The following is a 72089-nucleotide window of genomic DNA, read 5'->3' on the forward strand; positions in this document are numbered from 1 at the left end:
ATCCGTGAAAATTTGGCCAAGGGTTTCATTCGCCCGTCCCGGTCACCTGCTGGAGCAGGGTTCTTTTTTGTCAAAAAGAAAGACGGAGGCTTGCGACCCTGCATCGATTATCGCGGTCTCAACAAGATTACTATAAAGAATCGCTATCCGTTGCCACTGATAGATGATTTGTTCGCTCAGGTTACTGACGCTAAGATTTTTTCTAAGCTAGATTTGCGGGGCGCGTACAATCTGATACGTATAAGAAGGGGCGATGAGTGGAAGACGGCCTTTAATACACCAGACGGGCATTATGAGTACCTGGTGATGCCCTTCGGGTTATGTAATGCTCCGGCCGTTTTTCAGGAACTCATTAACGAGGTATTCCGGGAGGTGTTGGGGAAATTTGTACTAGTTTATCTTGATGATATTCTTATCTTCTCCAACAACCTCACTGAACATAGAAACCATGTGAGGTTTGTGTTAAATCAGTTAAGGCAGAACTCGTTATACGCAAAGCTTGAGAAGTGCATCTTCGAAGTAACATCTGTTGCGTTCTTGGGGTACATAATTTCCACCACAGGCCTGTCTATGGATCCTGCCAAGGTCTCCGCTGTTCTGGAGTGGCCACAGCCGGTTGGGTTGAAATCCCTTCAGCGCTTTCTTGGCTTCGCCAACTACTATAGACGGTTTATAAAGGGGTACTCCACTGTCATTGCTCCCCTTACCTGCCTCACTAAGAAGGGGGCGGATACCACTCACTGGTCTCCTGAGGCTTTACATGCTTTTGCCACCCTGAAGGGCCTATTCTGTTCAGCACCCATCCTCAGACATGTGGATGCCTCTTTCCCATTCATTGTGGAGGTAGATGCCTCGGAGGTTGGGGTGGGGGCTGTGCTGTCACAGCGGTCAGGCTTGCAGGGTAGAATGCACCCGTGTGCGTATTTCTCTCGCAGGTTCTCCCCTGCAGAGAGGAATTACGATATTGGAAACAGGGAGCTCTTGGCCATCAAATTGGCTTTCGAGGAATGGCGACACTGGTTAGAGGGAGCTGAACATACCATCACGGTTTACACCGATCACAAAAACCTAGAGTACATCGAGGGGGCTAAGAGGTTGAGCCCTCGCCAGGCTCGATGGTCGTTGTTCTTCTCCAGGTTTACTTTCATTATTACGTACACCCCAGGGAGCAAGAATGTTAAGGCGGATGCTCTATCCAGATGTTTTGAGTCAGAGACAGCACAGCCCTCCATTCCAGAGACCATTATTCCCAGAAATTAATACTGGCAGCCACTGAAACTTGGGAGGATTGGAGGGAGACATTGGCTCCCTTTCAGCAAGACATTCCGGAAGGGAAGCCCGCAGGGGTCCTGTTTGTTCCTCTGCCTTTTCGCCTGCAGGTTCTTGAGATGTTTCATGCACATAAGAACGCAGGGCATCCTGGGGCATCCAGGACACAGGATTTGATAGCCAGATGCGCCTGGTGGCCTTCCTTGGCAGCGGATTGTAAGGAATACGTAAAAGAGTGTTTGATATGTGCCAAGAGTAAACCCTCCCGGCTGGCACCTGTCGGTACGTTGCAGCCTTTGCCCACCCCGAATGAGCCGTGGACCCACCTGTCCATGGATTTTGTGGGCAAGCTTCCCAGGTCTGAAGGTATGGCGGTCATTTGGGTGATAGTCGACCGTTTTAGTAAGATGGCCCACTTTGTGCCTTTGAAAGGACTCCCCTCGGCTCAGGAATTGGCCGAGTTGTTTATCACTCATGTCTTCCGTTTACATGGCATTCCCGAAGACATAGTTTCAGACAGGGGAGTCCAATTCGTCTCACGGTTTTGGAAAGCTTTTTGCCACCTCATGGGCATAAAGCTATCTTTTTCATCGGGCTATCACCCACAGACCAACGGCCAGACTGAGAGAATAAATCAGTCTTTAGAGCAATTTTTAAGGTGTTATGTGGCAGAGGCGCAGGACGATTGGGTCAGATTTCTGCCCTTCGCAGAATTTGCCCAGAATAATTTAAAAAACTCGTCCTCCGGATTCTCTCCCTTTCAGGTGGTGACGGGGAGATCACCCAAATTTTCCCCATTACCTATAGCCTCCACTCCTTTCCCAGCCCTGGAGGCCTGGCAAAAGTCATTGAAGGACCTTTGGGGGACGGTTAGAAGTAACCTGGAGAAGGCCTTTTTGAGTCAGAAGGGTCAAGCTGACAAAAGACGGTCGCTGGAGTGGAAGTTCCGACCAGGAGACTTGGTCTGGGTGTCCACACGTCACTTGACCCTAAGACAACCTTCGAATAAGCTTGGTCCCAGGTTTGTGGGTCCATTCCCGGTTGTCAGGAAAGTCAATGATGTTACTTACACCGTTGATCTTTCCTCTAACATGCGGGGGGTGAGGTCTTTCCACGTGTCCCTTCTTAAGCCAGCAGTCCAGGTGGGTCCCACTCCTCCTCCTCCTGTCTTGGTAGATGCCCAACACGAATATGAGGTGGAGAAGATTCTAGATTCACGCTCTGTACAAAACTCGGTACAATACCTCGTGCACTGGAAAGGGTATGGCATTGAGGAGAGGCAATGGGTACCGGGGACGCGCATGCATGCAGACGAATTAAAAAGGGAGTTTCATGCCTTACACCCCGAGAAACCTGGTGGGAGTTGTCCGGAGTCCACTCCTCGGGGGGGGGGGGGGGGGGGGTACTGTAAGGAAACCCGGAAAAGCCGCCATCTCTCGAGGTGAGGCGGCTGTTTCCGCGTCCAGCATGGCGTCACAACGCGGAAAAAACGCCGCGTGCCGCATAGGCAGTGCGGCGGAATCCGCATCAGAGGCGGCCCCCGCACTAGATACATTGCATGACAGTACTGGTGTGGCTGGGACTGATAGTCCACCAAGATTCAGACTTACACGCGCGCGAGCAGAGAGGCAGAGTTTAAATAGCAGTTAGAAGGGTGTCGGCTGACCAGCTGGGTCAGCTGACAAATTCCACTGCTCTCATTGGACCAGCAATTAGGGAGGTCCTGGAAAGGTCCTAGAGTATATATACTGCTGGTTGTTCACTTGCTCTTGGTCTGGCGTGCGATCACATACGTGGGAGCACCCAGATCCGTAGTCAGATCCTGAAGTGTGCCGGGACCAGCTGGAGCTGTAATCCTACACTTAGCTAGATATTTGATAGCTAAAGTACTAGTTTGATTGTGATTATATGTTATGACTTTTGCCTGCCTCGACTATCCTCCTGAACTCTGACCTTGTACCTCGATATTTCTGATACTCTGTTGCCGAACCTCGGCTCGTTCCTAGACTCTGTTTCTGCCTCCTGATTTTGTACCCCGATATATCTGATACCCCGTTGCCGAACCCTGCCTGTACTTTGACTCCGCCTTTGCCTACTGTATTTGTACTTTATCTGTCCGTGTGTGTACGACCTGGCTTGTCTGACCTCGAGAACCGACCTCACGATTGGAGGCGGTTCCCAGTCCTGTTAGTGACACTTCTTCCTGAGTGTCACTCTTGGACTTTCCTTCCTACTGTCAGTCTGACTCCTCCCGTCTTGGAGAGCTCAGGTCTGCGGAAGGAATCCGTGCAGTTCTCCTTGCTGCACTGAGGCCTAGGCCTCCTAGTGTTACTGTTACACCAAAACACTACACTCTACTCAGGCGAACAGAGGTTAGTTTGTATATCGGATTATCGGTGAGACTGCAGATCACATATAATCTGGTATATATCTGTATTTCCGGCGATACTGCAGATCACCGGTAATCAGATACTCTCTGCGCCCACCGATCGTTACAATAGCCTTCTCCTCCTGCGCCTGCTCCTGTTCCATCACGTGTGCTGCTGCTGCTGCTGGGTTAGCGTTGCCGGTCCCTGTTTATTGAACCACTTATCTTTATTACATTTATGACTGCATGGCGGTACAAAGCATGCTATCCGCACGCTTCTTGTCCTCATGCAAGGCCTGGGTTGTTGTGTCTCACAAAGCGTGGCCTTCTCCTCCTGCGCCTCCTCCTGTTCCATCACGTCTGCTGCTGCTGGGTTAGCGTTGCCGCGTGGTCCCTGTTTTTTGAACCACTTATCTTTATTACATTTATGACTGCATGGCGGTACAAAGCATGCTATCCGCACACTTCTTGTCCTCATGCAAGGCCTGGGTTGTTGTGTCTCACAAAGCGTGGCCTTCTCCTCCTGCGCCTCCTCCTGTTCCATCAAGTCTGCTGCTGCTGGGTTAGCGTTGCCGCGTGGTCCCTGTTTATTGAACCACTTATCTTTATTACATTTATGACTGCATGGCGGTACCTCATGCAAGGCCTGGGTTGTTGTGTCTCACAAAGCGTGGCCTTCTCCTCCTGTTCCATCACGTCTGCTGCTGCTGGGTTAGCGTTGCCGCGTGGTCCCTGTTTATTGAACCACTTATCTTTATTACATTTATGACTGCATGGCGGTACAAAGCATGCTATCCGCACGCTTCTTGTCCTCATGCAAGGCCTGGGTTGTTGTGTCTCACAAAGCGTGGCCTTCTCCTCCTGCGCCTCCTCCTGTTCCATCACGTCTGCTGCTGCTGGGTTAGCGTTGCCGCGTGGTCCCTGTTTATTGAACCACTTATCTTTATTACATTTATGACTGCATGGCGGTACCTCATGCAAGGCCTGGGTTGTTGTGTCTCACAAAGCGTGGCCTTCTCCTCCTGTTCCATCACGTCTGCTGCTGCTGGGTTAGCGTTGCCGCGTGGTCCCTGTTTATTGAACCACTTATCTTTATTACATTTATGACTGCATGGCGGTACCTCATGCAAGGCCTGGGTTGTTGTGTCTCACAAAGCGTGGCCTTCTCCTCCTGCGCCTCCTCCTGTTCCATCACGTCTGCTGCTGTTGGGTTAGGGTTGCCGCGTGGTCCCTGTTTATTGAACCACTTATCTTTATTACATTTATGACTGCATGGCGGTACCTCATGCAAGGCCTGGGTTGTTGTGTCTCACAAAGCGTGGCCTTCTCCTCCTGCGCCTGCTCCTGTTCCATCACGTGTGCTGCTGCTGCTGCTGGGTTAGCGTTGCCGGTCCCTGTTTATGGAACCTCTTATCTTTATTACATTTATGACTGCATGGCGGTACAAAGCATGCTATCTGCACGCTTCTTGTCCTCATGCAAGGCCTGGATTGTTGTGTCTCACAAAGTGTGGCCTTCTCCTCCTGCGCCTCCTCCTGTTCCATCACGTCTGCTGCTGCTGGGTTAGCGTTGCCGCGTGGTCCCTGTTTATTGAACCACTTATCTTTATTACATTTATGACTGCATGGCGGTACAAAGCATGCTATCCGCACGCTTCTTGTCCTCATGCAAGGCCTGGGTTGTTGTGTCTCACAAAGCGTGGCCTTCTCCTCCTGCGCCACCCTCCTCCTGTTCCATCACGTGTGCTGCTGCTGGGTTAGCGTTACCGGTCCCTTTTCCTGGAACCTCTTATATGTATTACATTTATGACTGCTTGCCGACAAAAAGCATGTTACCTGTGCAAAGAAAACAGACATTTCCCGCATTTAAAAGACAGTTTTCCCTTTGAAACTTTAAAATCGATTTTCTCAAAAACTATAACCTCTTTTTGCTAAAAAAATTTTTCCTCTTGTACCCACTCCCAAGGTGCACATACCCTGTAAATTTGGGGTATGTAGCATGTAAGGAGGCTTTACAAAGCACAAAAGTTCGGGTCCCCATTGACTTCCATTATGTTCGGAGTTCGGGTCGAACACCCGAACATCGCGGCCATGTTCGGCCTGTTCGGCCCGAACCCGAACATCTAGATGTTCGCCCAACACTAGTCTGAACAAAGAATACGATCTTAGGTTCTGTATATGACTTGTTTTTGGATTGTGTTCACTGTGATTAGTCTGATACATTTTTATTCTTATTCTTGTTTTTCCAGATGCTCTTTTTCCTGTTTTTATTTGGAGTATACAGCTGACCCGATGTGAGATCTGTAAGTGTGTATTACAATTTTTAATTGTTTGTATTTTTATAGTCTTTTTGAGCCAAGTCATGGAGAGCATATATTAACAATATATAACTTTTACACTACATGTTAGTTCCAGATTGCTTAGCATTCACCTATGATACATTGTTAGAATGTACACAGCACATTGCGTGGTGTTGTCATTCTGAGCAGCGTATGGCCTCATAGACTATTGGCCGGCGGCTTTTCTCTGCTCTGATTGGCCTGGTCTCTGGAGGCGCCGCTGCATGAGGTTGATGCGTAGCGTCCGGCGTTACTATGACACTGTCCACTCCCCCATGACGCCTTGCGGGGTCCGATGACTTTGTGACAGCGTGTACGCCGGCAGTGAGCCGAGACGTCACGCTGGGCAGTGTTGGGCCTTGATCCTGATTGGTCGGCGGCAGTTGTGTGCGCTGACACGTAGAGGCAACACCGAGGGAGGTTCCTGCCTGACGTCTGGCGCTTTTTTGGCTTGGGGTGAGACATGCTCCCTATGTGGCTCTCTTTCAGGTTCCCATCAGGTCCGCTGGTAGTCCCGCCCACACAGTGGGTGTATAAAGATGGTGTTGGTGTATGTTCACTTTGTCAGCAGTTTGAGGAAGGGCTTGTCAGCCCGAAACAGCGTCTGTCACTGCTATGCTTTGATCCATTAAAGAGCTCTTGTTCATTATTGGTGGTGCCGACCCATTCATCCTTTGACTGCACTGGTCCCAAGAGACACTGGGACGGGGTCGTGGTACTCCTCCTGTTGCTGGAGTGCTCCTCACCTCACTATACTTTGTATACTTTACACCAGGCATGGGGGAACATTTTACATTAGGGGGACAGCGCTGGGGGTTTCGTGGATTATCGCGAAATTGCACGCCATTCCCATTGCACACCCGATCGAGCAAGTCAACCCAATATCTTGCAGCAAGTGCGATTGAGAATGCGACCAATTTTTGTCCTGAAATTGGTCGCATTGTTGGTTGGGCATGCACTTGGCGATGCCAATTTTCATCCAATTCGATTATAATAGTCAATCGGCCACCAAGTCGCCAGCTGTATGGCCACCTATAGTCTAATGTCCTACCATATTATTATTATATATTTATATAGCACTGCCATTTCCGGCAGCACTTTACAGAGTACATAGTCATGTCACTGACTGTCCTCAGAGGAGCTCACACTCTAATCCCACCATAGTCATAGTCTAATGTCCTACCATATTATTATTATATATTTATATAGCACTGCCATCTTCTGCAGCACTTTACAGAGTACATAGTCATATCACTGACTGTCCTCAGAGGAGCTCACACTCTAATCCTACCATAGTCATAGTCTAATGTCCTAGCATATTATTATTATGTATTTATATAGCACTGACACCTTCTGCAGCACTTTACAGAGTACATAGTCATGCCACTGACTGTCCTCAGAGGAGCTCACAATCTAATCCTACCATAGTCATAGTCTAATGTCCTACCATATTATTATTATGTATTTATATAGCTTATATAACTGACACCATCTGCAGCACTTTACAGAGTACAGTCATGTCACTGACTGAATATGGTAGGGATTAGATTGTGAGCTCCTCTGAAGACAGTCAGTGACATGACAGTACTCTGTAAAGTGCTGCAGATGGTGTCAGTGCTATATAAATACATAATAATACTATGGTAGGACATTAGACTATGACTATGGTAGGGATTAGATTGTGAGCTCCTCTGAGGACATAGTCTAATGTCCTACCTAGTGTTGGGCGAACAGTGTTCACCACTGTTCGGGTTCTGCAGAACATCACCCTGTTCGGGTGATGTTCGAGTTCGTCCGAACACCTGATGGTGTTCGGCCAAACTGTTCGGCCATATGGCCGAACTAAGAGCGCATGGCCGAACGTTACCCGAACGTTCGGCTAGCGCTGTGATTGGCCGAACGGGTCACGTGGTTCGGACCCGAACGCGCTCTGATTGGCCGAACGGGTCACGTGGTTCGGGTAAATAAATACCCGATCCACGTCATTTCTCCGCCATTTTTCTGTGGGTTTAGCTTTGGGTAGGCAGGCAGGGTAGTTCTCTCTCCAGCCAGGCTAGCCAGGGTCCCCCGGTCATTGTGTCGCTGCTGGGAATAGTAGTACACTGCTCAGCCACACTATATAGCATTGTGTTTACTGCCACTCTGTGTGTCTGCTGGGAACAGTAGTACACCGCTCACCCTGTATAGCATTGTGCTCTGTGTCGCTGCTGGGAATAGTAGTACACTGCTCAGCCACACTATATAGCATTGTGTTTACTGCCACTCTGTGTGTCTGCTGGGAACAGTAGTACACCACTCACCCTGTATAGCATTGTGCTCTGTGTCGCTGCTGGGAATAGTAGTACACCGCTCAGCCACACTATATAGCATTGTGTTTACTGCCACTCTGTGTGTCTGCTGGGAACAGTAGTACACCGCTCACCCTGTATAGCATTGTGCTCTGTGTCGCTGCTGGGAATAGTAGTACACCGCTCAGCCACACTATATAGCATTGTGTTTACTGCCACTCTGTGTGTCTGCTGGGAACAGTAGTACACCGCTCACCCTGTATAGCATTGTGCTCTGTGTCGCTGCTGGGAATAGTAGTACACCGCTCAGCCACACTATATAGCATTGTATTTACTGCCACTCTGTGTGTCTGCTGGGAACAATAGTACACCAGTCACCCTGTATAGCATTGTGCTCTGTGTCGCTGCTGGGAATAGTAGTACATCGCTCAGCCACACTATATAGCATTGTGTTTACTGCCACTCTGTGTGTCTGCTGGGAACAGTAGTACACCGCTCACCCTGTATAGCATTGTGCTCTGTGTCGCTGCTGGGAATAGTAGTACACCGCTCAGCCACACTATATAGCATTGTGTTTACCGCCACTCTGTGTGTCTGCTGGGAACAGTAGTACACCGCTCACCCTGTATAGCATTGTGCTCTGTGTCGCTGCTGGGAATAGTAGTACACCGCTCAGCCACACTATATAGCATTGTGTTTACTGCCACTCTGTGTGTCTGCTGGGAACAGTAGTACACCGCTCACCCTGTATAGCATTGTGCTCTGTGTCGCTGCTGGGAATAGTAGTACACCGCTCAGCCACACTATATAGCATTGTGTTTACTGCCACTCTGTGTCTCTGCTGGGAACAGTAGTACACCGCTCACCCTGTATAGCATTGTGCTCTGTGTCGCTGCTGGGAATAGTAGTACACCGCTCACCCACACTATATAGCATTGTGTTTACTGCCACTCCGTGTCGCTGCTGGGAACAGTAGTACATCACTCACCCACCACTGTATAGCAATGTGCTCTGTGTCGCTGCTGGGAATAGTAGTACACCGCTCACCCACCACTGTATAGCATTGTGCTCTGTGTCGCTGCTGGGAATAATAGTACACCGCTCACCCGCCACTGTATAGCATTTCTGTACTGCCACTGTACTGCTGCCAGTCAGCGTGTACTTTTACGGATAAGTGAAATGAAGAAGAAATCCTGTGAAAGAGGGATGGGCAAGGGAAGAGGTGTTCCCCCTGACGGTTCACGTACAGGCCACAGTGGAGCACCGAAGAAAACCCACTCAATACCACCCATGTTGTCCAGGAAATCAACCCTCACAAATCCAAAAGAACAGGACCAGATAATTAATTGGATGACCTCTCAAGCGTCCAGCAGTGGGTTAAGCAGCACCAGCACATCACGCATGAGGTCCGAGTCCTCAGCCAGTTACAAGGAGCCAGTGGGCACAAAGCAGACACAACCGGCAGCGACACCACGCACACAACTGCCAAATAACCAGTCCGAAGAATTTCCTCAGGACACAATGGGGTATTCACAGGAGCTATTCCCAGCCCAACAAACTTCCACCTTTCAAAGGTCAAAGGAACTGCCAGAAATTTTGTGCCCCGATTCACAACCATTGACTGTGGGAAATGCCCCGCGCACTGAAATGCAAGGCGAGTCTGAGGAGGACTCGGAAACCCAAATCCCAGAGCAAGTTGGGCAGGAGGGGTTTCAATTGCAGGATGTCGGCCGAGAAGATCTTGAAGACGAAGTTGGAGTGTGCTGCGCAGAGGTTGTTGTGGGGAGCTCTACTTCACGGCGGCGGCCCACAATCACATATGACGAGTTTGAGGAGATGGAAGAGGAGGAGAAGGGTATGGACAATGTTGACAGAGACCCAGATTTTGTATGTGAAGAAGAACATCGCCGTCGTAGCAGCAGCAAAGATGAGTCTGTTGAAGAACCCACTGCTGCACAAGTTCGACTTGTGCCACAAGGTAGGCGGCGCAAAATTTCAGGCACCACGAGCGTGGAAGTTCAAGTGAGACAAAAAAGAGGCGCAAACAGAAATCGCCAGCAAGGCAGGTGCTCCAAAGTCTGGCCTTTCTTTGAAGACTGCAGTGAGGATGGTACCATGGTGATTTTCAAGGTGTGCAAGACCCGCCTGAGCAGGGGGAAACATATTAACAACCTCTCCACCACCAGCATGACCCGCCACATGGTATCCAAACATCCCACTCTGTGGCCGCCATGACAGGGTACCAGCAGCAACACTGCCTCCCTTGGGGTCACCAGACTCACCACCAGACCCTCCTCAGCAGCAGCAGTAGCCCAGCCATTGCGTGGTTCACAACAACATTCACAAACATCAGACGACGCTGACACTGTCACTTTCCGGAATAGTGCTCTTGAGGTCTCCCAGTCATCAAACACAACAACCAACAGCCGTTCAGTGTGCAGCCCTACGGTTCTGTTGTCTGTCTCGGAGATGCTTGAGCGCAAGAGGAAATTGCCAGCAAATGACCCCCGGGCCGTGGCAGTAACAGCCACCATAGACAAGCTTCTGGCCTGCAAAATGCTGCCATATCGAGTGGTGGAGACAAACAGCTTCAAGGGCATGATGTCAGTGGCCATCCCACGTTACGTGATTCCCAGCCGCTACCACTTTGCGCGCTCTGCAGTGCCTGAGTTGCATGAGCACGTGGTCAGCAAAATAACCCGAAGCTTGAAGAATGCCGTTGCCTGCAAGGTTCACCTCACCACTGACACCTGGACGAGTGCGTTCGGCCAGGGTCGATACATCTCCCTTACCGCGCACTGGGTGAACCTTGAGGATGCCTGGCAGCGATTCCTCACCTGCTACGGCGCGGGTGTTGCCCACGCCGCAAACAGCTGCACCGCCGTCCCTCCCACTGGATAACAACAGCAGCACCTACCTCTCTGACTCCTTCTCCTCCAACGCATCTCAAAGCTGTACCTCATCCGGAAACGCTAACCCAGCAGCAGTAGGATCGTGGAAGCAGTGCAGCACAGCTGTTGGCATGCGTCAGCAAGCGTTGCTGAAGCTGATCTGCCTTGGGGATAAGCAGCACACAGGGGAGGAAATTTGGAGGGGAATAAAGGAACAGACGGATTTGTGGCTGGCACCGCTGGACCTGAAACCGGGCATGGTTGTGAGTGATAATGGGAGTAATCTCATTCGCGCTTTAAGGTTGGCTAAGCTGACACACATCCCTTGCCTGGCGCACGTGATTAACCTAGTAGTTCAGTGGTTCCTGAGGATATACCCAGGCATGGCCGATCTTCTGTTGAAGGTGCGACGAGTGGCCAAACATTGTAGAAATTCCAGTACTGCTTCGGGGGCACTCGCCAAGATGCAGGAGCGCTTCAATCTCCCCCACCATCGCTTGCTGTGTGATGTCCCTACGCGCTGGAATTCTATGTTGCACATGCTAGCCCGCTTTTGCGAGCAGAAGAGTGCAGTGGTCCAGTACATGACGGCGCAGTACCAAGGCGCATCCGGACAGCTGCCAAGCTTCTGTGGATCCGATTGGGCCAACATGTTGGACCTCTGCCAAGTCCTCCAAAATTTTGAGCAATCCACGTTGCTTGTGAGCAGTGACAACTCTTCAGTCAGCATTACCATACCACTGCTGTGTTTACTGAAGAAGTCAATGTTGAAAATCAAGGAAACAGCTGTCATGATGCAACTGGGGGAATCTGAAGGAGAAAACGATCAGCGTGATGGTACCAACATCAGGCCATCTGCCTCAGGAAACGCTGGCCCCAGCAGCTATGACGAAGAAGAGGAGGAGGAACAGCTGGAGTTGGAGCAGGAATTTCATGCCACCACTGACGAGGGCCAGAGCGGTGCACGTTGAACTTCCACAATTCAGCGCGAATGGTCAGCAGAAGCAGACCAGGAAGAAGGTGATGACTATGATGCATCACAACAACTATCACAACGCTCACAAGAGGATGATGAGGATTCTGGCAGGACTCTGGCACACATGGCTCAATTCATGCTAGACTGCATTGAACGCGACCCACGCATTGTGCGCATTCTGGACAACACCAATTACTGGGTTTATACCCTTCTGGATCCACGGTACAAACACAATGTTCCAAAACTGCTTGAAGAAAGAGTCAGACAGGTCAAAATGGAAGAATACCAGCAGGCCCTTGTGGAGACTTTAGAGAGGAGATTGACATCCTCCCCCTCCTCTAGCCAGTTGTACGCCGACAGACTGACTTCCGCAAACCCAGGACGACCAGGAGGGCAGTAAACAACACAAGCCGCAGCTAGTGTCCAAAAGGGAATGGTATCGGCAGTGTCCTTGGAGTGGGAAAATTTTCTGACACCCATGCAGCAGCCCACAGAACAGCAAGCGTGCAGATCCACCTCCAACACCGATCGCCTGGAGAAGATGGTCAAGGACTACATGTCAGATGGCGTAGCTGTGTTGAACAATCCATCTGCACCCTTCAACTATTGGGTATCGAAGCTAGACACCTGGCATGAACTGGCAATGTACGCAATAGAGGTGCTGGCTTGCTCGGCAGCCAGCGTTATGTCGGAACGCTGTTTCAGTGCTGCCGGAGGCAGATCGGCGTCACAGATCGGCGTATCCGCCTCTCCACAGAAAATGCAGACCATCTGACTCAAATTAAAATTAATCAATCCTGGATTGGAAACGACTATGCAACACTCCTGGACCCCAACCAAGTAACATGAACAATGACCATCTGTGATGGGTTAGCGTTTCCGGTCCCTGTTTATGGAACCTCTTATCTTTATTACATTTATGACTGCATGGCGGCAAAAAGCATGCTATCCGCATGCTTCTTGTCCTCATGCAAGGCCTGAGTTGTTGTGTCTGAAAGCGTGGCCTTCTCCTCCTGCGCCTCCTCCTGTTCCATCACGTGTGCTGCTGCTGGGTTAGCGTTTCCGGTCCCTGTTTATGGAACCTCTTATCTTTATAACATTTATGACTGCATGGCGGCAAAAAGCATGCTATCCGCACGCTTTTTGTCCTCATGCAAGGCCTGGGTTGTTGTGTCTGAAAGCGTGGCCTTCTCCTCCTGCGCCTCCTCCTGTTCCATCACGTGTGCTGCTGCTGGGTTAGCGTTGCCGGTCCCTGTTTATGGAACCTCTTATCTTTATTACATTTATGACTGCATGGTGGCAAAAAGCATGCTATCCGCACGCTTCTTGTCCTCATGCAAGGCCTGGGTTGTTGTGTCTGAAAGCGTGGCCTTCTCCTCCTGCGCCTCCTCCTGTTCCATCACGTGTGCTGCTGCTGGGTTAGCGTTTGCGGTCCATGTTTATGGAACCTCTTATCTTTATTACATTTATGACTGCATGGCGGCAAAAAGCATGCTATCCGCACGCTTCTTGTCCTCATGCAAGGCCTGGGTTGTTGTTTCTGAAAGCATGGCCTTCTCCTCCTGCGCCTCCTCCTGTTCCATCACGTGTGCTGCTGCTGGGTTAGCGTTTCCGGTCCCTGTTTATGGAACCTCTTATCTTTATTACATTTATGACTGCATGGCGGCAAAAAGCATGCTATCCGCCCGCTTCTTGTCCTCATGCAAGGCCTGGGTTGTTGTGTCTGAAAGCGTGGCCTTCTCCTCCTGTGCCTCCTCCTGTTCCATCACGTGTCCTGCTGCTGGGTTAGCGTTTCCGGTCCCTGTTTATGGAACCTCTTATCTTTATTACATTTATGACTGCATGGCGGCAAAAAGCATGCTATCCGCACGCTTCTTGTCCTCATGCAAGGCCTGGGTTGTTGTTTCTGAAAGCGTGGCCTTCTCCTCCTGCGCCTCCTCCTGTTCCATCACGTGTGCTGCTGCTGGGTTAGCGTTTGCGGTCCCTGTTTATGGAACCTCTTATCTTTACTACATTTATGACTGCATGGCGGCAAAAAGCATGCTATCCGCATGCTTCTTGTCCTCATGCAAGGCCTGGGTTGTTGTGTCTGAAAGCATGGCCTTCTCCTCCTGCGCCTCCTCCTGTTCCATCACGTGTGCTGCCTCTGGGTTAGCGTTTCCGGTCCCTGTTTATGGAACCTCTTATCTTTATTACATGTATGACTGCATGGCGGCAAAAAGCATGCTATCCGCACGCTTCTTGTCCTCATGCAAGGCCTGGGTTGTTGTGTCTGAAAGCGTGGCCTTCTCCTCCTGCGCCTCCTCCTGTTCCATCACGTGGGCTGTTGCTGGGTTAGCGTTTCCGGTCCCTGTTTATGGAACCTCTTATCTTTATTACATTTATGACTGCATGGCGGCAAAATGCATGCTACCTGTGCAAAGAAAACAGACATTTCCCGCATTTTAAAGACAGTTTTCCCTTTGAAACTTTAAAATTGATTTTCTCAAAAACTATAATTTCTTTTTGCTAATTTTTTTTTCCTCTTGTACCCACTCCCAAGGTGCACATACCCTGTAAATTTGGGGTATGTAGCATGTAAGGAGGCTTTACAAAGCACGAAAGTTCGGGTCCCCATTGACTTCCATTATGTTCGGAGTTCGGCGCGAACACCCGAACATCGCGGCCATGTTCGGCGAACGTTCGCGAACCAGAACATCCAGGTGTTCGCCCAACACTAGAACTCCCACCATAGTATTATTATGTATTTATATAGCACTGACACCTTCTGCAGCACTTTACAGAGTACATAGTCCTATCACTGACTGTTCTCAGAGGAGCTCACACTCTAATCCCTACCATAGTCCTCGTTTTGTTTTCACTATAGACGTGATTTGAGGCAAACCAACTAACTTACTAGTGGAAAGGTGGCCACACACCATACAATTTTTAAAAAATATCTGTTTAAGAATAGCAATCAATTTATCTGACTGATTGTAACAATCCAAAAATGTGACCAATGTAACACACACCTATGTTCAATTTTTCCCCAATCATGAATAACATAATTGAAAACTCAGAAATTGGAACTGTACATCAAGTAATTGACAATCCATCACACACCATACAACTCTTCAAAAAGTTGGTCTGAAATTTCCAACATGTCCAATCTCAAAAAATTGAAAACAATTGGAACTTCAATCGGATTTAATGATCAAAAACAAAGAAAAGTTCTAAATTTTTTGGGACAACTGATCGAAATTATCAAATTGTTAAAAAATTGGATCTTTTAATTGTATGGTGTGTGGCCACCTGAAGAACGACCAAGGCTTTTGATCACTGCTAATAGCAACTTTTTTTACCCCAAGCCTGGGTTGCTGAGGGCAGGGGGGTTCTCTACATAATTGCATGTAATTCTGCTTTACACTATATATGTTGGCTCACAAAGAAGATATGGCTTTGGGCTGGGACTGCTGTAAAAGGGCCTCTAGGTTGTGTTTTCTCCCCAGGCCAAAAGGTCCCAGTCCTCCCCTGCTTACAAGACATGGTCCAATTAGCCCCAAAAGAGAAAAAATTCCTTCCCGACTCGAGATGGCAATTAGATAAAATCCATGGATCAACATCACTGGGCATTACCTAGTAATTGCAGCCATGGATGTCTTTCAACGCAAGGAAAGCATCTAAGCCCCCTTTAAATGCAGGTGTAGAATTTGTCATAATTACTTCCTGTGGCAATGTATTCCACATCTTAATCACTCTTACTGTAAAGAACCCTTTCCTAAATAAATGGCTAAAACGTTTTTCCTTCACGAGCAGATCATGTCCTCCAGTCCTTTGAGAAGGCCTAGGGACAAAAAGCGAATCGGACAAGCTTTTATATTGCCCACTGATGTATTTATACATGTTAATCAGATCCCCTCTACGGCGTCTTTTCTCTAGACTAAATAAACCTAGTTTATCTAACCTTTCTTGGTAAGTGAGACCTTCCATCCCACATATCAATTTTGTTGCTCGTCTCTGCACCTGCTCTAAAACGGCAATATCTTTCCTGTAATGGCCTAGATTCATAAAATCAGTGCGATAAAAAAAAATCTGGGAGGGAAAATACAGCACTCGGTATTTTCCAGGTCTGTGTGCCAATTCATAAAGATTTTCCCAGCTGCCTTTGAAGTTTGGTAAATTACTGCAGCCTATTGAGCGGTAGAGCAGAAGTGTGGTGATATTTCTCTTTTGCCCTGCACAGATGACTCACACAGACGGCTCCCTGCAAAGATGACTCACACAGACTTCGGATCTCTGCACAGATGACTCACACAGACTTTCCCTGCACAGATGACTCACACAGACTTCGGCTCTCTGCACAGATGACTCACACAGATTTTCCCTGCACAGATGACTCACACAGACTTCGGCTCTCTGCACAGATGACTCACACAGACTTTCCCTGCACAGATGACTCACATAGACTTTCGGCTCCCTGCTCAGACTTTCGGCTCCCTGCAGTTTGCATTGTTAACACCTCACCAGAGGTGTCAGTAACTTGTTAAGACCTTACCAGAGGTGTCGGTAACTATCGTTAGGCTAACCGCTTGTTGAAGGCTTTATGATGAATTGACATTTGCTGACAATTTACTGGCATGTGTTGGAGGTAACTACAGCCAAGTCGGTAATTTTCCTCACTGCTCAGTAATTTCAGTTTTTCATGCGGTAACAGCCTTTATGAGTTGACACATTGCTAAGTGCTCGGGAAAGTCTGCTGTTTTCAGCGTTACTGCATGCGGTAATGCTTTATGAATTGAGGCCAATGTGGTGCCTAGAACTGAATTCCATATTCCAGATATGGCCTTACTAGAGAGTTAAACAGGGGCTATATTATCCTAGCATCTCAAGTTTTTATTTCCCTTTTAATGCATCCCAAAATTTTATTAGCTTTAGCTGCAGCGGCTTGGCATTAAATACGATTATTTAACTTGTTGTCAATAAGTACTCCTAAGTCCTTCTCCAAGTTTGATGTCCTCAACTGTATCCCATTTATTTTGCATGGTGCTAGACCATTGGTATGACCAAAATGCATGACTTTACATTTTTCAACATTGAATTTCATCTGCCATTTATGTGCCTATATAGCCATCCTATCCAGATCCTATTGCAATATGTCACTATCTTCCTGAGAGTTGATGATTCTGCACAATTTTGTATCATCTGCAATAATAGCAACATTGATTTCTACTGCATCTACTAGGTCATTAATAAGTAAATTGAAGAGCACTGGACCCAGTGCAGACCCCTGTGGGACCCCATTGCTAACAGTCATCCATTTTGAGTATGTCCCATTGACCACAACTCTTTGTTTTCTGTCCATTAGCCAGTTCCCTATCCATGCACACAGACTCTTCCTGTGAGAAAACGCGGAAAAGCCGCCGCAAGTACTCAGAGTAAGGTGGCTGATTCCGCGTTCAACATGGCAGGTTGCGTGCAGAGACCTGCATTCACTGGTTTGACGGAGCGCGGAGAAACCGCCGCATGCCCAGAGAACAGGGCGGCGGATTCCGCGTCCGACGCGGCGCATAGGCCTACTTCTGTCAGTACTGCTGAACACGGAGAAAACGCCGCACGCTCGGACAGCGGTGCGGCGGATTCCGCATCCAAAACAGTAGAGGCATTACAACACATGTCTGGTGTGGCTGGGACTGATAGTCCACACAGGTTCAGAAGGACGCGTGCGCGCGCGGAGAGGCAGAGCATTTATGATAGCCAGAAGGGTGTCAGCTGACCAGGCCGGTCAGCTGACAATTCTTTCAGTTTTCATTGGTCCAGCACTTAGCGGAGGCGCAGGTGAGCGCTGGTGTATATATACTAGGTGCTGGTCATTCTTCTGGTGTCTGGCATTGCGATCACTACGTGGTAGCACTCAGACCTTGTCAGTATCTGTGTTACATTAGACCAGTTTCCTAGGTGTTGATGATCAAGGAACTCACACCTTAGTCTAGGAATTCTGTTATTATCTGTGTTATTATCTAGACCAGTTCCCAAGGTGTTGATGACCAAGGAACTCACACCTTAGTCTAGGAATTCTGTTATTATCTGTGTTATTATCTAGACCAGTTTCCAAGGTGTTGATGACCAAGGAACTCACACCTTAGTCTAGGAATTGTTGATTATTTGTTACGACCTTCTGCTTTCCTGACCATTCTTCTGGTCTCTGATTTTGTACCTTTTGTCATTCTGATACTCTGTTGACAACCCGGCTAGTCTTAGGATTCTGCATCTGTCTCCTGTATCTGTACTGTATCTCTCCGTGTGTTAACGACCTGGCCTGCCCGACCTCGAGAACTATCTCTCCTGTTGAGAGATAGTTCACAGATCTGTCAATGACACTCCCTCTTTGGTGTCACTCACGTTCTGTCCTTCCCACTCTCGGCCTGACTCCTCCCTTCGGAGAGCTCAGACCAATGGAAGGAACTTGCTGCGGAGCAGTACTCCTCATTGCTCTAGCACCTGATATTCAGGTGCGTCCTCAAAGTATTACTGTTGCACCAAAACACTCCCATCTCTCAGGTGTCCAGAGGTTAGAGATATATCTGATTATCGGTGATACTGCAGATCATCAATAATCGGGTATATATCTGCATTCTCGGTGATACTGCAGATCACCGGTAATCAGATCCTCTCTGTGTTACACACTTCCCCAGTCCTTTCATCCTCAACTTTTGCACCAGACTTTTGTGGGGAACAGTGTCGAAGGCCTTTGCAAAGTCCAAGTATATCACATCTACAGCATTCCTTTAAATCCCTGCTTAACCCTTCCCCCCACCCCCACCTTCCGTTTCCTCCCTCTCTGCCACAGATTTAGCCACTCACTTCACCAACAAAATAGTCTCCATCCGTCAGAAAATATTCAATCTTCAATCTTCACCTCCCACCCACTCACAACCAACTCCTCCTCCACCCTATCCTCCCCTCGCCTCCTTCACTCCTACTACCATTGAGGAAGTCAACCACCTACTGCAGACTTCCCATACCACTACCTCCCCCCTTGACCCCATGCCTTCTGATCTACTTCAGCCTCACTTCACGGATTTGGCCCCAGTCCTCACTACCCTGTTTAACCTCTCCCTATCCACAGGCACCTTCCCCTCAGACTTCAAGCAGGCCACAGTACTGCCTCTGTTCAAGAAACCCTCCCTCGACCCCTCGCTACCCTCCAAATACCGCCCTATCTCCCTCCTCCTTTTTGCCTCAAAACTCCTTGAGTTTCTGGTTCACAAATGCCTGACCCAGTACCTCAATGCCAACTCACTACTAGACCCACTGCAATCTGGATTTAGGCCTGCCCACTCAACCGAAACGGCTCTTACCAAAGTGGTCAATGACCTTGCCTTAGCTAAAGCTGAAGGTAAATACTCCATTCTCCTCCTCCTTGACCTTTCAGCAGCTTTTGATACAGTAGATCATCCCCTTCTCCTCCAGTCCCTCCAATCCATGGGCATTCACGATCTCGCCCTGACCTGGCTTTCATCCTACCTCTCCAACTGCTCCTTCACAACCTCCTTCAATGAGTCCTCGTCCACCCCCAACCTCCTCTCAGTGGAAGTCCCCCAAGGCTCGGTCCTTGGCCCCCTACTGTTCTCCCTATACACATCCTCTATTGGCAAGGTTATCTCCTCCATGGGTTTTAACTATCATCTGTATGCAGATGACACCCAAATCTACCTCCACACCCCTGACATATCCACCACTACCATGAACAAGGTCTCCTCCTGCCTATCTGCCATCTCCTCCTGGATGTCCGCTAGGTTCCTGAAACTAAATCTAGACAAAACAGAATTTATGATCTTCCCACCCCGGTCATCCCTGGACCTCCCAGATGTGCAGGTCACTGTTAACCACACTACCATTCGCCCTACCTCTCAAGCCCGCTGTCTGGGTGTCACCCTGGACTCCGCACTCTCCTTCACTCCCCACATCCAAATCCTCACAAAGTCCTGCAACTTCAACCTTCATAACATCTGTAAATTTTGCCCTTTCCTGACCTCTGCCACCACCAAACTCCTCATCCATGCCCTCATAATTTCCCGCCTCGACTACTGCAATGCCCTTCTGTCTGGTCTCCCTATGACCTGAATAGCCCCACTGCAGTCCATCATGAATGCGGCAGCCAGAATTATCCACTCCTCCCATCGCTCCACCAGGGTGGCTCCCCTCCGTGAATCCCTCCACTGGCTTCCTATCCAGTCTAGAATCAGATTTAAGATATTGTGTCTGACCTACAAATCCGTCCACAAAACCTGTCCAACCTACATTTCTGATCTTTCTCAGAGATACACACCAAGCTGCTCACTCCGCTCCTCCAATGAACTTCGCCTGACCATCCCCCGCATCACCCAGTCCCATGTACGCCTCCAGGACTTCTCAAGAGCCGCTCCAACACTATGGAATTTCCTACCTCCACCCATTAGGGCAGCCCCCTCCTTCAACACCTTCAAGAAGGCCCTCAAAACTCACCTTTTCACTCTGGCCTACCACCCCTCACAAGTGCCCTAAACTCACAGCTGAACTCTGGTCCCCTACCTCTCGTGTCCCTACCTCTCCCTCTAGAGCAGTGGTGCTTGGATAGCCCTTTTTATTATTCGAGTTTGGTCGAATTCGAATAGTAAATTATTCGAGTTCGGTCGAATATTCGAGTCGAATATTTTTTACTATTCGATTCGACCTCGGACTTCGAGCTCACTATTCAAGTCGGTATTCAAGCTCATTATTCGAGCTGACTATTCGAATTGGCCTTAAATAGCTTCCAACACTTGTTTTGAGGGTGAATGATGCAAGAAACATCTTTTTTTCCAAGTAACAACAGCAAGTGATTATGTGGGGATGTTCCTTTAAAAAAAAAAAAAAAGTGGAAAGAGAAGTTGTGTCCAAAATTCTGTTCAGTACAGTGTATATACTTCTTCTTCTTCTTTTGTATCTTTTATATCTTCTTCTTCTTCTTCTTTTTCTTCTTCTTTTTCCTCTTCTTCTTCTTCTTCTATATCTTCTTCTTCTTCTATATCTTCTTCTTCTTCTTCTTCTTCTTCTATATCTTCTTCTTCTATATCTTCTTCTTCTTCTTCTTCTTCTTCTATATCATCATCTTCTTCTTCTTCTTCTTCTTCTTCTTCTTCTTCTTCTTCTTCTTCTTCTTCTTCTTCTCCTTCTCCTTCTTCTTTTTCTAACTTTTCTATTTCGTCTTCTTCTTTTTCTATATCTTCTTCTCCTTCTTCTTCTTCTTCTCCTTCTCCTTCTTCTTTTTCTATATCTTCTTCTTCTTCTATATCGTCTTCTTCTTCTTCACTTATTTCTCTTTTATTTTTATTTTTTAAAAGAAATGCAGCTATTTTTGAGCGTAATAAATAGCTGGTGGCGCACGCATGTTGAAAGCGCCATTGTATGTGCTCCCTGGCAGTGGAAACACACAGACAGCAGGAGGTAAATTCAGCAGCAGCAGCAGCAGGAGGAGGATGATTGTGTGGCAGCAGGCAGTCAATGAGGCAGGCAGCGAGACATAATAGGCTGTGGTACCTAGCGGTGGTACCAGGCCGTAAATACACAGCATGAGGTTCCAGACAGCGGTCGTGAAGCCCACATCATGTCCAACACACAACTGGGACAACACAGTTTTCAACCCGGACACCTCTAAAAATAATATCACAAAGTATTAATAAAAAGTATATATATTTTTATCTTTCTTTTAAAGAAATGCAGCTATTTTTGAGCGTAACAAATAGCTGGTGGCGCATGGTGGAAGCGCCATTGTATGTGCTCCCTGGCAGTGGAAACACACAGACAGCAGGAGGTAAATTCAGCAGCAGGAGGAGGAGGATGAGTGTGTGGCAGCAGGAAGTCAATGAGGCAGGCAGCGTGACATAATAGCCCTGGTACCTAGCGGTGATACCAGGGTGTAAATAAACACAACAGGAGGTCCCAGACAGTGGTCGTGCAGCCCACATCGTGTCCAATACACAACTGGGACAACACAGTTTTCAACCCGGGCACCTCAGAAAAATTAAACCTTTTTTTTTTTAATGGTTTTTTTTGTTTTGTTTTTACAGCAATTACACAGATATAGCTATTGTTGGACGTAATAGCTGGTGGCAGAGTGGCAGCAGAAGGTAAAATCTGTGTACCCTGGCAGTGGGAAACACAGACAGACAGACAGCAGCAGCAGCAGGAGGAATGGAGGATTAGTGTGAGTGTGGCAGCAGGTAGGTAGGCAGCGTGACATAATAGCCCTGGTACCTAGCGTTGATACCAGGGCTGTAAATAAACACAGCAGGAGGTCCCAGACAGCGGTCGTGCAGCCCACCTCGTGTCCAATACACAACTGGGACAACACAGTTTTCAACCCGGGCACCTCAGAAAAATTAAAAATTGTTTTCTTTTTTTAATGGTTTACTTTTTTTTTTTTTTACAATTACACAGATATAGCTATTGTTGGACGTAATAGCTGGTGGCAGAGTGGCAGCAGAAGGTAAAATCTGTGTACCCTGGCAGTGAGAAACACAGACAGACAGCAGCAGCAGCAGGAGGAATGGAGGAGTATTGTGAGTGTGGCAGCAGGTAGGTAGGCAGCGTGACATAATAGTCCTGGTACCAAGCGTTGATACCAGGGCTGTAAATAAACACAGCAGGAGGTCCCAGACAGCGGTCGTGAAGCCCACATCGTGTCCAATACACAACTGAGACATCACAGTTTTCAACCCGGGCACCTCAGAAAAATTAAAAAAGTGTTTTGTTTTTTTAATGGTTTACTTTTTTTTTTTACAATTACACAGATATAGCTATTGTTGGACGTAATAGCTGGTGGCAGATTGGCAGCAGAAGGTAAAATCTGTGTACCCTGGCAGTGGGAAACACAGACAGACAGCAGCAGCAGCAGGAGGAATGGAGGAGTAGTGTGAGTGTGGCAGCAGGTAGGTAGGCAGCGTGACATAATAGCCCTGGTACCTAGCGTTGATACCAGGGCTGTAAAAAAACACAGCAGGAGGTCCCAGACAGCGGTCGTGAAGCCCACATCGTGTCCAATACACAACTGGGACATCACAGTTTTCAACCCGGGCACCTCAGAAAAATTAAACCTTTTTTTTTTTTTAAAAAGGTAAATACAGGCAGCAGGGGCAGCTATTGTTTGACGTAATAGCTGGTGGCAGAGCGGCAGCAGAAGGTAAATCTGTGTACCCTGGCAGTGGGAAACACAGACAGACAGACAGCAGAAGGGCAATACACAGCTGCCCACTGTAGATGTAAAATGTGTGGCTGCAGGCGACGTAATAGTCAAAGTGAACCAGGCTGGCTTAGTGAGCAGGAGCCAGGAGGTGGTAAAGGGTGGTAAGGCACATTAATGATGGTTCTTCCGGCAGCCAGTTCATGTCCCCCTCTCGCCGACAACAGGGGCCAGGAACTTGCTTTCCACCCACGCCTGGTTCATCTTGAGAAACGTCAGTCTGTCCACAGACTTGTGAGACAGACGTGAGCGTTTCTCGGTGACCACGCCACCAGCTGCACTGAAGCAGCGCTCGGACAGCACGCTGGAAGGGGGGCAGGACAGCACTTCCAGGGCGTACTGCGCCAGCTCGCTCCAGATCTCCAGGCGCTTGACCCAATACTCCATGGGATCAACAGGGGCATCGCTGTCAAGCCCGCTGTACGACCCCATGTAGTCAGCCACCATGCGGGTCAGGCGCTGGCTGTGCCCGGAGGAGGATGCTGCTGCATGCACCTCCTCTCTAGTCACTGCTGCCGGAGCCTATACAGTCCTGTAGAGCTCGTTGCTGAGAGACAGCAGGTCTGTGGGGCGCTTGCTGCTGGATGCAGGCACCTGCTGCTGCCTCTGTGCTGGCTGTGGCTGGACAGTGGGGGTGGAAGGCTGGGGGAAGGCTTCCTCCAAGCGCTCAACAAGGGCCTGCTGCAAGCTCCTTATTTGTTGCACTGGCTCTCCTCCTGCAGGCGGCAGGAACTGGCTCAACTTCCCCTTGAGGCGCGGGTCCAACATCATGCTGATCCAGATGTCCTCCCTCTGCTTCATCTGGATCACCCTGGGGTCCTTGCGCAGGCACGTCAGCATGTGCGCTGCCATTGGGAAGAGGCGGGCCACGTCTGCTGGCACATCGACGGCAGTGCTGTCCTCATCCTCCTCCTCTGCCTCCTCAGCCTCATCCTCTCTCCACCCCCGCACCAACTCAGCTGCGCTGTGCTGATCCCCCTCATCAGCAGCAAGGTCAGGGACCTCCACCAAGTCCTCCTCCTCCTCCCCCTCAGAGGTGGACTGTGCAGCTGCATGCCACTCCTGCTGGGCCAAGGCTGCCGCTCCCTGTTCCAGCAAAGCATCGAGGGCCCTGTTCAGCAGACAAACCAGGGGCACCCACTCGCAGACCATAGCATGGTCCCTGCTCACCATGTTAGTGGCCTGCAGAAAGGGAGCCAGCACTAAGCACACCTGCTGCATGTGCCTCCAGTCGTCATCGGGGATGATGGACGGGATGTTGCTGGTCTTGTCCCTTTTCTGAGCGGCGGAAACAGTGGCCAGGGCAAGGTACTGGTTGACAGCGTGCTTCTGTTCAACCAGACGCGCCAACATCGCCAGGGTGGAGTTCCAGCGAGTTGGAACGTCAAGGATCAGCCGATGGCGTGGCAGCTCCAGCTCCTTTTGCACGTCTTCCAGGCTCGCACAGGCTGCAGCCGAGCGGCGGAAGTGACGCACAACATTCCTTGCCGTTTCCAGTAGTTCGTCCATCCCCTGGTAGGTGCGCAAGAACTTCTGCACCACCAGGTTCAGCACGTGGGCAAGACAGGGGATGTGGGTCAGGTTTCCCCTGTCAATTGCGGCAACCAGATTGGCCCCATTGTCGGCCACCACCTCTCCGACTCTGAGGCCTCTGGGGGTCAGCCAAATCCTCTCCTGTTCCTGGAGTTTGGCCAACACATGGGTTGCCGTCAGTTTGGTCTTCCCAAGGCTGACCAACTGCAGCAGCGCTTGGCAGTGGCGAGCCTTCACTCTGCTGCTGAGGCGGGGGGTTTGGCCAGGTGTGCCGGAGGATGGCAGAGGATCAGAGGAACCTGCTGCAGTTCCCCTGACCCTGCGGGGTGGCACCACCCACTGTGTTGCTGCTGCTGCTGTGCCCGCTGCTGCTCTCCCATCCTCACCCCCTTCCACCAAGCTGACCCAGTGGACAGTGAAGGACAGGTAGCGGACTGTCCCGAAGCGGCTGCTCCAGGAGTCCATGGTGACATGGACCCTTTCACCAACCGCGTGCTCCAGCCCTCGCTCCACATTGGCCATCACAAAGCGGTGCAGTGCAGGAATGGCCTTGCGGGCAAAGTAGTGTCTGCTGGGGAGCTGCCAGTCTGGGGCTGCACAAGCAAGCAGTGCACGCATGTCGCTCCCCTCCGGCACGAGCGTGTACGGCAGGAGTTGGGAGCACATGGCCCGTGCCAGCAAGCCGTTCAGCTGCCGCACGCGACGGCTGCTGGGAGGCAGAGCCCTAACCACCCCCTGGAAGGACTCGCTCAAAAGGCTCTGGCGTGGCCTTTTGCTAGCACGGGAATCAGCGGACACAGCAGAGGAGGCCACTGAGGACTGGCTGCCAGAACAGGCCTCAGTGTCGGCGGCAGGAGTTGCAGAGGGGGGAGGAGCAGTGTGTTTCCACACTCCTGCTGGTGCTGCTGGAGGAGCAGGAGGGCGGGTGGCTGCTGTTGCTGCTGCTGCTGCTGAAGGCTGTGCAGTGATGGGTGTGGTGCCACTGCCAGCACCAGATGCCTTCAGCCTCTGGAACTCCTCATGCTGGTGGAAATGTTTAGCAGCAAGGTGGTTGATGAGCGAGCTGATGCTGAACTTTAAGAGGTTTGCACCTCTGCTCAACTTCCGCTGACAGTGGTTGCAAGTGGCGTACTTGCTGTCAACTGTGGGCATTGTGAAAAATCGCCAGATTGGTGACAAGAACAACCCCCTATGGCCTGGAGCCGCTGCTGCCTGTCTCCCTGTGGTGGTTGGGGGGGGGGGGGGGGGGGACTTGGGTGCGGCTGGTGGTGGTACTGGCAGATGCTGCTGCTACTGAGCCTGAGACACCAGCAGGCTGTGGGACCTACCTACTGCTGCCAATGCTTGCAATGATGCGCATCCTTGCAAGGCCCACAAGCGCATCCTCCTCCTCCTCAGAGCTGCTGATGATGACATCCCCAGGTGCAGGTGGTGGCGGCACCCAGTCTTTGTCTGTCACCATGTCATCATCATCATCCTCCCCCTCCTGAAACATGTCCTGCTGGGATGATGACCCCCCAAACTCCTCTCCTGATGCATGGATGGGCTGCTTGACTGTCGCCACAGTCTTGCTGTCCAATCCCTCATCCCCCAAAGTGCCCATCAGCATCTCCTCCTCCAAATCGCCAACAACAGCAGACAATACCCTGATGGTGCCTGGGGTAAAAATACTGCTGAGTGACAGGTCGCCAACTTGTGACGGTGAACTGGCCTCCTCCCCAGGCCCTGCTGGGCGGCTGCTGCGAACAGGGGTGGTGGTGGTGGTGAGGGTGGAGGCCTCGGATGCAGAGCTGATGGGGGGTGCTCATCCTCCGTCATCAGTTGCACCACAGTGGCTGCATCCTTTTCCTCAATGGGACGTTTCTGACCCGGCTGGAGGAAAATAGGAGCAGGTACTACACGCTGCTGCTGCTGCTGTGTCTCTGCAGTGTGAGTTGCTCCTGCTGGGCGGCGCCCAAGGCATCCACGGCCAGTGGCTATAGGAGGAATGTTAGCCACTGACGCAGCTGCTGCTGCTGCGGAACTGTGCATGGTGGCGCGGCCGCGGCTTGCCACAATGCTGCTCCCTCTCCTCTTGATTCCCTTGCTGCCCTTCCCCTTGCCCAAACCGCGCTGGCTGCCACTTCCAGACATCTTAGATGTTTTGGGCGTAAACAAAAAAGTTTTTTTAAAAGGGCGGGTGAAAAAGTGGGGTACTTTAATGGAGTGGGTTGGTGGGTGAGGTGACACTAATCACTAAGTGATTAGATCGCTAAGTGATTACTAGTACAGTACTAATACAAAATACAATTATTCAGTAATCAGTATAAGTGTGAACAGTGAGTGTGTCCCCTAGTACCTAGGTTCTCAACATGTGGTACGCGTACCCCAGGGGGTACTTCTGATGGTTCCAGGGGGTACTCGGGCTTGATATACTTAACCAAGAATAACAAAGTTAGAGTTTTAGAAAATTATAAATCCTAGTTAAACAACACCAAATTGGTGCTTTAGCTCATTAAAAGCAATAGTAAATGCTTGGAAATTGTTTAGAACCAATTATCATGTGCTACAATTAAATATATATTTGTCAAGGGGTACTTGTGATGATGTTTACTATGCTAGGGGGTACTTGGTGAGGACAGGGTTTTAAAAGGGGTACATGCCAATAAAATGCTGAGAAACACTGCCCTAGTACACTAACTAGAAAATACAATAATCAGTAGTAATCAGATTAAGTAGAAGGAAATAGAGTGTGTGTACTGAGTGCACGCACACACACACGCAGGAGCTAGCCTATGAACAGTGACTGAGTGCCCCTAGTACAGTAAGTACTAGTAACAGTAAGTAGTACAACTAGAAATTACAATAAGTAATCAGAAGGAAATAGAGTGTGTGTGTACTACTGTACAGACAGTGCCCGCACACACACACGCAGGAGCTAGCCTATGAACAGTGACTGAGTGTCCCTCCCTAGTAGTAAGTAGTAAGTAAGTGTACAACTAGAAATTACAATAATCAGTAGTAATCAAAAGGAAATAGAGTGTGTGTACTGTACAGACAGTGCACGCACACACACACGCAGGGGCTAGCCTATGAACAGTAACTGAGTGTCCCTAGTACAGTAAGTACTAGTAACAGTAAGTAGTACAACTAGAAATTACAATAAGTAATCAGAAGGAAATAGAGTGTGTGTACTACTGTACAGACAGTGCACACACCGCACACACACACGCAGGAGCTAGCCTATGAACAGTGACTGAGTGTCCCTCCCTAGTAGTAAGTAGTAAGTAAGTGTACAACTAGAAATTACAATAATCAGTAGTAATCAAAAGAAAATAGAGTGTGTGTACTGTACAGACAGTGCACGCAAACACACACGCAGGAGCTAGCCTATGAACAGCGACTGAGTGTCCCTAGTAGTAGGTAGTAAGTAAGTACAACTAGGAAATTACAATAATCAGTAGTAATCAGAAGGAAATAGAGTATGTGTACTGTACAGACAGTGCACGCACACACACACGCAGGAGCTAGCCTATGAACAGTGACTGAGTGTCCCTAGTAGTAAGTAGTTAGTAAGTACAACTAGAAATTACAACTAGAAATTACAATAATCAGCACGGGGCAGCACGGTGGCGTAGTGGTTAGCTCTCTCGCCTTGCAGCGCCTTGCAGCGCTGGGTCCCTGGTTCGAATCCCAGCCAGGGCACTATCTGCAAAGAGTTTGTATGTTCTCTCTGTGTCTGTGTGGGTTTCCTCCGGGCACTCCGGTTTCCTCCCACATTCCAAAAACATACGGATAAGTTAATTGGCTCCCCCTAAAAAAATTGGCCCTAGACTACAGTACTTACACTACATAATATAGATATATGACTATGGTAGGGATTAGATTGTGAGCCCCTCTGAGGGACAGTTAGTGACAAGACAATATACTCTGTACAGCGCTGCGTAATATGTCGGCGCTATATAAATACTAAATAATAATAATAATAATAATCAATAGTAATCAGAAGGAAATAGAGTGTGTGTACTGTACAGACAGTACACACACACACACGCAGGAGCTAGCCTATGAACAGTGACTGAGTGTCTTTAGTAGTAAGTAGTTTGTAAGTACAACTAGAAATTACAATAATCAATAGTAATCAGAAGGAAATAGAGTGTGTGTACTACACGCAGGAGCTATGAACAAACAGTGACAGTGAGTGTCCTAGTACAGTTACTACAAAATACAATCACTCAGTAGTAAAGGACAGCAGAAACACTGGTATAATAAACTAACAGAGGACAGGAGGACAGCTGCCCACACAGGCAAGGCCCTGAGGCCTAAAGCAGTGTAAGCTTGCCTGCAGCAGCTGTCTGTCTCTATGTAACACACAAGCTACTAACTAAAATACAATGTTTATCTAACTAACAACAATATAGGTGTGTATAGGAGGTGTATGTGAGCAAAAATGCTAGGTGATTGACCACAATAGAGCTCTTGCTAAGCCAAAGCACAAAGGAGCAGATCTCTCTCTGTACAAAGTCAGGCAAGGACGGAAAAACGGAACATGGCGGCCGCTATTTATAGGGTAGGGGCTGGCCAGGGTCCCCCTCTGTGATTGGCTGCCGTCAGAGGGCCTGGGAGCCCTCTGATTGGCTCTAAGGACATTAATCTGGGCTATGACGCCATTCGAGCTCGGTATTCGAGCTCGAATAGCGCTGTTTGCTCGAATAGCTCGAATAGTGAATGGGCTATTCGAGTTCACTCGAATAGCCCATTCGAATAGCTGCAGCTATTCGAGCCCGGTATTCGAGCTCGAATAGCTGAAAAAGAGCTCGAATATTCGAGCTACTCGAATATTCGAGCTCTGCTGAGCACCCCTGCTCTAGAGTGCAAGCCTTTGGGCAGGGTCCTCCTCCTTTTGTGTCCTACCTGATCATGCACCTTCATTACTGTAAACCCATGCTATGCATTTGAGTGAACCTAACTTGCTTAATCTCCATGCTCCCATCCAGTGACTGACTAAGCATTACCTTGTACTCATATTGTGCTGTGTGATCTAGTTTTCTTGTATTCCTCTTTTGTCATATTGCTGTATGTCACCCCTAAATATTGTTTGTAACCTAAATTAATGTCCAGCGCTGAGTAAAACAGGTATGTTGGCGCTTTATAAATACAATAAATAATAATAATTCCCAATATCCACATTAGCGTTCAATCTGTATATATAAAATCGGATGTATGTGTGTGTGTTGTGCGTGCGTGCGTGTGTGTGTGTGTGCCACGATCACTCGAAAACGGCTTAACTGATTTGAACGAAACTTGGTATACAGATCCCTTACTACCTGGGATGATAGGTTCTGGGGGTCTCGCGGCCCCCTTGCACACCTGGGCGGAGCTACAAACAGCAAATCAAATTTCACCCATTCAAGTCAATGGGAAAAATGTAAAAGGCTGCCATTCTCACAGTAATCAAGCCAGAGTCCCCACACTTGGCTCAGTTGGTCACTTGGTGACCAAGGTTACAAATCCAGGAAAAGCGGTCGGAGCATAAAACAGCCAATCAAAATTCAGCCATTCATTTTAAATGGGAAAATGTAAACTGCAGTCATTCTTACATTGTTAATCGCAGGGTTTTCAAACTTGCCACACTTGGTCACTGGGTGAATAAGATTAAGATTTAGGAAAGTGGGTGGAGCCTACAACAGCCAATCAAAATTCACCTATTGCGTTTAAAGGGGAATATTTAAACTGCTGCCATTCTTACACTATTTATAGCAGAGGCTTCAGACTTGCTTCAGTCAGTCATTGGGTGACTGGGGTCCAAATTCACTAAAGGGGCGGGGCCACAAACAGCCAATCAGATTTCTTTGCTGGATAAACTGCTTCCATTCACACATTTTGATGCCAGGAACCTGAAAGCTCACAAAATTGGTCATTGAGTGACTGTGTGACAAGGTTACACAAAGTGGGCGGAGCCAAAAACAAATTACTGAGAAAATATAAACTGCAGCCATTCTTACACTGTTAATAGCAGGGTTGTCAAACTTTGCCCAGTTGGTCATTGGGTGAATGAGAATAAGATTTTGGAAAGTGGGTGGAGCCTACAACAGCCAATCAAAATTCAACTTTTGATTTTCAAAGGGAATATTTAAACTGCTACCCTTCTTATACTGTTAATAGCAGATGCCTCAACCCTGGTACAGTTGGTCACTGGGTGACTGGGTTCAAATTCAGAAAGCCACAAACAGCCAATCAAATATACAAATTATTGATACCAAGGACCCCAAAGCTGATAAACTTGGTAATTGAGTGACTATATGTCAAGGTTACAAAAAGTGGGCGGTGCCAAAAACTTAATTTTTTACATGCAGGGTTCCCAAACTTGACACAATTGGCCACTGGGTGCCTGGGATTATTATTCAGAAATGTGGGTGGGGCCTACAACAGTCAATCAAAATTCACCTATTGATTTTCATGGGGAATATTTACATTGCTACCATTCTTACACTGTTAGTGGCAGAGGCCTCAAACCTGATACAGTCAGTAATTGGGTGACTGGGGACCAAATTCACTAAAGTGGGTGGAGCCACAAACAGCCAATCATATTTGTTAGATTGATTTCAGCCATTCTGTTATTGGCAGGGTTCTCAAACTTGACACAGTTGGCCACTGGGTGACTAGGATTAATATTCAGGAAAGTGGGTGGAGCGTACAGCAGCCAATAAAAATTCATCTTTTGATTTTCAAGGGGAATATTTACATTGCTGCCATTCTTGCACTGTTAATGGCACAGATTATTATGCAGATAAGTGGGTGGAGCCTAAAAAAAGCCAATCAGAATTCATCAGTTGATTTTCAAGGGGAATATTAAAATTGCTGCCATTCTTGCACTGTTAATGGCACAAGCCTCAAACATGATACAGTTGGTCATTGGGTCACTGGGGTTCAAATTCAGAAAAGGGGATAGAGCAGGCATGGGCAAACTTGGCCCTCCAGCTGTTGAGGAACTACAAGTCCCACAATGCAATGCAGGAGTCTGACAGCCACAGTCATGACTCATAAAGGCAAATACATTGTGGGATTTGTAGTTCCTTACCAGCTGGAGGGCCAAGTTTTCCCATGCCTGGGATAGAGCCACAAACAGCCAATCAGATGTGTTTCATTTCACTGGGAAAATACAAATTATTGATGCCAAGGACCCAAAGCTCACAAACATGGTCATTGAGTGACTGTGTGTCCAGGTTACAAAAAGTGGGCGGAGCCCAAAACAAATTTCACTGGGAAAATGTAAACTGCAGCCCTTCTTCACTGTTAATGGCAGGGATCTCAAACTTTGCCAAGATGGTCACTGGGTGACTGATATTAATATTCAGGGGAGTGGGTGGAGCCTATCATAGCCAATCAAAATTCACCTGTTGATTTTCAAGGGGAATATTTAAATTGCTGTCATTTTTACGCTGGTAATAGCAGATGCCTCAAACCTGCTATAGTTGGTCATTGGGTGACTGGGATTCAAATGTTGGAGAGGGGCGCAGCCACAAACAGCCAATCTGATTTGTTTAATTTTTATGGGAATATACAAATTATTGATGCCAAAGACCCCAAAGCTCACAAACTGGGTTATTGAGTGTTCGTGCATTAGGGTTAAAAAAAATGGGCGGAGCCAAAACCAGTCAAATGCATACACGGGCAGGCAGTTGCAGGTCATTCGTGGGCAGAGACACATACAAATTTCACTGGGAAGATGTATACTGCAGCCATTCTTACACTGTTAATGGCAGGGTTCTCAAACTTTGCACAGATGGTCACTGGGTGACTGGGTTTAATATTCAGAAAAGTGGGTGGAGCCTACAAATCTGAATCAAACTTCACCTATTGCTTCTTAGGGGAATATTTAATTGCTGCCATTCTTGCACTGTTAATGGCACAGGCCTCAAACCTGCTACAGTTGGTCATTGGGTGACTGGGGTTCAAATTCAGAAAAGGGGGTACAGCCACAAACAGCCAATCAGATTTTTTTTTCATTTCAATGCAAATGATTGATTCCAAAGACCGCAAAGCTCACAAACTTGGTCATTGAGTAATTGTGTGTTAGTGTTAGAAAAATTGGGCGGAGCCAACACTAGCCAAATCCATTCCCGGGCAACGCCGGGCAATCAGCTAGTGATGGATAAAGTTCAAAATGCTCACCACCTCAAACTAGCAATTGGGGGAGATACTGTACAGTATAAAGACTCTGTGCAAAACCTTGTGGTGATCCTGGATGAAAATCTAAAACTCAAACAGCAGATATCAGCTGTCGTCAAGTCTTCCTTCTTCCATCTAAGAAATATAGCGAAAATGAAACACCTTATCCCAGCTGAAGACCTACTGTAACGATTGGTGTCAGCACACAGAGAGAATCTGATTATTGGTGATCTGCAGTATCACCAACAATACAGATATATACCTGATTATTGATGATCTGCAGAATCACCAATATTACAAGTATGACTAACCTCTGGACACCAAGTAATGTGTAAGTGTTTTGATGCGACAGTAGGCTATCTCCCGTGGGGCGGGAGACGCCGAAACTATGAGCATGGACCACCTGAGGAGCAGGTGGCCCTTGACTGTGTAGAATCTATCTCCTATTAGAGGGGATAGAGATAACCTGGGAGCCAATGATTCCCTGTGTACTGGGAATCAGACTATACTGCAGCCAAAGGACTCCTAAGGGATAGAGCCCTTGGCTGTACTGCAGAGAGGACTCTCTGAGGAGCAGGGGGTCCCTGCAGCTAACTGACACTTGGTGGAGTAGTGCCACAGATAGTACATTGAGACTGGACACTCAAGGGATGAGTGACAGTCAGAAGGGTCAGCCAGGCCAGGTCGGCAACACACGAGCAGATAAGGTACAGAGACAATAGGCTGATTCGGTAACCAGGTACAAGCAGGGTTTGGCAACAGGTAGACAGATATGCAGAAGTACCGAATCAGAAGGCAAGAGAGAGGTCGACAGAGCAAAAGGTCATAACAGATATAGAAAAAGATACTAATCTAGGGTGTGAGGTCCGTGGTCTCAACACCCAGGAACTGGTCTAAAGTATAACACAGCACTGACACAGTATTCCTAAGCTTGGGTGTGAGGTCCTTGGTCACAACACCCCGAAACTGGTCTAAAGTATAACACAGCAATGACACAGTATTCCTAAGCTTGGGTGTGAGGTCCTTGGTCACAACACCCCGGAACTGGTCTAAAGTATAACACAAGCGTAATCTGGCTAAGTGTGAATTCCCAGGTCCACCTGGTTCTAACATACTGTGGGATCTGACTATGGTCTGAGTGCTCACACGTATGTATTCGCAACGGCAGACAACCTGAGAGTGACCAGCGAGATCTATATATAGTGCAGCACTCCTCAGCGCCACCCAGCACTACTCAGCCAATGACAGTCTGCACTGGGATCAGCTGACCAGCCTGATCAGCTGATCCCTCTCCTCCTGGCATAAAGGTCCTGCCTCCCCGCGTGCGCACGCGTAGCTCTCCATCTGTGTGCACTAGAAGGCTCAGACAAACCAGACGCACGCTGCTGTGCGGAAACTGCCGGTCTGAACGCGGAGACAGCCACCCCGCTGCCAGACCGCACGGTGGCATCGACGCAATCTTTTACAGTACCCCCCCCCCTCCCCCGAGGAGTTGACTCCGGACACTTCCCACCAGGCTTCCCCGGATGTGAGTCATGAAACTCTTTCTTTAATTCTTCCGCATGCATGCGACAATATGGCACCCAAGTTCTTTCCTCCACACCATATCCCTTCCAGTGAACCAGAAACTGCCCGGAATTCTGCACTAACCGGGAGTCCAGAATCTTTTCAATCTCATATTCAGGTTGGTCATCAACCAACACAGGGGGGGGGGGGAGAGGAATCCACGTGCACTGCCGGCTTTAACAGAGACACATGGAATGATCTCCCACCTCGCATGCTGGCTGGAAGATCAATCGCATATGTGACGTTATTAATTTTTCTGGTCACTGGGAAAGGTCCTATGGATCTAGGACCCAGTTTGGGGGACAGTTGCTTCAAGGCCAAATGCCCCAGGAAGGCAACAGAGGTCACTTCGAAAAGACATTTCTCAAGTTCAGCGTAAAGCAGATTCTGTCTTAACTTCCCCAGGACAAACTTGACATGCTTTCGGTGTTTCGAGAGATTAGACGAAAAGATCAAAATATTGTCCAGATATACTAGGACAAACTTCCCCAACACCTCCCTGAACACCTCATTAATCAACTCCTGGAAGACGGCCGGGGCGTTACACAACCCGAAGGGCATCACCAGGTACTCGTAGTGCCCGTCGAGTGTGTTGAAGTCTGTCTTCAATTCGTCACCATCCCTGATACGAACTAGGTTGTATGCACCTCTTAAATCTAATTTCGAGAAAATCTTGGCGTTAGTAACCTGAGTGAACAAATCATCAATCAAGGGCAAAGGATAATGATTTTTCACTGTAATCTTGTTTAAACCTCGGTAATCAATGCAAGGACGAAGGCTTCCATCTTTTTTCTTTACAAAAAAGAATCCTGCCCCTGCTGGTGAGCGAGAGGGGCGGATGAAACCCTTAGCCAAATTTTCTTTGATATACTCCTGCATTGCCAGTTTCTCAGGCCCAGATAGATTATAGAGGTGACCTCTGGGAGGCATACAACCAGATCTTAAATCGATGGGACAGTCGAAGGTACGGTGGGGGGGAAGTCTATCAGCTGATTTGGGACAAAACACGTCTGCAAATTCTGCGTATTGGCTTGGCACACCTTCAACCTGAATCTTGGTGTTACCCATGGTTACTTTCGCTAAACAGTGATGATGACAATGGGTAGACCAGCTCGTTATCTGACCTGAAACCCAGTCTATCTGAGGTGAGTGAAGTTGTAACCATGACATGCCAAGAATAACTGTGGAGGTTGCCATACGCAAGACCAGAAACTGTAGACTCTCTTTATGCAGTACCCCAACACTGAACCCCAACTCCGGGGTCCGAGACAGGGGATGTCTACTTTGCAGAGGAGAGTCGGCTACTGCAGTGACCAAAACCTGCTGGTCCAATGGAAGTATGGGAATCCCCAATTTTTTTGCGAACTCGTAATCCATAAAGTTGGCCACTGAGCCAGAGTCTAAGAAAGCTTCATTGGAAACAGTCTGACCTTCCCATGTGACAGAACAGGGAAGGAGCAAGCGACTATTGTTTAGAGGTAAAGACTGCGCGCCTAGGGTATTACCTCTGACTACACCTAGGCGGCAGCGTTTCCCGACTTCTTTGGGACCATTCTGCAGCTTATGACCCTCCTCTGCACAGTATAAACAGAGCTGTTCTGTTTTCCTGCGATTCTTTTCCATCCGTGTCAATTTTGACTGTCCAATTTGCATTGGCTCTGGCGGAGGAGACACGGGTGGAGGAGAGGCGTAGGAGACATATCTCACAGTGTTCTTACCCCGGGTCTGTTTCTGATAGCGTAAACGCAGATCAACCCGTACTGCTAAAGCGATTGCCTCATCGATAGATTTTGGTTCAGGGTGTCCCAACATCAAATCTGAGACTGCGTCTGACAACCCTGATAAAAAACAGTCTAATAATGCAAATGTCCCCCGCCTTGCTGACACAGACCACTTCCTGAACTCAGCTGCGTAGACTTCTACTGGATCCTTGCCTTGACGTAAGGTTTTAAGCTTCTGCTCAGCAGTGGAGGCAATGTCCGGATCATCATAAATTATGGCCATGGCCTTAAAAAATTCCTCGACTGACGTCAAAGCCTCATGCCCTGCCTGAAGGCTATATGCCCAAGTTTGAGAATCCCCTGACAGCAGGGTCTTATAAATAAATGTAATTCTCTTTGCCTCAGTTCCTGATAAATTGGGTCTCAACCCAAAATACGACATTACTCGATTTTTAAAATTCTGAAAATCAGATCGATGACCAGAAAACCTTTCGGGTACAGACATACATAAGTCTGTAACTGGAGGGGATTGCACTGAATTCACAGCCGTCTGAAGGACCTGTATGGACCCAGACAAGGCAGTGATCTGGGTCTGATGACCGTCCAGCACTCTGATGAAATTCTCCACCGAGGTGGTGAGTGCATCAAGACGGCTGTGGAGTGTGTCCATTTTGTTTTTCAGGTCTGCCGTTCTGTAACAATTGGTGTCAGCACACAAAGAGAATCTGATTATGGGTGATCTGCAGTATCACCGACAATACAGATATATACCCGATTATTGATGATCTGCAGAATCACCAATAATACAAGTATGACTAACCTCTGGACACCTGATAAAGTGTAAGGGTTTTGGTGCAACAGTAGGCTATCTCCCGTGGGGCGGGAGACGCCGAAACTATGAGCATGGACCACCTGAGGAGCAGGTGGCCCTTGACTGTGTAGAATCTATCTCCTATTAGAGGGGATAAAGATAACCTGGCAGCCAATGATTCCCTGTGTACTGGGAATCAGACTATACTGCAGCCAAAGGACTCCTAAGGGATAGAGCCCTTGGTTGTACTGCAGAGAGGACTCTCTGAGGAGCAGGGGGTCCCTGCAGCTAACTGACACTTGGTGGAGTAGTGCCACAGATAGTACATTGAGACTGGACACTCAAGGGATGAGTGAAAGTCAGAAGGGTCAGCCAGGCCAGGTCGGCAACACACGAGCAGATAAGGTACAGAGACAGAAGGCTGATTCGGTAACCAGGTACAAGCAGGGTTTGGCAACAGGTAGACAGATATGCAGAAGTACCGAATCAGAAGGCAAGAGAGAGGTCGACAGAGCAAAAGGTCATAACAGATATAGAAAAAGATACTAATCTAGGGTGTGAGGTCCGTGGTCTCAACACCCAGGAACTGGTCTAAAGTATAACACAGCACTGACACAGTATTCCTAAGCTTGGGTGTGAGGTCCTTGGTCACAACACCCCGGAACTGGTCTAAAGTATAACACAGCAATGACACAGTATTCCTAAGCTTGGGTGTGAGGTCCTTGGTCACAACACCCCGGAACTGGTCTACAGTATACCACAAACGTAATCTGGCTAAGTGTGAATTCCCAGGTCCACCTGGTTCTAACACACTGTGGGATCTGACTATGGTCTGAGTGCTCACACGTATGTATTCGCAACAGCAGACAACCTGAGACTGACCAGCGAGATCTATATATAGTGCAGCGCTCCTCAGCACCACCCAGTGCTACTCAGCCAATGACAGTCTGTGATGGGATCAGCTGACCAGCCTGATCAGCTGATCCCTCTCCTCCTGGCATAAAGGTCCTGCCTCCCCACGCGCGCGCACACGTAGCTCTCCATCTGTGTGCACTAGAAGGCTCAGACAAACCAGATGCACGCTGCTGTGTGGAAACCGCCGGTCTAAACGCGGAGACAGCCGCCCCGCTGCCAGACCACGCGGAGGCATCTCCCCAATCCTTTACACCTACCTGTCCTGGTTCATGCATTTGTATCCTCCCACCTAGACTACTGCAACGCCCTATTCATCGGATCTACAGATAAGGCTCTGCGCCCCTTACAGCTAGTACAGAATGCTGCAGCCAGACTCCTAGCCAATGCCCCCTGCAGCTCACACATCACCCCAGTACTGCAAACTCTTCACTGGTTGCCAGTAAAATGGAGAATAAATTTTAAGATCTGCCTGCTGACATTCAAGGCTTTACACCACATGGGACCCAAATACGTAGCGGATCTATTGGAACTTTATGCCCCTCCATGCACCCTCCGCTCTGTCAACAAGATGAAGCTGGTTATTCCCAGGATACACTTAACATTTGGTGCTCGGGCCTTTTCCTATGCAGCCCCTACTCTATGGAACTCACTTCCACAATCAGTACGAGAGGCTCCTTCTCTGGACAGCTTTAAAAAAAGGCTAAAAACTCACCTCTTTTCCCTAGCCTTTGAGACTGCATAATGCAGGGTCACAGCGCTTTGAGTCTCCAGGGAGAAAAGCGCTATATAAATGTTATTGTTATTGTTATCATTGGTGAGGTTGGGAAAATTCGGGGTCTTGAGGAGGGGAGGTTAAGTCGGGAGGAATGGCGTCTGTTTTGGCAGAATATCAGACCTCCTTGATTTGGCCAAGCTTCCTTTGGGTGAGCTTTCTATCTCTTTTTCACTTAGTTAGATGACTTAAATTTAAGGAATGGCTTGCATGCATAGGAAGTGAGTTATTGCTTAGTCTTTCTTACTGCAGTATGTAAATAGTGTAAATATTGTATAGTGTAAATATTGTAATATAGTATGAGTATTTGAAGCCAAGAAGGTGTATTTAAGTTGAATTTGGTTTCTATAGTCTTTCTTTTCAGGAATGGATTTTAATATGGACTGAATATTAAGTTTTCTGAGGCTAAGAGGCCTAATGTTTATGTTATTGATATTTATTTGGTTATTTTTATAATTTTGTATAAAATCAGCTGCTGAATTCTTAAATAAAAGAATTGCTGCCTGCCGCCATGTATGTCCTTCTGCTGCTGCATTAAACCTCCTGCTGTCTGTGTTCCCACCACCACCAGGGTCCACTACGTTATGCGGGCTGCTGCCACTAACTATTTTACACACCCTCAAAATAGCTACTAGTATTGTTCTTGTGTAAAAAAAATGTTTGAGGTGTCTGGGATGCAAACTGTGCTGTCCGAGTTGTGGGGAGAACCCAACTGCGGCTGTACAACCACTTCCTGGAGCCTCACGGTTGTTTCTTTTTGTTTGTGCTGTGGTATCGCTGCCAGGTGCCATGGCCTTTTACAGTGCCTGCTGCCACATGATACTCTCTTCCTCCTCCTCCTGCTGCACCTACTTTAACCTCCTGCTGTCTGTGCTCCCACTGCCAGTGTCCACAGAGTTATGCGCCACTAGCTATAATATAGATAATAGAAAAAAACTTCCAATGTAGGAGTGAGTAATAGGGAGAAAAGGAAGCTTACGTGAAGGATGGTGGCGTGCAGGAGAGGATCCAGGAGCCCAGGGGGAGAGAGACACGGCGGACAGCCTTAGTGCACCATGCGCAGGGCCGCCATAAGAAATTTTGGGGCCCCTCACACATCATCAAGCCTGGCTCCCCCCTCCCTGGGCCGACCCACTGGTTGCTATACCCGCCCCCATGTCCATGCGCAAAGTGCGCTGCGGCAAAAAATGTGCATGGCTCTGACACTGAAGAAAGCGGCATGCACAACGTGATGCGGCAAAAAGTGGGCTTGACTATGGCATGGTGTGGGTGGAGCCGAATACTAGCAAAATACAGGTAGTCCCCAGTTAACAAATTAGATCTTATTATTATCCTTTATACATTCTCTTTTGTCCCCCTCTTTTCTTCCTGGTGTCCCCAGTATAGGTATCCTGGCATAGGTGCCCCCAGTATAGGTAGCCAGGTATAGGTTCCCCAGGATAGTATAGTAGCAGGCTCCTTATCTGCTCCCCACGTTCAAGTGCTGATGTCACTCTTCTCTCAGTGCTGGAACACGGTTTGCTGGTTAGTGAGCCACAGGCCCGCAGTCAGCAAATGCGGCCCTTCCAGCGATTTGGGGGGGCAGGGACCCCAGAAGCCCTGGGCCCCTCACTGCAGTGTCATTTGCCCCCCCCCTGATGGCTGCCCTGACCACGCGGGCTTGACCCGCTTCAGAGGAGGCTCCTCTGAAGCGGGTAGTGCACCATGCGGGCTCGGCCTGCTTCAGAGGAGCCTCCTCTGAAGCGGGTTGAGCCCGCGTGGTGCACTAAGGCTGTCCGCCGTGTCTCTCTCCCCCTGGGCTCCTGGATCCTCTCCTGCACGCCAGCATCCTTCACGTAAGCCTCCTTTTCTCCCTATTAGGATTCCTCTTACTCACTCCTACATTGGAATTTTTTTTCTATTATCAGCAATATATTTTTCTGCTAGGATTCAATCGTGCTATATATTTTTTCTATGCACTGCTGCACATTGCCTCACTCTTGTGATTAATTTTTGCCTGGTAGCTTGCACATCTACCCTATTCTACCAGGCCATACCCCTAAGGGGCTTTTTTACCTACACTTATGCTCTAATTTTTTTGATACACACTATCTTTTATTGTCTGTAACTTTTGTAATTATTCTAAGGTGGTATGTAATATTGCAATTTGCAGGACTGTTTTTCCAGTTGCCAGTTGCTATTGATTTTGAACAATAAAGATTTATACTATTGATTATATTACATTAGTCTGGTGCTGTTTATAGGTGTACCCTTTTTCATTTGTATTAATATTGCTAGCTCTACCCCTAGCACATTCTAAGTTAGGAATTCTAATTGTATTTACTATGCATGGTGCTGGTCCAAAATGTTTATGATTAACGTCCAGTTGTATATTGGACACAATGTTGGCTTCACGCCCGCTGTCTGGAACCTCCTGCTGTTTTATCGGTGTTATATTTACAGCCATGGTACCAATGGTAGGTGCCATGTCCTGATGCATTGCCTGCTGCCACACGTCACTCACTCCTCCTCCTGCTGCTGCTGCTGCTGCTTTAAACTCCTGTGCTCCCCCCACCAGGTTCCACAGAATAAGGTGCTGCTGGCTGCTGTCATGCACCACTAGCTATAACACCACAAATTTAGCTATACTGTTGAAGAAAAATTTGTAAAAAATTTGCAAAGGAAAAAAAATGAAGTTGGGTACAAGAGGAAGAATAAGAACAAAAACATGAAGAAGAAGATGGTGAAGAAGAAGAAGACGAAGAACCAGGTGAAGAAGAAGAAGAAGAAAAAGAAGAACCAGGTGAAGAAGAAGAAGAAGAACCAGGTGAAGAAGAATAACCGGGTGAAGAAGAAGAACCAGGCGAAGAAGGATAACTAGAAGAAGAACCAGAAGAAGAAGAAGAACCAGGTGAAGAAGAAGAACCAGATGAAAAAGAAGAAGAACCAGGTGAAGAAGAGGAAGAAGAACAAGAACAACCAGGTGAAGAAGAAGAAGAACCAGGTGAAGAAAAAGAAGAAGAACCAGGTGAAGAAGAACCATGAGAAGAAGAAGATGAAAAACCAAGTGAAGAAGAACCAGATGAAGGAGAAGAAGAACCAGGTGAAGAAGAAGATCCAGGTGGTGAAGAAGAAGATGGTGAGGATGATGTGAGAAAGAAGATGGTGAAAAAGAAAAAGAAGACGGTGATGAAAAAATGGAGAGAAGAAAAAAAGAAGGTGAAGACGGTGAAGAAGAATAAACAAATACAGAAACAATGTTTGCCATCCAATTTTTTTTAACACGTCCACTATACACATACATTTAAAGGGAAGGTTCAAGCAAAATAAAAAAATGAGTTTCAATTACCTGGGTCTTCTACCAGCCCCATGCAGCCATCCTGTGCCCTCGTAGTCACTCACTGCTGCTCCAGTCCCCCGCTGGTAGCTTGCCGACCTCGGAGGTCGGCGGGACGCATTGCGTGCATTTTTACGCATTTCCGCTGGTGCAGGGACATCAACACATACATTTTTACGCGTTACTGGTTCAATGCGTAAATTTTTACGCATTGAACCAGTAACGCGTAAAAATGTATGTGTTAATGTTCCTGCACTAGCGGGAATGCGTAAAAATGTACGCAATGTGTCCCGCCGACCTCCGAGGTCGGCAAGCTGCCAGTGGGGGACTGGAGCAGCAGTGAGTGACAATGAGGGCACAGGATGGCTGCATGGGGCTGGTAGAAGCCCCAGGTAAGGGAAACTCATTTTTTTTATTTTGCTTGGACATTCCCTTTAATTGAGGTCTTTCTTTAAAACAAACATGATGTTTTAAGGCCATTCATGATTACGATTTGAAGGCAAATTCGAACCGGATTTGAACTGGACCCAGATTTGAATGCACTCGAATCGAATTTGGGTGCATTCGAGCATAGCTGATAGTATCTCTTAGTAACCCCTCCAATAGTTTGCATACAACTGATGTTGAGTTTACAGGTCTATAATTTCCTGGATCTGATTTTTTGCCCTTCTTAAATAATGGGAAAACATGGGCTATACGCCAATCCACTGGGACTCTGCCAGTTGAAAGAGAGTCACAAAAGATAAGATAAAGGGGTTTATCTATAACTGAACTTAATTCCCTTAGGACCCGAGGATGCATGCCATCTGGGCCAGGTGCTTTGTCTATTTTTAATTTATTTAGTCTTGCCTTCACTTATTCCCGTGTTAAGTATTTAATATTACAATTGGAAGATTGAGACTCTTTTGCATCTGTAATTTGCAACAGTGATGATTCCCTTGTGAAGTCAGAAGCAAAGAAAGCATTTAATTACTCTGCCTTACCTTGGTCATCCACCATTGAGTTCCCACCCAAATCCTTTAGGAGTTCAATACAATCAACCTTTCTTATTTTAGAGTTGATGTACTTGTAAACAGTGCTGCTCATCCAGATTCCGGATATCCGGGTAACCTTTTTTCAGCTATCCGACCGGATTCGGATTCCGATACCTGGGCCCAAATCCGGATAGCTATCTGTGGATATTTGGGTGCATAACGCGGATATCCGCAGATATTGCGGATATCCGGATCCGAAATACTGTAACTAAGGAGATGACATCCTAGAGCTAAGCAGAGGGCTCCCAGCAGAAGTCCTAGCAACCAATCACAGAAGGGAACCCTGGCCAGCCCCCCTGACCTCATTGAGCCAATCATAGGGCTCCCAGCCTAAACCCTGGCACCCAATCACAGAAAGGAACACTGGCCAGCCCCCCTGTATAATAAGGAGGGCTGCCATGATGAGACATATCGTCCTAGCTTGCTGAATGCTCACTGAGAGACATGCTTCAGTGCTGCTGGCCTAGCAAGGGCTGTACACAGTTATAAAACTAAGATGTTCAGTGATTAACCCCTTCACTATCGCTACACTATTGTTAAATCGCTAATTAGCTTGATGTCATTGTGTGACAGTCATTGTGTGACAGTCAGAGTGCGTGCTCCAGTGCTTCAGTGCTGGCCTAGCAAGGGCTGTACGCAGTTATAAACCTAAAGCTGTTCAGTGATTAACCCCTTCACTATCACTACACTATTGTTAAATCGTTAATTAGCTTGATATCTTTGTGTCAGAAAATGCATTTTAAACTACCATCAAGTTAAAAATTGCTCAAAATAATTTTGATAGCACTCAAAAACGTTAAGGTACTTTTTTCAGTTGTAACATGCTGAAAAGTTATTTAAAAGAGAAGATGAAAATTATCTCATAGGAGATAACTCAGGAGAAAAAGTTAATTGCACATGGACCATTGTCTCCTAAGGTTTCTACCAGGAGATATTTTTTCATTTTCTGTTTAAAATAACTTTTTAGCACATTGCAATTGAAAAAGTACCAAAAAGTAGGTGAAAAGTACTGTCAAAATGATTTCGAGTATGTTGTTGCTTTCTGATTACTTAACCACTTCAGGACCAGAGCAGTTTTCACCACCCTTTTGCTTCTTAATGAACAAATATCTAAGCCCCTGGAGCTAAAAGTGGAGCACTTGATTTATAAGGACCAATATGCAATTACTTTTTTCTCCTAGGAGATACAGTTTTATGTATTTAGAATAACTTTTCAGCATTTTGCAATTGAAGAAGTACAAACAGTAAGTGGAAACTTACTATCAGAACTATTTTAAGTATTTTCTTGCTTGTTGATTTAAAAGGCATTTTATTGACAAGTTTGCAAATAAGGAGAAAACTCAGGAGAAAAATACTCATTTGCATATGGTCCAAGGTGTAAAAATATCACCTAGGACTTAGAAGAAAAAGTTAATGGCTTGGGCCCAATATTGGCATTTATCCAAATTACTTTTCTCCTGAGTTTTCTCCCAAGGAGATCACTTTTCATCTTCGCTAAAAAATAACTTTTCAGCACTCAGCAATTGTGAATTACTAAAAAGTAAGTATAAAAGTAACATCAAACGTATTTTGAGTGATTTCTAGCATGGCAGGAACTGTAAAATGTATTTGGTACAGTTTAGAGTTGGGCCGAACCTCCGATTTTCGGTTCGCGAACCCTGTTCGCGAACCTCCGCGAAAGGTTCGGTTCGCGAAAAAGTTCGCGAACCGCAATAGACTTCAATGGGGAGGCGAACTTTCAAAGTTTTAAAAAATTCTATACACTGCAAAAATGATAGAAAACATGTTTCAAAAGCTCTAATGCCTGGAGTCACACCTAATTGAGTGAAATACACTTTTGCTCGAGGACCCACCCTCCCTCCCTCCTCCAAGCAAGGTCCTTTATACCATTTGCCTACCTACACTAATTAGTTATGGAACAGCTGCTACACACTCTGCTAGGGAGTTTTTACTCTCCCTCCTCCCTCCTCCCTCCTCCCACCTCCCACCTCCCTCCAACCCTTCAACCCTTCAACCTATTCCCTCCTCCCTCCGGGAGGAGGGTGTCTTCTGGCAGGGAATTATACTTTTTTAAAAGCCAGTATATATCATACCATAGCTGGGAATCGAACCCAGATCACACTGCATGGTGGACACATCAGTGCATCACCCTAAGCACTGTACCACTACAGTAGTAAGTGAAGCTACGGTAAAATGTACCATTAATGCTCAATGCAATAGAACCATTAGGTTGCTTAAAGGAGAACTGTAGTGAGAGGTATATGGAGGCTGCCATATTGATTTCCTTTTAAGATATACCAGTTGCCTGGCAGCCCTGCTGATCTATTTGGCTGCAGTAATAATAATAATTATAATCCAAACATTTGTATAGCGCTTTTCTCCTGTCAGACTCAAAGCGCTCAAGAGTAGGGATGCTCATTCGGATTCCGCGGAAATGCAATTTCCGAAATTCCGATCGGAAATTGCATTTCCGCATCGGAATGCGGAAATCGGTAATGCAAGAGCCGTAGGCGGATTTCCGCCGGAAATCGCGGAAATTTCCGCCGGAAATCGCGGAAATTCCACCCGACTTTAACATCGATTTTCTCAAAAACTATAAGGTCTTTTTGAAAACTTTTTTTTGCATCTTGTTCACAAGATTCAGTTTAATAAACGCTAAAAATTTGGTGTTTCTAGGACTTAAGGGAGCTTTTCTATTAACCGCTAAAGTCGGCGGATTTTTACTGTAATGTAAAATGCAGAAAATCTGCATCTGTCTATTTTCTGCATTTTACATTACAGTAAAAATCCACCGACTTTAGAAGTTAATAGCAAAGCCCCCGTGAGTCCTAGAAACACCAAATTTGCAGGGTTTATTAAACAGAACCTTCTGAGCAAGATGCAAAAAAAAGTTTTCAAAAAGACCTTATAGTTTTTGTGAAAATCGATGTTAAAGTCGGGCGGAATTTCCGCGATTTCCGGCGGAAATTCCGCCTTGCAATGCGGAAATTGGTAGCGGAATGCGGAATCGGTAATCTGTACATGACGGAATGCGGAATTACCGCGGAATCGGAATTTGGCATTCCGACCATCCCTACTCAAGAGCTGCAGCCACAGGGACGCACTCAAGAGGCCACCCTGCAGTGTTAGGGAGTCTTGCTTTGAACTCCTTACTGAATAGGTACTTGACCTAGCCAGGATTCGAACCCTAGTCTCCCATGTCAAAGGCAGAACCCTTAACCAGTACACTATCCAGCCACTGTCGTGTGAATCCCACCAGAAACAAGCATGCAGCTAATCTTGTCAGATCTTACAAAAATGTCAAACACCAGATCTGCTGCATGCTTGTTCAGGGTCTAGGGCTAAAAGTATTGGAGGCAGAGGATCTGCAGGATAGCCAGGTAACTGGTATTGCTTAAAAGGAAATCAATATGGTAGCCTCCATATACCTTTCACTACAGTTCTCCTTTAAAGGGAACCTTAACTGAGAGTGATATGGCTGTTTCCTGTAAACAATACCAGTTGCCTGGCAGTCCAGCTGATCTTTGTGACTGCAATAGTGGCTGAATCACACCCTGAAACAAGCATGCAGCTAATCCAGTCTGACTTCAGTCAGAGCACCTGATCTGCATGCTTGTTCAGGGGCTGTGGCTAAAAGTATTAGAGACACAGGATCAGCAGGCGATTCAGGCAACTGGTATTATTTTAAAAGGAAAAATCCATATCCTTCTCCGTTTAGGTTCCCTTTAAGGATTTGTAGCATAAAAGCCAACTCACATTGGCTGGGATTCGAACCTGGGTCTCTCTGTATGGTGGACAAGCACACTATCCACTATACCAACTGAAGCTGGCCTGAAAATGCTGGCCTGAAAATGCTGGCCTGAAAATGCTGGCCTGAAAATGCTGGCCTGAAAATGCTGGCCTGAAATTGCTGGCCTGAAAACAAGCTGCATGCTTGTTTCAGGGTGTGATGCAGCTTGTTTTCAGGCCAGCAATTTCAGGCCAGCAATTTCAGGCCAGCAATTTCAGGCCAGCTTCAGTTGGTATAGTGGATAGTGTGCTTGTCCACCATACAGTGAGACCCAGGTTCGAATCCCAGCCAATGTGAGTTGGCTTTTATGCTACAAATCCTTAAAGGGAACCTAAACGGAGAAGGATATGGATTTTTCCTTTTAAAATAATACCAGTTGCCTGAATCGCCTGCTGATCCTGTGTCTCTAATACTTTTAGCCACAGCCCCTGAACAAGCATGCAGATCAGGTGCTCTGACTGAAGTCAGACTGGATTAGCTGCATGCTTGTTTCAGGGTGTGATTCAGCCACTATTGCAGTCACAAAGATCAGCTGGACTGCCAGGCAACTGGTATTGTTTACAGGAAACAGCCATATCACTCTCAGTTAAGGTTCCCTTTAAAGGAGAACTGTAGTGAAAGGTATATGGAGGCTACCATATTGATTTCCTTTTAAGCAATACCAGTTACCTGGCTATCCTGCAGATCCTCTGCCTCCAATACTTTTAGCCCTAGACCCTGAACAAGCATGCAGCAGATCTGGTGTTTGACATTTTTGTAAGATCTGACAAGATTAGCTGCATGCTTGTTTCTGGTGGGATTCACACGACAGTGGCTGGATAGTGTACTGGTTAAGGGTTCTGCCTTTGACATGGGAGACCAGGGTTCGAATCCTGGCTAGGTCAAGTACCTATTCAGTAAGGAGTTCAAAGCAAGACTCCCTAACACTGCAGGGTGGCCTCTTGAGTGCGTCCCTGTGGCTGCAGCTCTTGAGCGCTTTGAGTCTGACAGGAGAAAAGCGCTATACAAATGTTTGGATTATAATTATTATTATTACTGCAGCCAAATAGATCAGCAGGGCTGCCAGGCAACTGGTATAGCTTAAAAGGAAATCAATATGGCAGCCTCCATATACCTCTCACTACAGTTCTCCTTTAAGCAACCTAATGGTTCTATTGCATTGAGCATTAATGGTACATTTTACCGTAGCTTCACTTACTACTGTAGTGGTACAGTGCTTAGGGTGATGCACTGATGTGTCCACCATGCAGTGTGATCTGGGTTCGATTCCCAGCTATGGTATGATATATACTGGCTTTTAAAAAAGTATAATTCCCTGCCAGAAGACACCCTCCTCCCGGAGGGAGGAGGGAATAGGTTGAAGGGTTGAAGGGTTGAAGGGTTGAAGGGTTGAAGGGTTGAAGGGTTGAAGGGTTGAAGGGTTGAAGGGTTGAAGGGTTGGAGGGAGGAGGGAGGAGGGAGGAGGGAGGAGAGGCCAATTAAAATCTCACTAGCAGAGAGTGTAGCAGCTGTCCCATAACTAATTAGTGTAGGCAGACAACTGAGTCAAATGGTATAAAAGACCTAGCTTGAAGGGAGGGTGGGTGGGTCCTCAAGCAGTGTGTTTGACCATAACATGTCTGCTGACAGTGAAATGGAGGGTAAAAATGCAAACGTTCGCCTGCGGGAGGCGAACGCGAACCGTTCGGCCCAACTCTAGTACAGTTTAAAAATATCTCTTTGGAGAAAACTTAGTAGAAAAGTTAATAGGATGTGGGCCATTATGTTTATTTCATACGAGTTATATCTATTCTTTGTTTAGAGTTTAGCGACCCATGATTTCCGAGGCAGAGGATTATATGAAGTGGGATTTCATATATTGAGTTACAAGAATGACTTGCTAGTTGAACAACATACAGGATCAGATGTTTGAAGACATCTTTTATAATACATTTTCCTCCTCCTTTTTCCTCCTGGTTCTTTGATCTACTAGGTATGTGCCACTACTGTGTTTGTATAGAGTGATGCAGGAGCATGTTTCACATCACTGTAGCCTGTCACCTTTCATAACCAGATAGCTGGAAAACAACAAGCAAGTCTCCATGTGTCACTTGCGACACTTCCCCATTAACGTCTTTGCTTGATTTCAGAACAAGTTATCATCAGTTGTAGAATGAGAATGGGCAAAAAATGTAAATGTATAACCAACCATATTTCCAACTTACTAGTCAAAGCCCTACCCTTTGGGTGACAGTATGGCACTATAATAATTTAATACAAGAAAATGTCATCTTGTCATTATGGATGGCCAAACACATTCACTGGCAAGTGGTTCCCGGTGTATAATGACCGGTTTTACCATGAATTTTTTGCTGTAAAAATTTGTGTGCGCATGTCAATGACTGCCTTCTTTAGTGGTTAATAACAAAGGCCCCATACATGCTAGAATCACCAGGTTTGCCAAGTTTGCACGATAGTGCAGTTTTTGAGAAAATCGATTTTGAATACTTCAAAGAAAAAATATTTTTTAAATTTAGCAAAAATACATTTCTGAACGTCATTGCTCTGGGGCTTGGAATGTGATCAACGTGTGCAGTAGAGGTGTAGCGAGCGGTTCGCCGGCGAACGGTTCCAAGCGAACTTTGGTAGTTCGCGTTCGCCTGGACCAGGCGAACTTTTGCGGAAGTTCGATTCACCCCATAATGCACTATGAGGGTCAACTTTGACCCTCTGCATCACAGTCAGCAGGCACATTGTAGCCATTCAGGCTACACTAAGCCCTGGAGTCCCACCCCCCCTTATATAAGGCAGGCTCGCCGGCCATTACAGTCACTCGTCTGCCTGCTATTAGACAGTCTAGGCTAAGGCAAGCTGCTGCAGATTGTTCTCCTAGGGACAGATTAGTTAGGTTCTTGGCTGCTTAGCTTGCTCCTGGCTGATTATTATTGCTTTTATAGCACCCCTCAACAGCTCTTTTCAGAGCTAATCCTGTACTTTTTTTTTCCCCCTGTGTGTCAAACTGTCACTTTTGTTGCATGCACAGCCTTGCTAATTCATAGTGTGTGTGCCACTTTAAGCAGCCCAGCACATTCAGTGACTACCTGTGTGTGTGACAGGGAGCTGCACATTGTACAACCCAGTACTGCATATACCCAGTACCTGTTGTGTTTACTCTCATCACTGCATATACCTAGCTTTGTGTTGAGTGAACCCAGCTCACTGCATCTAACTACCTGTTGTGTTGAGTGAACCCAGCTCACTGCATCTAACTACCTGTTGTCTTGAGTGAACCTAGCTCACTGCATTTAACTACCTGTTGTGTTGAGTGAACTCACCTCACTGCATATAACTACCTGTTGTGTTGAGTGAACCCACCTCACTGCATATAACTACCTTTATTGTTCAGTGAACCCACCTCACTGCATATAACTACCTTTACTGTTCAGTGAACCCACCTCACTGCATCTAACTACCTGTTGTGTTGAGTAAACCCAGCTCACTGCATATAACTACCTTTACTGTTCAGTGAACCCACCTCAGTGCATATAGCTACCTTTACTGTTGAGTGAACCCAGCTCACTGCATCTAACTACCTGTTGTGTTGAGTGATCCCACCACACTGCATATAACTACCTGTTGTGTTGAGTGAACCCAGCTCACTGCATATAACTACCTGTTGTGTTGAGTGAACCCACCTCACTGCATATAACTACCTGTTGTGTTGAGTAAACCCAGCTCACTGCATCTAACTACCTGTTGTGTTGAGTGAACCCACCTCACTGCATATAACTACCTTTATTGTTCAGTGAACCCACCTCACTGCATATCATTACCTGTTGTGTTGAGTGAACCCAGCTCACTGCATCTAACTACCTGTTGTGTTGAGTGAACCCAGTTTACTGCATATAACTACCTGTTGTGTTGAGTGAACCCACCTCACTGCATCTAAGTACCTTTATTGATCAGTGAACCCACCTCACTGCATATAACTACCTTTACTGTTCAGTGAACCCAGCTCACTGCATATAACTACCTTTACTGTTGAGTGAACCCACCTCACTGCATATAACTACCTTTATTGATCAGTGAACCAACCTCACTGCATATAACTACCTGTTGTGTTGAGTGAACCCAGCTTACAGCATATAACTACCTTTACTGTTGAGTGAACCCACCTCACTGCATATACCTAGCATCCCCCCGAGATGGACAAAATGGACAAACCAGGTAGAGGAAGAGGTAGAGGCAGACCCAGAGGAAGGCCACCTGGCACTGGCAGGTCTGTGCGAGGTGGTGTTGCTGTGATTTCGTGCGGACCTGGCCCAAAGTACAGTGCTCAGAAGAAGGCACGTGCCATCACTTTCCAAGATTGTCAGGATGTGCTTGACTATTTAACACAGAACACCTCATATCCCGCAGCCAGTGCCACCAGCATTAGTGCAAGCACCACATCCGCTGCATTTGACACTTCACAGGAGTTATTTGGTGTTGGTGGTGGTGAAATCACTGATTCACAGCCACTACTGCAACAACAAGAAGAAGGCGCAGGTACACCACCTCATACGTCTGAGTTAGGTGGCGATAGTATGGACGTAACGTGTGAGGAGGGGGATGATGAACCACCTGAAGTTGGTGCAGTTGTGGAGGTGTCTGAAGAAATCGAAGCTGGGCAGGAGGATTATGATGACGATTATACGGATGCCACGTATGTTCCAGTAGAGGAGATGACCAGGGGGACAGTTCAGAGGGGGAGTCAGAGAGGAGTAGGAGGAGACGACTCCATGATAGAAGCAGAGGGAGCTCGTCCTCAGAAACAGCTGGGGGCAGTGTCCGGTGCCATGTATCGCCAGCTATGGACACCCAGCCAACACTCCTTCAACGTCAGCTGCTGATGCCACCGTAGCGCCATCACCCCAGGGGGGCTCAGCAGCTTGGAAATTTTTTAACACGTGTGTCTCAGATCGGAGCAAAGCCATCTGTTCTCTCTGCCAGCAAAAATTGAGCCGTGGAAAGGCCAACTTTCACGTAGGGACAAGTGCCTTACGAAGGCACCTGGAGAAAAGGCACAAACAGCTATGGCAAGAAAAGCAAGGAAGGAGGAAAAGCAGCACCAAAAGACAAGCCACCCTCCTTCTCCTCTTCCTCCTTCAGGTGCATTGTCTTCATCTGCTTTCTCCCTTGCACCTTCACAGCCACCCTCCTCCACATCACCTCTGCCCTTGAGCGGTTCCTTCTCCTCTGCCCACAGCAGTACCCAGCTGTCCGTAAAGGAAGTAGTTGAGCGTAAGAAGCAAACGTCTGCCAGTCACCCTCTTGCCAGGCGTCTGACAGCTGGAGTGGCGGAACTATTAGCTCGCCAGTTATTACCATACATGCTGGTGGAGTCAGAGGCTGTCCGTAAGTTTGTGGCCATTGGTACACCACAGTGGAAGATACCAGGCCGCAATTATTTTTCACAAAAGGCCATACCCAAACTGTACTGTGCAGTTGAGAGGCAAGTGGTGTAATCTATTGCGAAGAGCATTGGGTCAAGGATCCACCTTACCACGGATGCCTGGTCTGCCAAGCACGGGCAGGGCCGCTACATTACGTACACAGCCCATTGGGTCAACCTGGTGACCGATGGCAGCAAGCAGCGAGTACGTGGCTGCGCAGCGGACTGACTTGTCACATCTCCACGGCTTGCAGGCAGGCCTCCTGCCACCTCCTCTCCGCCTGTTACATCCTTTTCGCTGTCATCATCCTCCTCCTCCTCCTTGGCTGGTGCCGCGATCTCCTCTCCAGCTACACAGCCCCTGCACCCCAGGGCCTATGCTGCATGCCAGGTACGACGGTGTCACGCAGTGTTAGACAATAAAGCGGAGAGTCACACTGGAGCAGCTCTCCTGGCTGCTCTTAACAAACAGGTGGAGCAATGGCTGACCCCGCACAAGCTTGAGATCGACAATGTGGTGTGTGACAACGGCAGTAATCTCATTTCCGCGTTGAATTTGGGAAAGCTGACACATGTACCCTGCATGGCACATGTGCTGCATCTGGTTGTGCAAAGATTTGTGTCCAAGTACCCAGGCTTAGAGGACATCCTGAAGCAGGCCAGGAAGTTGTGTGGGCATTTCAGGCGATCTTACACGGCCATGGCATACTTTGCGCACATTCAGCGTAGAAACAACTTGCCGGTGAGACGCCTGATTTGCGATAGCCCAACTCGCTGGAATTCCATCCTGCTCATGTTCTCTAGCCTGCTAGACCAGGAGAAAGCCGTCCCCCAGTACCTGTATAATTACAGTACAAGGACACAATCTGGGAAGATGGGGATGTTGTGGCCCAACAACTGGACACTGATGCGAAATGCATGCAGGGTCATGGAGCCCTTTGAGGAGGTGACCAAACTGGTGAATCGCACTGAGGGCACCATCAGCGACGAACCAGATGTTTCCTCAACACCTGCGGCAGCACAGAGGGGGGAGGAGGAGGAAGAAGAGGAGTTGTGTGGGGAAGGAGAGGAGTCAGACTCTGATCATGATGATGAGGAAGGTGTTTCTGTGGAGGAGGAAGAGGCAGCGGAAGAAGAACAACCGCGGCAGCCGTCACAGGGGGCTTCTGCTGCTCCACGTTCCCGTGGTATTGTTCGTGGCTGGGAGGAGGAAGAGGAGTTGCGTGCCATCACTGAGGAAGAGCAAGAGGAGATGGAGAGTATGTCTGCATCCAGCTTTGTGCAGATGGCCTCTTTCATGTTGTCCAGCCTGTTGAGGGACCCCTGTATCAAAAACCTCAAGGCGAATGACCTGTACTGGGTGGCCACGCTACTAGACCCTCGGTACAGGCACAAAGTGGCAGACCTGTTACCAACTCAACCCAAGGCGGAAAGGATGCAGCACTTGCAGAACAAGCTGTCAATGATGCTTTACAATGCGTTTAAGGGTGATGTGGCAGCACAACACAGTCAAGGTACCACTGGCAGTAACCCTCCTCCTCCCAAGTCCACGCAGGCAAGGACAGGATGCTCCAGCGATCTCAGGGTGATGTCGGACATGCGGACATCCTTTAGTCCAACTCCTCGCCATAGTCTTTCCGGATCCACCCTCCACCCACGCCTGGACCGGCAAGTAGCTGACTACCTGGCCTTGAGTGTGGATGTAGACACTGTGAGCAGCGACGATGAACCTTTGGACTACTGGTTGCGCAGGCTTGACCTGTGGCTAGAGCTGTCCCAATTTGCCATCCAACTTCTCTCTTGCCCTGCCGCAAGCGTCCTGTCGGAAAGGACCTTCAGTGCAGCTGGAGGCATTGTCACTAAGAGGAGAAGTCGCCTAAGTCACGACAGTGTTCAGTACCTGACCTTTATCAAAATGAATGAGGCATGGATCACGGAGGGCTACTGCACGACCGAAGACTAAGTCAGTCCCCACACACAGCATCTCTGCCTGCATGCCACTTGCCTTCTCTGCCACCACCAACAGGGTCCAGGACTCTAGGCGGATTCCTGAATTTTTAAGGCCGCTGCTAGCAGCGGCCGCTATACTAATTTTTCTGGTGCGTGTACATGCCTGCCTAATTTCTCTGGCTGCACTGCGGGCGGCTGCAACAAAAAAACAAAAGGCATGTACATGTGCCCATCCCCCTTTGTGATCATTACCTTGCCGCAGTGAAGGGGCTTGCGTATCACAATGAAGCAATGACCGCCGGCTATATGAGTGTCTCGGGTGGTGGTGGCACACCAAAGATAATAAGGTCGTTGTTTCATTGTGGTCAGACCAAATTTGATCAGCTGGACAGTCACTGTTCTGTCATTCAGCTACATCAGCCGGGCCACCATATGGGCTGTAAAGCCACTATCACCTGCACTCTCATCATGGTGCGCACCAGTCCAGCACGGCCGTCACTACACAAACGGCTGTTTGTAGTCACTGCATACCTTTCACTGCATCTGTGACTGCACATTGTATTATACCTTGCAGTCAGTGCATAACTTGCACTTGAATGGATGGCATACTTGCCCTCCATAACTGATTCCCGTTAAAGGATTTAAAGTTGATTCATTACAATTTGGGCCTTAAAAGTCTTCCTGAGTCCTGTATTGTTATTTTTCGTCACTACCTCGGGGCGGGCATACCTGCTGCCCTCCTTGCCTGGATGTGTGGTGGTAGCCGTTTGTTAGGCTCCAACTCCGGACCGTAATCACACCAGGAAGGGTTTACCCGCCATTAGCCATGGTCAGTGGTCACAATGGCAGACTTGACCTCCATAACAGATTCTTGCCGGAGACCAACCTGGTGAATCGCAGTAAAGGCAACATCAAACTTGCCCTCCATAACTGATTCTCGTTAAAGGATTTAAAGTCAACTCTTTCCAAAAACTGCAGGGCCTCCCAAGTCCCGTATTGTTATTTTTGGTCACTATCTCGGGGCGGGCATGCCTGCTGCCCTTCTTGCCTGGATGTGTGGTGGTAGCCATTTCTTAGGCTCCAACTCCGAAAAGCAATAGAATCCGGATTCCCCGGCCATTACCCGTGGTCAGTGGTCACTAGTCACCATGGTACTGAGACTATAGTGCCATCAAAAGGTTTCACACAATTGAAAAAAACAGCAAACTTGCCCTCCATAAAACATTCTTTGCAAACGCTTTCGACTTGGTTTGTCTTCTGTGGGTCAAGGGTCCACCTGACCACAGATGCCTGGTCTGCAAAGCACATTCAGGGCAGGTACAGCATGGGTCTCAGCAGGCTCCCACTTCGGGCCGGAATCCAACCTTGATTCCCCGGCCATTACCCGTGGTGACAATGGCAGACTTGCCCTCCATAACTGACACCCGTTAAAGGATTTAAAGTCAATTCATTTCAAAAACAGCAGGGCCTCCCGAGTCCCATATTGTTAATTTTGGTCACTACCTTGGGGCGGGCATGCTTGCTGTCCTCCTTGCAATGGATGTGTGGAGGTAGCCGACCGTTTGTTAGGCTCCAACTCCGGACCGGAATCACACCAGGAAGGGTTCCCCCGCCATTACCCTTGGTCACAATGGCAGACTTGCCCTCCATAATAGATTCTCGTTACAGGTACTGAACAGCAAGTAGAAAATGTAATGTAAAAAAAATAGATGTAAGCTTTAACAATGGTAGAGAAAGAACCATCGAAAGTTGATAAGGCAGACAGACATTACCTAACCACTGAGTGAGGAAGAGCAATCCTCGCTATGGTGCACAGTAGTCCAGCACGGCCGTCACTACACAAACATCTGTTTACGGTGCGTTACACAGTGAGTTTCGTGTGTCAATGTGAAGCAGTACACTAATTATACTACCTGATTGATGTATACACATGCAAGATGTTTTAAAGCACTTTAGGCCTGCAATTTAGCATGCAATGTGATTTCTGCCTTTAAAACGCTGCTTTGCATCAAATCCAGATTTTTCTCCGGGACTTTTGGCGTGTATCCCACTCCGCCATGCCCCCCTCCAGGTGTTAAACCCCTTGAAACATCTTTTCCATCACTTTTGTGGCCAGCATAAGTGTTTCTAGTTTTCCAAGTTTGCCTCCCCATTGAAGTCTATTGCGATTCGTGAACCGAAAATCGGAGGTTCGCGACATCTCTAGTGTGCAGTGCTCTGTGTCGGGAAAGGGATCGACATGTGCGGCATTCTCCATCCTTCATCAGGCTTTGAGAGGATATGGTGCTGGATCATTACTGAGGATACTGTCGTGGGAGTAACAAAAAGTAAGTATTTATGGTTAAAGTCCCCCTGAGATGAGGGGGCATACAAGTTTTATACATACCTGGGGCTTCCTCCAGCCCCCTTCAGATCGCTCCCTCGCCAAAGTCTAAAGCCTCATAGATTCTACTGTAGCATCCCTGTTCTCCGCCGTGAGTCGGGGCAAGTAGGTGCAGGGGCAATGCGGGCAAGAATGCACCCCATCTCGCTTGGAGCATTCTGAGCCTGCTTCGATGCAGAATGCTCCAGGATAACGGGAGCACAGTGAGTGCACTCAGCCCAGTACCCCGGGGCCAGTAGGTGCAGGGGCAATGCGGGCAAGAATGCACCCCATCTCACTTTGAGCATTCTGAGCCTGCTTAGGTGCAGAACGCTCCAGGATAACAGGAGCACAGTGAGTGCACTCAGCCCAGTACCCCGCATGCACAGTATGCCCAACTGGACATGAAGAAGGAGGCTGCTAGTTGAGAATCTATGATGATTTAGATTGCGGCGAGGGAGTGGTCTGCGTAAAGAGGGCTGAATGAAGCCCCAGGTATGTATAAAACTTGTATGCCCCCTCATCTTAGGGTCACTTTAATTAAGAACATTAAAGGACTTTTTCATGGTTGTATTTTTATTTCATTTTAACTCTTTGAGGAAATGGCTAAGGGAAATGAGAAGAATATGTTGGCTGCCATACTATATCATAATTTCCTTTTAACCTCCCTGGCGGTATGATTTTCCGGATCTTAGTGTCTTTTCTGAACGTTTAAGACCCTAAAATCAGGAAAAAATCATGCCACCAGAAAGCCAGCAACAGCCTTTGCACTTACTCACCTCCCTGGAATCCAGTGATGCAATTTTCCCTCAGTCCTCCTTGTGGCGCTGTAACTCAGTAGTGAGATCACTGACGGTGATCTCACTAGAGTTATTCAGAGCCTCCATGGAGAGGAAGAAGAATGGCTGCCTGCGTCTGGCTCCCCTGGGAGTTGAATAAAAACGCCCACTGCGCGCCATTACTCTGCATTGAGCTCCTGGCAGTGCTCAATGCTGGTTGTTCAATGCAGGGAGGTCAAACAATACCAGTTGCCTGGCAGCCCTGCTGATCTATTTGACTCTAGTAGTATTTGAATAACGCCAGAAATAAGTATGCAGCTAATCTGGTCAGATCTAACAATAATGTCAGAAACACCTGATCTGCTACATACTTGTTCAGTCCCCGTTCACACTTGTTTGAGTCCGCAAGTGTCCGGGGTCCGGGCCTGGGGGCCGCAAAGAGACCGTACGGGTCTCTGCGGTGGCCACAAGTTGCCACAAGTTGCGGATCCGGAATGTATCAGTTCCGGCTACAATAAAGTAGCCGGAACTAGATACATTACAGTGCCAGAAAGGCACCGCAAGCATGGGGGATACCAGCATGTAGTCCGGGCCCCCCAAGTGGCATTGGACTGGTGCTGAAAGCATCCGGTCCTATTGCCAGTGTGATGAGAAACATCCGTTTCTCATTGCACAGCATGGCCGCATGTTCAGGTCAGGATCCAGCCCGGGTGCGTGGACCGGATGATCCGGCCGAAAAATAGCGCATGTTGGAAAAGTGTCCGGAGTCCGGATCCGATCCGGCTCCGTTCTGTATGGAACGGATGCATTTGAACGTCCGCATAGACTTTGCATTGCTATGCGGAACGTACGTTCCGTTTGTACAGTATACGGTCCAGATCCGATCATGCGAATCCGGACAGCGAACGCTAATGTAAACCAGGTCTAAAGCTATAAGTATTTGAGGCAGAGGACCACCATGTTGCAAACCTTAATCAAAGAATACCAGGACATGTAGTATGTAGTGTCAGCAAACAAAAGTCAGACAAGCTTCTTCCATACTGAGCCAAGACACATCAGAGGAGGAGTCAGATAGAACAGAATTATTTGTTGTGAAATAAGAATATAACCTAGAATATGTAAATTAACGTTATGTTATTATTTTTTAAAACACAGTAGAACCTTCCTTTAAAACTTTCTTTTAAGTATTCTTGCCTTTTTTATTCCCCTGGGGATCTTCAAAAAGAAGCAAACAACAATCCTCCCAGTGTTAGATGCTTTATTTGTTTTCCATAATCTAGGGTCTTCAATTATGGATAGATTGTGGTTGTGAAAAACAACTTGTGATTTTAAAGCCACAAGAGGGACTCTTCTGTTGGCAGAGGGACTGTTTTTTTCTGCTCTTCTGTATGGGAAACAGGACGTCCATGAGCAGAATATCCACCTCTGGTGGCTGCAAGATCAGATTATATAATTTAGGTCTGTCAAAAGCTGCAAGCCATGAATAATGGAAGACCAAAGGTGGCCATACATCAGGCATCTTGCCAAGAGCATGCCAGATCGACAATGCAACCAATTTTGGTCCAAAATTGGTTGCATGTATCTATCAGACATACTGCAAGATGTAGTGCCAACATGCTTGATCGGATGCACGGCGGTAGCGGCATGCAAAATCTGGACAAGCAACGAATGCCATGGAAACCCAGGCACTGTCCCCCTAGTGTAAAATGTGTCTCACCCACCCTCCCACCCCATGCAGTATACTTTAAATGTCGGTGTCTGCTGCTGGCTCCATACTTCATCCACATACATGCGCCCAAGGGGTTGCTGACATATATGTGGGCATGTGTGTGTGACATCACAAGCACCCACATTACGCGGGTTACAATGTGGCGCACATATATGAGGACGGAGCCTGGAGCTAGCAGCAGACACCGACAGGTAGAGTATACTGCACAGGGTACTGGGGGGGCGGCACATTTTACATTGAGGGACAGCGCTGGGGGCATTGAGGTAGCAGATGCGGCGTCACGAGGCTAATTCCCGAGAGATTTCATGCTGAAATTGATCAGGAATTGACCTGTGGTCTATGGGCAGACACAAATCTCTCTCCAATCAGATTCAATCAGAGAGAGATCTTTCTTTTGGTTGATCTGCCTATACAGCGTCTGATGTATGAGCACCTTAAAGAGACTCCGTAACAAAAATTGCATCCTGTTTTTTATCATCCTACAAGTTCCAAAAGCTATTCTAATGTGTTCTGGCTTACTACAGCACTTTCTACTATAACAGTCTCTGTAATAAATCAATGTATCTTTCCCCTGTCAGACTTGCCGGCCTGTGTCTGGAAGGCTGCCAAGTTCTTCAGTGTTGTGGTTCTGTGATGAATCTCCCCCTCCAGGCACCTCTCTGCACACTGCCTGTGTGTTATTTAGATTATGGCAGATTCTCTCTTCTCTCTTATCTTTTACAAGCTGGATAAATCGTCCTCTGAGCTGGCTGGGCTTTCACATACTGAGGATTACAGACAATGGCAAAGCTGTTTGCAAGAAGAAAAGAGCAGCCTGAAACTTCAGTGCATGAGAGCAGAAGGGGGAAAGAAACACACAATGATCTCTTGAGATACAAAAGGAAGGGTGTATACAGCCTGCTTGTGTATGGATGTATTTTCTATGTACTTTCTATGTATTTTCTATAACCTACTTCCTGTTTTGGTGGCCATTTTGTTTGTTTATAAACAAACTTTTTAAAACTCTTTTTAACCACTTTTAATGCGGCGGGGAGCGGCGAAATTGTGACAGAGGGTAATAGGAGATGTCCCCTAATGCACTGGTATGTTTACTTTTGTGCGATTTTAACAATACAGATTCTCTTTAAGAAATCATCAGAAAATGTGAGTCCAGCCATTGTTTTCTTTTATGTCCCTATGGAAAATGAACAGGCCAAACATACTGTAATGTATTAAAAAGTTTCTCAGTGAGTCATCTTTTGATCTCTGGACAGAAAGTCCTTTGAACTTTGCAATAAACATATCTTCTGCTAACAAACATTACTTGAACTAAGCAGTGGTATATTTTATTTTGCTAAAACATTTTTTTTTCCTGAGCATGAATATGTTGAATTGAACCTTATTAGTGGAACACAAAATTCATTTTAGAGAAAGGAACACAATTCTCTTGAATATAAGCTATAATCTTAAAGTTTTAAACGATCCGTGGTCATGGAGCCAAAACAGAACAACTAAATCTTGAAGGATATAACCAGTTTGAAATAAAATGGATGAAATTGCCTAAAGGAATATTGTTTCATTAGTGAATTTATCATTTATATAAAGCTTACGTCTAACAAAAAATCAGCAAGCCAGGTAATTCTTTACAGACTGCACTGTGTGACTTATTACTTGTAGGGCTGTGTTGTTGACATCAAGTATGTTTAGATCATTACGTGCAAATTGGATGCTTGACTTTGAAGATGTGAAGAAGCTGAGTTGATCCTAGAAGCTGCATACGGTAATTTAACACCAAAATAAGAGGAAAAAGATGAAAGTTCTAGAGGTACCTTTAGTGTTTCATAAAAAAATATCTCATTTTATTTTGAAAAAAAAAATCGGCAGGTGGTAACATTTTTGAACAAGAAAACAGAAATATACCCAACTTATAAATTAAAAATATTGATGATGGTGACTATTTATGTTTTAATAATAAACAATAAAACATTACTTTCTTCGACATATAAAAAGTTCTCCATCATCTGACTGCTTTGGAACTGATGGAACAAATTAACATCTAATTTACTAATTAACTTGAAAGCTAAGGTGATGAATTCACATCAGGTTATCAAAAAAAGCTATCTTAATTATTATCCTATTAATCATCATCAAATGATCATTGCTTATCAATATCCTGTTCATTGTATTATTGTAAGACCATCGTTATTGTTTTTAAGCTACATGTAAGTACACATTGCTACTCTCAGAATACAAAACTACCCTGGTGCTTGGATATATTCAAAACATATTGAAGAGGTTTTTATTCCTACTTCTATTCTGAGCCATAAATTAATTCCGGGCTTCGATGAATAAACAATTTCTGTTTCTAGTACAAATTTTACAGTGCAAGGTTGGAGTGTGTTTGACCACTTGGTGTTTGGTTGTAACCACAGTAATAAATGGGGACGAGGTCATTTTTTTCCTCAAAGTCCTTTTGTTTTAAAATTTATATTTTTACCTGTTGAGAAATTTTAACAAAAATATCTTTTTTTTTTTTGGACAAAATACAAGAATGAGATCTTTCTTTAACCACCTGCTGCCCGCGTCACGCCAGTAGGCGTGGCCGCGGCGGCAGCCCCAGGACCGCCTAACGCCGATTGGCGGAAGGTCCTTTCCATCAGAAATGCGGGCGATCGCGAGCGCATGCGCGCGCACATCGCCCAGCATCCCTTGCGGCCCCCACGTGTGATCAGCCCGCCGGCCAATTAGCAGCGCCGGCGGGCTGCGATCTTTAAATCCGGCCAATGCAAAGCGTATAATACACGTTGTTATGTAAACAACGTGTATTATACTGGCTGCCTCCTCCTCTCCTGGTCACAGCGTTCCGGGACCACCAGGAGAGAGGACGGCAGCCCTGCTGATCACATAGCCACACTGATCCTGCTTGATCCCACCTGCGATCGCCGCTGATCACCCCCCACAGCCCCCCTCACTGCCCTGCCAAGGCGTCTGACTGAGGTCTGAGTGTCATCTGGTCGCCTGTCACAGCTCTGATCGAGGTCTGAGTGGCATGTGAGTGACATCTATTGCCTGTGAACAGGATTTTGACATCTGATTGATTGATTGCATTGTGATTGGTTATTGATCATCTGTGATTGCCCTGTGTTTTCAATTGCTGTTTACATTGGTTGGCATCTGACAGCTGCACTGTGATTGATATCTGGTCGCCTGTCACAGCTCTGATTGAGGTCTGAGTGAGATCTGAGTGACATCTATTGTCTGTGCACTGATTTTTGACATCTGATTGATTTATTGATTAGTGATTGGTTTTTGATCATCTGTGATTGCCTGTGATTTCAATTGCTGTTTACAGTGGTTGGCATCTGATAGCGGCGCTGTGATTGATATCTGGTCGCCTGTCACAGCTCTGATCGAGGTCTGAGTGACATCTATTGTCTGTGCACTGATTTTTGACAGCTGATTGATTAGTGATTGGTTTTTGATTATCTGTGATTGCCTGTGATTTCGATTGCTGTTTACATTGGTTGGCATCTGACAGCGGCGCTGTGATTGAAATCTGGTCGCCTGTCACAGCTTTGATCGAGATCTGAGTGACATCTATTGCCTGTGCAGTTTTTTGGCCAGTGAGTGAGTTAGCTAGGCCCCTTTTGTTAGGTAGTTAGCGCCCAGCCCACTACACCGCAATCACTAATGAGTCGCTGATTAGCGTCATCACTGTCGCTAATCAGCATTGGTACTATATAGTATCTGTAAGTGAACAGTACTGATCGCAGTCAGATCTATATAAGTACGTTAGGGTCACCTTAGAGTAGGCTCCACTAAAAATGCAGTGTTTGCCCGATCAGGCCTGATCGTTCTGCCGCACTTGCGTTCAGCCCGCCCCAAGTGAAATAAATTTTTGTTTTCTGATCACTGCAAAAAACCAACACCATAGCTGCGACGCTCAAAACTGAGCGATCGCAGCTGTTTACTTAACAAATACTCCCATTTGCTAGACAGGTGCATTTTTTTTCCTGAGTAGTCTCAGAGGAATACCCCCTAAATTTAGCAGCCCAAAATGGCAAAAAAGATGTATTCCCTGCAAGAGGCCTACAGTATTATGGCCGAGTCGGGTGAGAGTGATTGGGACTTCTCATCCGACGAATCATCCGGCTCAGAATATGAACCTGTAGAGGACAGTGACTCTTTGACCGATAGTTCTGATGACGAGGTTGTGGTCCCTGCTAGCGCCAGGCGTACCGATGTCAGTGGACCACAGGTTGCGCAGGATCAACCTCAAGGCCAGCAGAGTGGTGCTAGCGCTGATCCAGATTTTGATGGTGAGGCATGCACCAACAGCGCAGCACATCCTGGACTTGAAACCAGTACTGCCATAGACCCTGGTGAAGTGGCGAGCACCAGCATGGCAGTTGAAACTGGTTCGGTGGTACGTGCAGTAAGACCCCAGTCGCAGCCACCAGAAACACGGGCCCGTAGTACCCCTAGGCTCCCAGAGGTGCTGGCAAACCCTCATTGGAAGTTCCCTAATTCCGCCGCACCCGTAGTGCCCCCTTTCACCGCCCAGTCTGGAGTCCAGGTGGAGACAGATCATCTAGGATCGGCCCTAGACGCTTTTCATCTGATCTTCACCGAGGATCTCTACGACTTAGTCGTGGCAGAGACCAACCGTAAGGCCACACAATTTATCACCGACAATCCGAACAGCTCCCATGCCCAGCCTTTTCGGTGGAAACAGTTTTAGAATTTAAAATCTTCTTGGGCCTTCTCCTTAACATGGGTCTAACTAAAAAAAATGTATTGCGGTCCTATTGGTCTACGCACCCAATACATCACATGCCCATGTACTCTGCTGCCATGTCCAGGTCACGTTTTGAGGACATCCTGCGCTTCCTGCACTTTAATGATGATACAACCTGTCATGAAAGAGGCCACGCTGACTATGACCGGCTCCACAAATTTCGACCCCTCATAGACCACCTGTCATCCAAATTTGCAGATGCTTACACCCCTGAACAGAACATCTGTATAGACGAGTCCCTCGTACATTTTACCGGGCGCCTTGGCATTAAGCAGTACATCCCAACCAAGCGCGCCCGGTATGGGGTCAAGCTGTATAAGCTCTGTGAAAGGGCCACAGGCTATACATATCGCTTTAGGGTCTATGAGGGAAAAGACACAAAATTGGAGCCGGTCGGATGCCCTGACTACCTGGGGTGCAGTGGCAAGATTGTGTGGGACTTGGTGTCACCCTTATTCCACAAGGGGTACCATCTCTATGTGGACAACTACTACACAAGTGTGGCCTCTATCAGCATTTGAAGATACTTGGAATTCCCTGCTGTGGCACCGTGCGGCCTAGTCGCCGGGGCTTCCCCCAATATCTCACTGCTACCCGACTTGCACGGGGGGAGAGGGCTGCCTTGTGTAATGACGACCTTCTTGCAGTGAAATGGAAGGACAAGAGGGACGTTTAACTTCTGTCGACCATTCACGGAGACACGACAGTCCAAATTCAGCGAGCAACTGAGGTTGTTGAGAAACCCCTCGCCGTCCACGACTATAATTTAAACATGGGAGGGGTGGACTTCAATGACCAGATGTTGGCTCCCTATTTAGTTTCCTGAAGGACCAGCCGCTGGTATAAGAAAGTGGCTATTTACTTGATTCAATTGGCAATGTACAACAGCTTTGTTCTCTACAGTAAGGCTGGGAGAACAGGATCCTTCCTTAAATTTCAGGAAGAGATCATTTCGGAACTCCTGTATCCAGGAGGGGCCGTGGCCAATCCCCCTAATGTAGTTAGCCGGCTACATGAAAGACACTAGGCTTATGTCTTTCCGAGTACCCCAGGTCAACGCACCCCAAGAAAACATTGTCGTGTCTGTAAGAGGGATGGAATGAGGCGTGACACCACTTTTTATTGTCCCTACTGTCCTGACCAGCCTGCCCTATGCATAGGGGAGTGTTTTGAAAAGTTCCACGAACACATTCGCTATTGGAGTAGGGAACGTGAGACACAGTAGTAGTCTCTCAAGGCTCTTTCACACTGGAGCGATGTGTTGCAGCATATTGCCTAGCGAAAGTCCCACTTTGCGGTCCCCCCTTACGCCGGAAGTGGTTGACTTAAAGCTAGTGCATACCTACGCTACTGCGCGGCTCCTGTGTGTGAAACCAGACATCTGCTTTTGAGAGACCCAAATACATTGGAGTGATGGTTGCAGCAAATTGCCTAGCGAAAGTCCCACTTTGCGGTCCCCCCCCCTGACGCCGGAAGTGTTCGACTTAAAGCTACTGCATACCTACGCTACTGCGCGACTCCTGTGTGTGAAACCAGACATCTGCTTTTGAGAGACCCAAATACACAGGGCTGCCAGAAACCTCTCCTTTCACTTGGGACAAAGTGCATAGTGTACTTTGCTACATCTCTGTGCGATTTGCGCTTTGCACACTGTCCCATGGGGAAGGTGAAGTTTGTCCTTGGAAGGTAAGTTAAAAACAAACAAAAAAAAAAACAGGTAAGCAAAAGTTCCAAATGTTATTGTTTGGTTAAAAAGGTTTAATAAAGTTTACGAAAGTTAATGTTAATGAATTTCTTGCATTGCTGCTTGCTTGTTTTTTTTTTTGTATGTTTTTTTCTCTCTCTTTTTCCATCCTTTACCCTTCCAGGTGGACCGAGCGAACGACTGATCGACCAACCAGCTGCAGCACTGATGGTGCATCCTGACAGAAGCATTGCGCGTCTGTCAGATTACACACAAGTCGGTGCATGCAGCGCTGCAGGACGAGATTTCTCCTCCGCAGTAAGATACGTTTGTCAAGGCATATGAGCTGAGGGGTGGTGTTGGAGCTCCTATGCTTTGGCAAGCACTTTGTATCAAAACTGGCAAAGGTTTTTTTCATCCACATCGATCGATGTGAATGGATTAATCTGGTTTGCCAGGGCATAGGAGCAAAGTGGGTTTGGAAAATGTTGTGGGTGGTGCTCCTATGTCCTGGCAAACGCCATGCCCCCCTCTTTTTTCACATATTTAGGCAGATATTTTTTCATCCACATTGATCAATGCGAATGTGAGAATCTTTGCCGTTCGTTTTTCCTTTTATGGAGAAAAAAGTGCATCACCCGTATGCCCAATATAAGGAGTATAGCAGAAACTCCTAATACTGGCCATACATGTAATGATTGTGGAGACGCTAAAATGCCAGGACAGACCCCCACAAGTGACCCCATTTTAGAAAGAAGACACCCCAAGGTATTAGCTGAGGGGCATGGTGAGTTCATAGAAGATTTTATTTTTTGTCATAAGTTAGCAGAAATAGATTTTTTTATTTTTTTTCCCACAAAGTGTCATTTTCCGCTAACTTATAACAAAAAATAAAATGTTATATGAACTCACTATGCCCCTCGTGGAATACCTTGGGGTCTCTTCTTTCCAAAATGGGGTCATTTCTGGGGTGTTTTACTGTCCTGGAATTGTTTGGTGGGGGCCTAAATTGTGAGCACCCTTGTAAAGCCTAAAGGTGCTCATTGGACTTTGGGCAAGTTTGCGCAGCTAGCCTGCAAAAAAGTGTCACATATGTGGTATTGCCATTCTCAAGAGAAGTAGTATAATGTGTTTTGGGGTGTCTTTCCACGCATACCCATGCTGGGTGGGAGAAATATCTCTGTAAATGACAATTTAGTGTAAAAAAATGGAAAAAATTGTCATTTACAGAGATATTTCTCACACACAGGATTGGTTATGTGTGAAATACACCCCAAAACACATTATACTACTATTCCTGAGTACAGCGATACCACACGTGTGACACTTTTTTGCAGCCTAGCTGTGCAAAGGGGCCCAAAGTCCAATGAGTACCTTTAGAATTTCACAGGTCAATTTTAATTATTTGGTTTCCAGACTACTCCTCACAGTTTAGGGCCCCTAAAATGCCAAGGCAGTATAGGAACCCCACAAGTGACCCCATTTTGGAAAGAAGACACCCCAAGGTATTCCATGAGGGGTATGGTGAGTTCATAGAAGATTTATTTTTTTGTCACAAGTTAGTGGAAAATGACACTTTGTGAGAAAAAAACCTAAAAAATCCATTTCCACTAACTTGTGTCAAAAAATAAAATATTCTATGAACTCATCATACCCCTCATGGAATACCTTGGGGTGTCTTCTTTCCAAAATGGGGTCACTTGTGGGGTTCCTATACTTCCCTGGCATTTTAGGGGCCCAAAACCGTGAGGTGTAGTCTGGAAAACAAATGAGTAAAATTGACCTGTGAAATCCTAAAGGTACTCATTAGACTGTGGGCCCCTTTGCACAGCTAGGCTGCAAGAACGTGTCACACATGTGGTATCCCCGTACTCATGAGAAGTAGTATAATGTGTTTTGGGGTGTCTTTTCACACATACCCATGCTGGGTGGGAGAAATATCTCTGTAAATGACAACTTTTTCCATTTTTTACACACAATTGTCCATTTACAAAGATATTTCTCCCACCCAGCATGGGTATGTGTAAAAATAAACCGCAAAACACATTATACTACTTCTCCTGAGTATGGGGATACCACATGTGTGGCACTTTTTTGCACCCTAACTGCGCTAAGGGGCCCAAAGTCCAATGAGTACCTTTAGGATTTCACAGGTCATTTTGAGAAATTTGATTTCAAAACTACTCCTCACGGTTTAGGGCCCCTAAAATGCCAGGACAGTATAGGAACCCCACAAATTACCCCATTTTAGGCAGAAGACACCCCAAGGTATTCAGTTAGGAGTATGGTGAGTTCATAGAAGATTTTATTTTTTTGTCACAAGTTAGCGGAAATTGATTTTTATTGTTTTTTTCACAAAGTGTCATTTTCCTCTAACTAGTGACAAAAAATAAAATCTTCTATGAACTCACCATACTCCTAACAGAATACCTTGGGGTGTCTTCTTTCTAAAATGTGGTCATTTGTGGGGTTCCTATACTGTCCTGGCATTTTAGGGGCCCTAAACCGTGAGGAGTAGTCATGAAACGAAATTTCTCAAAATGACCTGTGAAATCATAAAGGTACTCATTGGACTTTGGGCCCCTTAGCGCAGTTAGGGTGCAAAAAAGTGCCACACACATGTGGTATCGCCATACTCAGGAGAAGTAGTATAATGTGTTTTGCGGTGTATTTTTACATATACCCATGCTGGGTGGGAGAAATATCTCTGTAAATGGACAATTGTGTGTAAAAAAATCTAAATATTGTCATTTACAGAGATATTTCTCCCACCCAGCATGGGTATATGTAAAAATACACCCCAAAACACATTATACTACTTCTCCCGAGTACAGCGATACCACATGTGTGGCACTTTTTTGCACCCTAACTGCGCTAAGGGGCCCAAATTCCAATGAGTACCTTTAGGATTTCACAGGTCATTTTGAGAAATTAGGTTTAAAGACTACTCCTCACGGTTTAGGGCGCCTAAAATGCCAGGGCAGTATAGGAACACCACAAATGACCCCATTGTAGAAAGAAGACACCCCAAGGTATTCCGTTAGGAGTATGGTGAGTTCATAGAAGCTTTTATTTTTTTGTCACAAGTTAGCGGAAATTGATTTTTATTGTTTTTTTCACAAAGTGTCATTTTCCGCTAACTTGTGACAAAAAGTAAAATCTTCTATGAACTCACCATACTCCTAACGGAATACCTTGGGGTGTCTTCTTTCTATAATGGGGTCATTTGTGGTGTTCCTATACTGCCCTGGCATTTTAGGGGTCCTAAACCGTGAGGAGTAGTCTTGAAACCAAATGTCTCAAAATGACCTGTGAAATCCTAAAGGTACTCATTGGACTTTGGGCCCCTTAGCACAGTTAGGGTGCAAAAAAGTGCCACACATGTGGTATCACTGTACTCGGGAGAAGTAGTATAATGTGTTTTGGGGTGTATTTTTACACATACCTATGCTGGGTGGGAGAAATATCTTTGTAAATGGACAGTTGTGTGTAAAAAAAATCTAAAAAATCTCATTTACAGAGATATTTCTCCCACCCAGCATGGGTATGTGTAAAAATACACCCCAAAACACATTATACTACTTCTCCTGAGTACGGCGATACCACATGTGTGACACTTTTTTGCAGCCTAGGTGCGCTAAGGGGCCCAAAGTCCTATGAGCACCTTTAGGCTTTACAGGGGTGCTTACAATTTAGCACCCCCCAAAATGCCAGGACAGTAAACACACCCCACAAATGACCCCATTTTGGAAAGTAGACATCCCAAAGTGTTCAGAGAGGGGCATGGTGAGTCTGTGGCAGATTTCATTTTTTTTTGTCACAAGTTAGCAGAAATGGAAACTTTTTATTATTAATTTTTTTGTCACAAAGTGTCATTTTCCACTAACTTGTGACAAAAAATAAAATCTTCTATGAACTCACCATGCCTCTTAGTGAATACTTTGGGATGTCTTCTTTCCAAAATGGGGTCATTTGGGGGGTATTTATACTATCCTGGAATTTTAGCCCCTCATGAAACATGACAGGGGGTCAGAAAAATCAGAGATGCTGGAAAATGGGAAAATTCACTTTTTGCACCATAGTTTGTAAACACTATAACTTTTACCCAAACCAATAAATATAGGCTGAATGGGTTTTTTTTAATCAAAAACATGTTTGTCCACATTTTTCGCGCTGCATGTATACAGAAATTTTACTTTATTTGAAAAATGTCAGCACAGAAAGTTAAAAAAAACATTTTTTTGACAAAATGCATGTCTTTTTTGATGAATATAATAAAAAGTACAAATCGCAGCAGCAATCAAATAGCACCAAAAGAAAGCTTTATTAGTGACAAGAAAAGGAGGTAAAATTTGTTTGGGTGGTAAGTTGTATAACCGAGCAATAAACAGTTATAACTGCAGTGGTCTGAATTGTAAAAAATGGCCTGGTCTTTAGGGGGGTTTAGCACTGCAGTCTTCAAGTGGTTAAATGATGGATTTGCATGCCCATTGACGTCAGTGCATTTTTAAAAAATGTGTTTTTGCACACCCAGATTTTTTCACACGTACTTTTATCTGAGTGAAAATGGCGCTTATTTAATTCACGTTTTCTCCTAGGAGATAATGTTTAATTTTCTGTGTAAAATAACTTTTCAGCACTCTGCAATTGAAAAAGTACCAAAAAGTAAGTAAAAACATACCGTCAAAATTGTTCAAGCATTTACTTGCTTGTTGGTGGTGGCTTAAAGGGCATTTTATCAATACAGCGTAAAGAAAATGGTTATATCCACTCATCACTAGTAATAAAGATGAGTCCACTTACACCCACTGACATTTCTTTTTAATTAAAAAATACTTCATGCCAATCCAATAACTGTTTCAGGGCTATGTCAAGTTATCTTTTGTCAAAAATTGAGGCAGAAATACAAAACCATCTAGGTAAAACAAGCACTTGGGAGCACCCTCCAAGCTCAAAGTATATAGTGTGTGCCAAGATCCTGGCCCCTATACCACAAGGGGCAAAAATACAGCACTTTCTGGAAGGATCGGCACCACACGAAACGTTGTATTTATAAGCTCTTTAAATCTTCACTGCATTAAAAAATCGACAAGGCAGTGACAGCCTGCTGCTTCTGCCTAGAGTGGCCCCTCTCAAGTTGCCAGAAAAGCCAAATACAAAAACATCTAGTCAGTTTTCCTTTCTTTGTTTGACCAAATCAATTATGGGTTTGAATTAAGGCATTTTTCATTAGAATATTAGTTCAGTAGATTCAGGTATAACAATCTTTCTACAATGTTGTCCACTTCCAGGGACAGATTTAACATAAGGCATTGTAGGCACATGCCTACAGGTGCCTGCTGATTTATAGGCGGCTCAATCTCCTCCCCAAGTGCCTCTCTCTTGCCTTACCAATGCAGAGTTCTGAGATTGAGAGATTACCCACCCAGCTCTCGGCATTGCACTGACTAGATCTTTCTTCAGTCAGGCGCACCTCCAGCTACCTAATACCTGGCGGCACCTCTAGCTACTTAGCATTAGGTAGCCAGAAGTACCCTCAGTATTAAGGGGAACCTGTAGCTACCTATGACAGACAAGGAACTAAGGGAGAAGTGACAGCTGGGCCGCGGTGCAGTTCGGCGGGTGTTTGTAGGTTCATGGAAGACAAAGTCTAGATTGCCAGGACATCTGTCCTTATGGGCTCCTGTGAGGTAAATCCCGGCCTGTCCACTTCTGTTGGCTGTTGGAAATCGCTTCTGTTGGTTGTTGGAGATCTGGCTCAAATGAGAATTGAGCCTTAAAGTGTAAAGTGAGACAAAGCTAATGGAAGGTTTGCACTTCACGGGGGCTTCCTACAGCCACCTGTAGTCTTTCTGCTCCCTCACCATTCTCCCGGTCCCCTCAATTGATATAAGACTATTGCACATATGTGGTCCTGGGTGTGCGCACCTGTGATCACACTCTCATAGCTGGGAGTACTCTGCAGATACATAGTTTGTTAAGACGTAGCTGCACTTCCCCAGAACACTCACAGATATGGGAGCGTGATTGGAGGGTGTGCACGGCCAGGACTGTGTATGCACAGTGGCATGCAACCCAGCTGGATCGCTGACTCCACAGTGGTACAATGGTGGGGACTGGACTGATGCAGAGGGCGCTAACGGGCTTCAGGGGGCAAAATGAAGCCCCAGGTAAGTATAAATCCTTGTGCTAGTTTTGTCTAAGGTTTACTTTAAACTTCCTGCTCATCCATGCTGATAGATGAGCAAAAAAATTGGAAATACAGAGTATTCCGATTTCAATTACGCTCTATAATAGTGATTTTATTCCAAGTGGTAGGCACACATCAGGAAAACTGCTGATAAGTGGGCACACCGCTTCTGGCAGTCCTTGCTAATTATCAACCTCTCTGTAATCTTCAGAACTAAAGTAAAAAGT

This window comes from Hyperolius riggenbachi, chromosome 4, assembly GCF_040937935.1.
Source record: "Hyperolius riggenbachi isolate aHypRig1 chromosome 4, aHypRig1.pri, whole genome shotgun sequence".
NCBI classification, from domain to species: Eukaryota; Metazoa; Chordata; class Amphibia; order Anura; family Hyperoliidae; genus Hyperolius; species Hyperolius riggenbachi.